The sequence below is a fragment of the Lissotriton helveticus genome, chromosome 1_1 (assembly GCF_964261635.1).
Source record: "Lissotriton helveticus chromosome 1_1, aLisHel1.1, whole genome shotgun sequence".
Classification (NCBI taxonomy): Eukaryota; Metazoa; Chordata; class Amphibia; order Caudata; family Salamandridae; genus Lissotriton; species Lissotriton helveticus.
The window spans coordinates 1,685,088,744-1,685,160,832 of record NC_136057.1 but is presented as its reverse complement, the minus strand read 5'-3'; positions in this window follow the sequence as shown (position 1 = coordinate 1,685,160,832).

The following is a 72,089-nucleotide window of genomic DNA, read 5'->3' as shown; positions in this document are numbered from 1 at the left end:
GTGTGCCCAAAGTAAGTCCTTGCTGGGATCAGGACAACACAAAAAGCAATACATTTAATTACATGGCTTGAAGTGTGTCAATCTGCCTTGTAACACACCAAGTCACAAACTTGTCCCAATGGCGAATACTGATTTGGATGCCTGGCTGTCAGGGTGACACCTACAACATTGGAAGGGAGATCAAAGCAGTCAGCTGTCACAGCTCATTCTTCAAGTATGGAAGTGAAGTTAAGCGGGCCCGGGTGATGGACCCGGGCGTGCTGCTGTGACAGAAGTTCCTCACAAAGCGGCAGTCTGACTGGAGGATAGATACTCATGCCTAGGCTTTCTGAAACAAAACATTCTCCTTGCCCAATCCAGTGCAACTAGGATGAATTGGGCCTGGTTGTTGCTGATCCTTTTCTGAACTTGGGGCAGGATGGGTATCTGCAGGATGGTGTAAAGGACTCCTGAGTTCCAGTGGCGGCTTCTGCTGCTGAACACAAGTGGTGGGGCAGCAGGGTTGGGGGGGAGACGTGGGACAAAACAATAAAATAAAAAGATAGGATGACTTACCAGTTGGCTGCTGCCACTTCTCCGTCCTCTTCTGTTTCTCCCGGCAGCACAGAGACAGACAGGCTCCCAGACTCCTCTAAGTCAACCATAGTAGTATTACCAGCATGACAGCAACATTGTGATTGCTGTCATGCTGGTAATAGCATTACCAGCATGACAATAGCGTTGTGATTGCTCTGAGTGGCGTGGTTTGCAGCTCAGTCAGTGCCTGGAAGCCTGGGACTGTTCTCCACCCATTTGTGCAACACAGCCAGGTGGAGAAATGCTAAGTCCGCATGATGGTTTGGCCATCCTAAATTGGCCGGCCAAACCATCATGCACACTTATGGTGCCCACCATTCCTCCTCCCTGCTGGCTGCTGCTGTACACCAGGATAGCACAGCCCAGCCCGGGTCCGTCCTGAAAAATGAATTATAATAACATTGTGTTATTATCATTTTATTTTTTATTTTTGCACTGCTCAAAGAGCAGTGGGGCGACACTCTTCGGTTTTAACAGAGGAGCCGCTGCTCCCCAAGGCGGATACACCTTGGAAACTCCAATGCACAAAAGTACAGATGCTGCAAGTTCCCAGCAGTGGTGAATAAATTGAGCCAAGATTCTCCCCATTCATAGAAGAGACCTTGCGCCACCTCCGGGTGTACGTTAATTTCATGGTCTGCTGGGCTGAGACCTTGTGCCACCTCCGGGTATAAGTTCCATTCATGATCTGCTGGGCATCATCAATTGATTTCGTCGGCCCTGGCATTTAGAGATTCTTCAGGTGGTGCACCACCAGAAATATTCCCTGGTGTGATACCTACTTCTAGAGATGCAGAGCCTCGTGGTGCAGGGCCCAGGACTCCAAACCACACTATTTTTGGCAATATCATATGGCGGTGATATTGTCCATGAGCACCTGCACCAGTCTCCCTTTGATGAATGGTAGGAAGGACTCTCTGTTGCAGGAGGTGATGGAGGCACTAAACCAGGGCCGGACTGGGAACCAAAACCGGCCCTGGCAAAGTGCTCGGCCGGCCTCCTCCCCTCCCCCACGGGGGTTGGTGGTGCTGCCTGCCAAGCTCTTTGCCGAGGCCGGTTTTCGACCAATTTTGTTACAGGGCCGATTTTGCAGCTATGCTGCAAAAACGTCCCTGTAACAAAAACGGCCCCCAGGGGTCCAAAACCGGCCCACACCCATGCGGCAAACCGGGGATCACCCGGTGCCCGAAACGGCCAGTCCTGACCTGCACTTAACTGCACCTTGTCCAGAATGTACCAAGTATATGTCGTTCTGCGCATGACTTCCAGAGCAGAACGACATCAGTGCAGAGTCACAGGTGGCCACATACTGGTGCGCAGGGATACTTCTAAAAAGTTTCCGGATTCTGATTCTTTAGGAATATTCAAAAGGTGAGAGATCTACAGTTAGAAGTATCCATCATTTTAAAAAGAAAGTTGCTAGTAAAGGGCCTGTATTACACATTTGGGTGCATAGAATGGAAATAGCCGAAGAGGCATGCTTGGTTGTTCATGTTGAAAATTATATGGTGCCCCTTTTACAAACCAGAAAGGTTTGGGGTGAAAATAGTACTCCATGTTAAACAAAGTAAAGGCTGAGCATATCTAACGTGGGTTGCAGAAGAATGTTTCAAAGTAGGTTGTGGCGTAAAGCCAAACCTTGTTGCAAAAATATGTGAGCAATACCAAAACCTCTATTAATGACAGATTATCCACCAGTGGATGTCTAGCAGTGTGCTATTATTAACTAGTTGTAATACAGTGCAGTAGACACGTTCTGTGTAACAAAGTAATTTATAAGCAGTGGATGTTTATTTCCAGAACTTCACTGAAGATTTTGATGGATTACAGATTGTTAAACAACGTAGATTATAGGGGTAACCCATTTGAAGGAGTGTGCCACCCACCGGATAGCCACTGACCCTATACTGGGTCTGCCATTGCAGGTCTGAGGGGCACCGTTGTGCCCATGCCTAAGTTGGCATCACTTACACCTCGGCCAACCCGGAGTGGGTCATCCCATAGCATGAGGGCACCCCCACTCTCCCCAAGGGAAGACCTGACAGGCACTGGGGGGTGCTAGGCTGAAGGCCAGGTGGGCACATATGAATGTTACCTGCCAGAGTCGTGAGGAACGCATCCAATGGAGCTTCCCCTTCCTTAGAGTTCTGCTCTCCCATGAATACTCCTGGGGAGTTAATGAATATCTGGAGTGGTCTCAGTGTCGTCCGCACATCTTTAATGTCAAAGCCGTGGGTACGTGCGTGCACCTTCCTACACAGGTTAGGAAGAGGTGCTGACGTGCTGCTCCGGAACATAGCCTGGGCTACCAATGCTGACAGAGGTGTGTGCACCGACCCTGATGCTGTATCAGATATATGTCCCATTGCACTGGCAGGCTAGAGGATACACCCCGGCATCTAAGGCATGGTGGAAGGTCTGCCACCATGAACTGATGAGCGTTTACCGGCAACCCCAGTGTTCTAACCTACAAGTCAGGCCTGCCAGTGCAGCCCTGTGTCTGCTCGCTTGTATCCATGGTGCCAGTGGCAAGGTGCCAGGTCGGCCATTGCTGGCCGGGAGTGCACAACCGTACCCATGAGGGGTTCCACCCATGGCTGGCTGGGCTGAGCAGGGAGGTGTGTGTGCACTGGCACCAAAGGTGCTCGGGCCTGGGTAGGCAATGTGCCCAGCCTGTCCATGCCACATGAAAATGCACGCACTCTTCCTAATCTGTGTTGGGAAAGGGTGCTGATTTCATGTTTTGAAACACGGGCCAATCTGTCATTGCAGACTGGTGGGTGCGCACTGGTATCTATTGTGGGTAAACTCATTAGCAGCTTACCAGTGTAGGCCGCTGTGAGTGCGCACCCACAACTATGGTGCCAGTGCTTGTGTGTCCCACCTGGTAATGCAGGTTAGTGTTTGCGCACATACACATGTATTGGTTAAACCCATGTCCAGTCTGCTGTGCAGACCCAGGTGGGCCCACTGGCACCACTGGGGCTGATAACAATGTGTCCCTCCTGCTATTGCAGTTCGGGATGCGCAATACCGCATGTTCGCCCATGTAGTGAGGGATCCCGGTGCATGTTTTCACTACCTATGAGGCCTGCTCAACCCATATGTTAAAAACCACCTGACTTCGAAGGCACGCAACAGTATAACTAACTGTGCCATCCTCCAGCAAAAGGTGAGAAAAGCTTGTGGAGAAATGGAACCGGAGAAACCAGACTGTGTGGTGCACATTGTCAGAAGGCTCTGTTGTGCACATGGAGGATAACTGCCATATAGAGACTGGCCTCGACCAAGGAATTGAAGTGTGGTGCCCTGAAGTGTGCTCTCCAAGGGGTCGATGGTGGGCCTCCTGTTCTGCCAGAGATCTCAGGGACATCAAAGATCTCCCCTGGGGACCTACACCATCTACCTGTGGCATCTGGAGAGTGGTGCTGTCTCAAGTGCCCAATTTCACTACTAATTCCAAACTGGTAGCATGGTGTGGGTGTGGATTTAGACTTGCGTCTGGAAACCTGATTGCCTTGTGCGTAGCCCCAGAAATCTTGCCCGCATCTGAGGGGTGTGGTTCCTGTACTGCGGGGACCACAACACTCATAAGCGTCTAGTGGTGGTGAGCAGATTCACCTGCTGTGGAAACCCAAGGGGCCTGTTTCATCGATTGTGCGGCATTTCTCTTGTGCGCCATGCTGACTGCATGCTCATTGCATGGGGTGTCCAATTTACAGGGTGTGACCCTCTGTGAGGTGGGGGTGTACCTGGAGTAGTGCCTCATTCTACCTCATGTGGCTCTGCTAAACCTGTGTCTATTTGTGTGTGACTGGACTGGTCTGGTGCAACCTGTATCATCGTGGTTTGAACATTGTGTCACATTTCCAGAGAGGTACGGAATTGCAATTCTTCGCTGAGCGTGTGACTGGAATTGCCTGGTGCAACCCAACTCGACATGCACCGGTCTCCTTACCAGGGTGTTGCGGAATTTCGCAACTCATTGTATTTGAAATCTGACGTGTCTGGTTCGACTAATCCCTAAGCACGCCAGTCACTGTGCCCAGATTGCCTAGTCACGACCTGGATAATTGTGTACCGATCGGGTGCTTCATCCTACAGAGAGGCTCCCCTGTGTTACTCTCCATTCATCGATTGCTCCCTTGTTGACCCTCATCGCGGTAGACTAACTGCCCTCTCCAGACCTAGCCCCTCTTGAAGACATCTTGGCGCCAGGTAGTAGTGAGAGAGATTGACTGGGTTGAAGAAACGCTTTCGAGACAGTTCGGAAGCGGGACAAGAGACTGCATGACTCCTTTGTGCTTTGAGACCTGTGGGTGAACGTTCCAAGTGGCTGCTAACCACTCCCTTGTTTATGTCTACCTCCTAATTAAAATTGTTACATATTCCCACCTGCTGCCCAAGGACCCAGACTAGATGTGACTTCGGCCCATGTGGCCCAGTGTCCGTGAGGTGCGGCCCAGTGTCTGGGAGGTGGGGTTGGTTATCTTCAATCAAGGGGTATAGGACAAGAGGGGTGAACTTGGAGGGTGGAGGGAGGCATGGGTCACTTAGCCTGCAGAGGGTGAATCATTTACCTGCTGGGTACCAGTGGCACCGCATTAGGGTGCTGTGTGTATGTGTATGTAAGAGCGTGCCGTATGGACTGACTGGTACCTGTTGCACCATGTAGTGGTGCAGAGTGAGTGTGTGTGAGTAGAAGTGATCATGTGCGGAATGCCTGTCAATCATGACACTGACCGGTGGTGCCACCTTATACATTTATTGGTGCCAAAAGCACAATATGTTTTGACATTGGGTTTCTCCCACGTGGCTTCAGCCCACAGTGCTTCTAAAAAGGTGTTCTATGTTTTGTGTATGTGCATACTCTTGATATCTTGCACCACATGTGTGCTCTCTCTCTCAACTGGGGAGTTCATGCATTGCATTTATTGTGAGTGATTTTTTGCTGTGCCTTTGCTTTACACATTGCCTCTGTAGTGAGCCTGGCTGGCAGGTGCCAAGCTACCCAAGGGTGAGCACATCTTATACAGCAAGTGTAATCACCTGCCCTTGAAGGGAGCAGTAGTTCTGCATGGCTGGGGGCATCAGTTCAGCCAACTAGATGCTGCCGGTTCCCACACAGGCCCATTGAGGGTTCTCTCTTTCTCAACGTTAAGAAATCAGAGGTGGTCTCTGATGTGAAGTGGCACCTTTTTGCAAGAGTGGCTACTGCCATATCTACCCCTCTATCTGAAGACTGACAGTGGTGATAGCTTATAATGTAGTCAGGGCACATACCTTTGTACCTGTACCATCATGGGGGCCAGCCTATCAGCTACAAATTCCCTTGTGAAAACTTCTGTTAAACCCCCCCATAGCTTTTGCTTCCATCATATTCGGAACATGCATGGAGAGGGCCTGTGTCCAGTGTAAAGTGCTGAGAGTTTACCGTGGCTCAATGGATTGGTGGCTGGTGGGAGTCCATTTTGGAGGACAGCCAGACATGTTTTTTCATCACAGTCAACACATGTTTTGCCCCATTTGGCTGATATGGTCCTGGGCTTTCTCAAGGCTTGATATGGTCATGTCAATATTTTAGCATTAGAGGTAGCAAGAAAGTGTGTATTCATAAACAGGTCAGGTAAAAAGGTCAGGTGCAGTCTGTGGTTGGGATGCATGTCCTGGCCACTCACTGAGCTCTTAGCAGGTGGGCAGAACACTCCCCCCCAAAGAACACGAGACACATGTTGGGTGTCCTCCTGGCTCATGAAACTGCTAATTTCATAAACAATACCAAAGCTGAAAGACATGGCTGTACTTTTAACTGATACACTTTTGTAAGTAGTGCAAACAAGAACATAGAGGGAAATCAAATGAAGAAATGATAAAGCTGTAAAGAAAATCGTTTTATGTTCTTTTGAAAAACTGCAACTTACAATCTAAAACCAGCATGGCACTTGTAAAATGTAATTTTATATGAGAACTACCTATACTGCAAATGCTATGAAATTTCCTTGCCACACCTCCCTCCTTCTCTATATAAGTGTTAATGTGTGTGTGTGTGATTGTTGATGCATGGGTTGGTGTTGGCGCACGGGTGGCTGTTCATGCATGGACATCTTTTAGGGTGCGAGTGTGTGTGCTTGTAGCTATATGGGTTATTTTAATGAGTGTTGGTGGTTTTGTGTGGGTGGTGTTTGGTATAAGTATATGTATGAGAGTGCTGGTGCATGGGTGAACGCTAGTGTGTTACTGCTGATGTGTGGATAGACACTGGGTGAGTGAGTGTTGGTGCACCAGTGTTGGTTCCCTTGTGGTGTATGTGGCAAAGTGTGAGATTATAGGTGTATGGGTAACAATATGCATGGTTGTGGGTGTATGAAGGTTGGTGTTGGGTGAATGAGGGTGGGTGGTGTGTATAGCTTGGAGTATGTGTGCTGCAATAGAACAAGCCACCTCAATATTTACCATAGAGGAAGGCCCTGGTGCTGTTAGAGGACCGGGAGCTCATTGAATTTAGAAGATTCCAGCACTGTCTATTTGCATTCAGAAAATTTCAAATGATTGTATTGTATTGTAATTGCATTTATATAGCGCTTACTACCCCTGAAAAGGCAACAAAGCACTTTTTCGGCAAGTAGCATGCTACTCTGGAACCCATAAAGGATTAGTGGTGAGTTAGTATATTGAAATATGAAAGTAATTTGAGCGGTGGATATGTTAGTCAGTTATTTGGATTGAAAAGGATAGTGAAGGGAAAGAAGAGGGAAAAGGTTTGCATTTATATAGCGCTTGCTACTCCGTATGAGGTGTTGAAGCACTTTTTCAGAGAGTAGCATGCTACTCCGGAATCCATAAAGGATTCATGGTGAATTAGTAACTTGTTACTCAAACTTTAAGGTAATGACTTCTGCCTGTACACCTGTAAAAATAGGGCAAGTTAAAACAGTGACAATTGTTTTTGGACCCCCACTGCTAATACAAAGTTTCCACCCAGTGTAGAGGCAACAATGCTGGATTCCAGTGTAGCATGGCAGTCCATGCAGTGCAAAGAGGATTTTACAGAGGCTACTGTCTACAAAAAAATAAGCATAGGCAAATCCAAATGGTTTGACTTTTTGTTGGGAAAATCATAATAGCTGGGCGACTTTGTGTGCGTACCAGCTGTGCTAGAAAGAAAATTCCATGATGAAGAAAACTTTTGAGCTACAACAAAAAGGAAGATGGGACTACAGCCACATGGCTGAACAGATTGCATGAGCAGAGTATAGATGTACCCTCAAAGAAAAGAGTTATGGAAAGAAGATAAAAACCTGAAACTTGCATTCTGAGTGGTGGATTTAAAAGGCATATGCAGTAAAATATTGCATAGTGGACACTTTTGGCAAAGTATCAGTGTTTCCATTGCAACTTCAATGTAGGCTTTGTGCGCATACATCTGAACTTGTGAACAAAAAGAAGCCGTAAATCCAACAACATATCATAACACTAAAGTACAAAATGAATGTGCTAAGGTGATTGGTGAATGGCATTATGTCTATATGATAGGCTTTGGCATACTAGAGCAAACACTTCCTTAACAAAAAAGTGATCAGCAAATAAAATGTTCTGTCAGCAAAGTAAATACAAGTTTGCGTAGCGCTACCCGTAGCTCATGTAGGTCAAAGTTCACTTTGCGTAGCTACACGTATTGCTACTTCACAAACTACGCCCAGGGTTATTAAAGATTGCCTGCCTGTCTCACAAAGACCTCCATTTCAAAACCCCCAGTTATCTAGCGCAAAAGTTAGAACTATCCAGAGGAGGCAGACCTTCTAGAAGTGCTAACTCTTTCCTCCTGAAACCACAGATATTTTGCAAAAAGAGAACATGTCACCAAGCTTTCTCAGGCTCTGCCCCGAAGATCTGGAGCTCTCTCCCATCGGAAGTTCGCAGAATCTCCTCTGCTGTTGCTTTCAAATTTGAAGCTTAAAGATTGCTTACGAACAAGTTCTTACCTTAAATGGGTTTGGTTCCTCAGGGATTGGACTTACACCTCTAAGGCCGGCATAGGTGCTATTCTGCTTTAACTTTTCATCGGCTACCTTCCTAGTTCATTATGCACCAGTTCTGCCTCATTCTCTGTTGACCCCCTTTCGTATGTAACTGTTCTGTTTGGTATTCTTATATGATGCTGGTACTGCATTTATTACCTTTCGTCCAATTGTAAAGCGCTCTGATATCCTTCGGGATCATGTTCGCGCTATGTAAAACTTTATAAATAAATCAAAGAACACAATTTGGGTCTCCATTACAAGTGACGTATCATGTTGCATCTGCAATGTTACAAAAGGACCACTTGATGCCGTACACCTAAACCTAAAAGAAACACAAATAGATCCTGTAACCCTCCATGAAATGCCATGGCCTTGATGGACAGCCCATTCAAGAAATGGCAAACTAAAAAAACAAATGCAAGCTAAAGACTAAAGTGCTCTGTTCCAAAGCATACTCTCTACCACTATTTCTTATAATAATTTCTTGAAAGTTTGATGGCATGAGATCACCAAACAGGCCAGTGCTTTAAGTGGGAGGAAGTGGTGGGGTGTCTAAACGGGAGTGTAGCCAGCGAAACATAATTAGGAATTCTTTCTAAGAGGCGTTGCCTGTGCAATTAAGGGTATGGCTTAAAACATAAACTTAAATTCTGTGTTTTACACAGGATTCGATCTAACCAGTATTTGTGTGCCTCTCTGTGAGTTTTCTGTTATTGCATCCAGAAATGTCATAGAACAAACATAAATACCTAAGACAAGCAAGGCTTTTTGGTTTTGCTGATGCTTCTTAGCTGTAACAGATACATGAATAACAATGAGTTTGCTGTGAATAATTAGAATTGAAAATGTTTAATTTCTGAAAATATGACACTGAGGTCTGTGGAAGGAGTAGTGACATTCAGAATGTCTCATACACTCCTGTGCTCCTCTTCACACCATTCTCTTCTGCAGTATCTCACTCTGTTAAACAATTACAAGCCTTTTCTCCCCACATGGTTGTGAAACTTTTCAACTGCATATCTCACACTTTCCCACAATTAACATTCTCACAAAATGTAACATTTGAGCACTAACCTGTTTCTTTCTCTAGGTCGGCTGACTATGTACAATCGAGAAGTGATCACAGAAACGAATTCCCAATGTCACCCAAGCACTGTCAACGTCTGAACATTGTCTTAAGACCTAGATCGAGCCAGATCCAGAGGGATGGGGAAGTGGATTAAAAGAAAAATAATGCCTTTTGTTTAGCCTGGTTCCTCTTAGTGTAGAAAAGTGTAGAACATTTTCAATTGTGTCCACCTCTATGCACTATGGGAATTTGTGCACCTATATATATCATAAACACAAAAGGCAACAGTAAGCTTATTGAACAAACCTGACGCTGTTTTTGTTTATAATGCCAGCATCCTGATATACCTCAGTATAAAAAGTGTTGTCCAAAGATTTTTTTTTTTGTTTTGTGTTTTTGGATCATTAGCGAAGTAATTTAGCTTGGGTAGACATTGCTGATGCAAGCAGATTTTTTCGGTCAACATTTACAAAAAAATTGTGGATGTGTTGCAGTGATGATGCAATATTTCAGGAACTATGGACCTATATACTTCATATTGGTGTCAAAACATAGGTTTTGCGGTCCAAGTAGTTTTATGGAGACAGAAAATAAGCCCTCAGAGCAACCCTTCCGCTATTTTCCAAAATGGCACCTATAATAGAGGAAGAAGAGACATATAGAAATTAGAATAATCATGTTTTTTAATCCTTTTATGTATACACCAAGCAATATCAGTGGTGTAGCAAGTAGGGGTGGGGGGGCGGTCGGCCCCAGGCAGCACGAGTGTTGGGGGTGGTGGCAGCCTCTCCTGCTCCTACATGCAAGAGCATATCAACAGGGTCATCTTTTTGTAGCACAGGTTTTGCAAATACATGTAAGTTCTTGAGCAGAGGATTTAGAACTTTGTAGGTTTTAGCACTCCATCAATATCTTCCCAAGCAAATTCACACAGATATTTCTCTTCATATGCATGATGCAAAACATTTACACATCTTCTGGTCAAGTAGAACGCTATTTTAATGTAATGTGTCCACGCGCAGAATATGACATCAGTGGAAGGTCACTTAGCGGGATTGATCTCTGGAAATCACTGTACCGAAGACTGTCCAATGTGTGACAGTCAGAACTCTTTTTCCACACATGTACAAGGTATTTTTCTATGTCTTTAAAGTCACATTTTCCTTCTGTCTCAGCAAATCCTTTTAGAGACTTCACAGATTCAGTAGTTAAAGTTCCAAGCTTTGTTCCAATTTTGCTCATAGTGTCATCACCCGTAAGAATATCTGTCTTGATAAGAACACTGGGAATCTATGTGTCAAGTTTCTTGTACAGAATATGAAGTGTCTTTTCTCACCTGTTCCATAACGTATCCATAACTCTGACAATTTTTGACTTATTAACATTGCAACAAGTCTAAGCAGCTCAATAATAACATCTGTATCATTTGACAGTACAGTGCCTCGGTTGGAACCATTTCGAACAGCCCACTAAACATGTGGAACAACACGAAGGTCAGCTTCCTCCAATTTGCTGTTAAGTTCTTGAACAATATTGCCCGTACATTTTGAATATATCTTTACAGGCACCAACTTCTCTTTGACAATCATTCCACTTGCAATAATTGGAAATTCAGTGTTCACCTACGCGTCAGCAATGTTTTGGCGAGTTAACATCTCTAGGTTCATCTTGTTCGATGTTGATGATCAGAATTTATCAAGTTGTACAGGTATAGGTGTCGAATATTTGATGCAGGCAAGGTCAATTGTTCCACTTGTAGCCATTCGTCTGATTCTCTCACATTCTTTGACAGATAATTCAACATAACTTTCAAAGACAATGTGCAGTACTTGCAAGGTGCACCCTGACTTTGATCTCTGTAGAACAGTCTGAACGACCTCTTGGAAGTTTTGCAAGTATGAAATCTTGACCATTCGCAATTGTGACTTGTAGTTCACAACAACAGCAGTTTTCAATGAGGACACCTTTTTTAATTGAAATTCTTCAGGTGAAAGTTTTAGAGGCTCTTGTACGAGTTTGTGCTTCACTGGTTTGGTTCCAGTATCTCCATCAAATAATGCGTTTGTCGGAAGCAGATCATGCGGCAGAATGTCCTTGAATGTCCTTTCTTTTGCTACATCCGTCTCTCTATGTGCTTGTGAAAGTTGCTTTTCTGTAACCTGTTTTGTAGTGGCTGGTTGGATGAAACTTAATGCACGCTTTAATTGCATTACTATGGCAATTAAAGCGTGGGAGTTTAGCTTTAGTGATTATGTCAAACAGCTTTTTCTCTTTTATACAAACCTCTCCTGCCTCAGTTCTGCCTTTAGTTTCGATCCATGTTCCAGGATATCTAGTAGACGTGCCTATACATCATTATCCACATATTGTTTGCTCTTGAAGTTGTGTAGTCGCAGAGGCTCAGTCATTCCATAGGGGTTTATCATGCTGCTGTATGAAATGAGGAAGGCTGTCAACATGTTTATTAAAATGTTCTCCTCTCTTTCCCACAAGTTTGTGTTGAGGAACTGTTTCATAATGGTCCATTAATTTTGAATTTGTCATTCTCTGAAAACATTGCAAATAGAAAGGACTTCATGGAAAACTAGCTGCCAGTGACCAACATATTCACTTTAAAGTATCTCGCCAATATTTCCCTTAGAGCTTTTCTGTGATCGCTGGATCGTCTACTCCAGTTTCATAACTGGAGCCACAGCATTGAACCTTCCCGCTCTGACTTTCCCCACAAAATTTATTTAGATTACTTTTCTGCAGAGGTATGGTTTTTCCACCTCTAGCTTCTTCACTCTTTCCAAATACCAGGACCCATAACTTAGGTAGTTTATGCAATCAAATTCATGTAGTACAGTAATCAGTGACTCCATAGTCTTCACGTGCAGCTCCCAATCACAATCCCAATCAGCATGTACCAAGTTTCACACTAGAGCTATCATGTGGAAAATATTTACCCAGTGTTTGCAAAGTTCGGATTTTTCTTCACATTCTTTAATAAACTTGGTTTTCAGGTTTTCTGAATTTGAACTGAGAGTATTGAACATTACCTGGCTTTCAATTATGTCGTTTTGTGAACCAGTAGCTAGCACTCAAGAGTGGCTTTAAAACTTTGTTTGCTTTTTCAAAGAGTGCAAGCTTAACTGAAGGCTGGCAGTTACGTTGCTGCTGGGAGCTCATTGTGCATTCATATTTTTGAATTTATGCACACATGCAGTTCAGGTGGGAATACAAATCCGCTGTAAATACATTAACCTCGCTGTTTACGTAAGTTACTCATCCGAAAACCTAATCTTGGGAGAAACTAAATGTTTGCCCTACGAGACTTGCAAACTCTGTACTTTGACCCTCGTTCTGGCTAAACCACAGATTACACATTGACGATCCTCTGCTTTCTGATCAGTTGTTGGAGGTGAATGAGGGGTAGCCATTGATCTTCTAAGTGGATGGGCATTGGGTTTGGTTGGCGTCGATTTCTCAAAAGACTCAGATACTTGTTGTGAATAACTGGTTTCTGCAATTTTTTACTACATTTTTTAAAGGCTTTTTTACATTGTATACAACTTGTAGCACTTGTTGTCACAATGCTAAAATATTTGATCCTCTTCACCCATCAGTTTCAATCTTTTGTGAACTTTGTCTTGACGCATTTCTGCAGCATCTCAAACTCTCTTCTGTCCAGCCCCAGTTGATGTTAGCTTTTCTTTCGGATTACTTTGACATATGATACATTTTTCTTTGTTGAAGGAGGCCTCAGATTTTGTAGTTAGCAACACTCTGTCAGGAGGTAAAGATCCTCTGCTACCACCTGCTTCGTTCATGTTTATGAATTTGAATCAACGGAAAACCTGAAATAAAAGTAATATTAAAAAACATTCCCAATATGATGGCTAAAACACATCATTATAGAGCCACCATTTTGGAAAATGGCTCAAGAGTTGCTCTGAGGAGTTATTTTCTGTCTCTATAAGACTGATTGACTCCCAAAACCTATGTTTTGACTCCAAAATGAAACAGATAGGTCTCATGGTAACTGGAATATTACAGTATCACTGCAACACAACTGCCATTTTGAAACATGTCACCCAGAAACATACGGCCTGGGTTAGCAATGTCTATCAAAGCAAAATTACTTCTCTAATGATACCAAAACACAAATCAAAAATGAAAATCTCTGGACAACCATTTCTTTTACGTAGGTATATCAAGGGGGCTGGGCTGTTATGCTAGGAGGGCTATCCCTATTGTACCTTGCTTACCTAAGACTTCTCTCTTTCCCTCTGTGAATTCTGCAAATGGCAAAATGAGAGGAAATACAATGAGCCTTTGACACTCCCAAGAAAAGAAAATGAATAACATAATATAAATGCACTCTTTCTAAAATAATGTGTCTTTTAAGTAACACTTGTTAAGAATCACTTTGATTACTTGACTCGTCATTCAGGGAGAAAATAGCAAACAATCAATTGTGAATTATAGACTCATTCCCAGTAATTGTGTCATGTTTCTTAATGCAGACAACAGGCGAAATCAGGTTTGAGGAAAAATCTAACTAAAGTCTCTAAATTCAGAAATTAGGTGAAAAATTCTTTAGAAGATAGAGACTGTGCTATTGTCTAGAAACAACATACTAGCATTTTATTTTTTGGGGTCTTCAGAGTTGTGGTTCAAAGGAGTCCTTAGAAAACATCCAGGGACTGTAAGTATATTTCCACGCAATACTTATAATGTACGTCTTACCACCTTAATGTGGTGGTCGTCTGCCGATAAATGCCTTTAACTCTTCTTTCCAAAGGTTTTCACAGCGTTTCTAAAATACCAGAGATGCAAGTGAAGAGCAGCAGGAGGGCTGACCAAGAATTGAGTGAATCAAAAATTGAGGATGAGAAGCAACAGACATCAGGCATGTCGAAATTCCTTCGGAAAAAAAAAGAATTGCAGGCTTCGAGAAACATAACCATGGTGTGCGCAAACTCCCTGGATCTGCAGCCCAGAAAGACTAGACCGCCTCCTGTGTGGCAGAAACCGGTACACAGGTGTCAGCTGCATTGGTAACCCAGCACTGAGAGTAGCAGTATTTATAACACATAAGCAACTTTTCCTTTTGTGCACCTGCAAAGAGGCCAGTAACTGGCTGTGCAGGTAGTCTGCCACCTTCATGACCCAGTGATAGAAACAGTGAGTAACTCAAACTGCCTTTTGCTTAAAATTCAGAACTCTCAATTTTGCTTCACCATAAACACATACCCACAACCTAACCTCACTTAGAGAGACCTGGAGGCGACTCGACTCAAAGTATGCACTACCAAAAAGTAATCTATTGCATGGGAAAAAAGCTACAGAAACACAATACCTGGAAAAAGCAAACACTCAAAGGAAAGCAAGAAAAAGTAAAACATGCAATGTAAATAAAAATTGCATCCCTGACATGAAATACCTTAAGAATTTTTACAGTCATTGTTGGGACTGCGATCAATCTTTGAGCTAGTAAAGTTAAGGAAATGAATATAGAGCCTGACAGGAACCAGTTTCAAAGTTTAAAAAAAAAAGAAATCTGTTTATTGTAAAGAAAAACACATCAAAAGACATTACAAAAAACAACCAAATGCAAAATAAACCATCATCCGAAATGCACAGTGTACAATAAATGAAAAGTTGTCAACCCAAAAAATTCAAAGCAGTCCCAAAGGTGCAGTCGAGTGGAGCTCGAATAAAGGGTACTTATTCATAGACAGTCTTTTGGCGCACAATTACAATGTCTCATCATTGGCATTAAACAGGGAGGTATCCGCAAAAGGAGCACATAGCCAGCCTCTGCTCTTGTTCCAGGGGGCTCAGATTTTTGTCCATTTACTAGGGCATCCTTTACTTTCATACACCACTCGCTCAGCTTGCATGCACCAATCCATGTCGGACGCCCAGTCAGCACTCATCAAAGCAACACCTCCCTTCCAAGCTCTAGCAATATTGCGTTTCCCAACCATGCAACCCACGGTGACCCATATGCGCTTTGGCCTAGATAAGTCAGTGGCATCCCAGATGTTTAGGAGGCACAGTGTCGGGGTGGCTTCCACTACTTTACAGCAAGTTTGAGACATTAAAGCGATGACTTCTACCCAATAGCCCTGAAGAGCTGGGTAATCCCACCATTGGTGTAGACATGTGCCGATCTGATCACAACCACGGGGACATAGCGGAGATACTAGAAGGCCCATCTTTACCAGCACAGAGCTTGTATAATAGGCCTTATGCAACAATTTGAGTTGAACCAATTTAAAGCGGGAGCGAATTGTAACCCCCCGGGGCGACGCCAGAGCTTCCCTCCACTCTTCTTCAGTTATCTCACCCACATCAGAGCACCACTTTGTACGGACTTCATCAAGGGGATCGGGTGAGTTGTTGAGAATCTTACGGTACGTGAGAGATATGGCCTTCTTGGGGAGATAATCATCCAATAGCCCGTCTTCCAAAGGGAAAGACGAAGGCAGGTCCTCACCTTTATGGAACACCTTAGCCAACACACTCCATACCTGCAGATAGCGGAATGTCTCACAAAGTTGTTTTTTAGGTTTCGCCCGCACAGCGCTTGCCCTGTGCTTGTGAAATCTATTGTTTTAAATATAAATCTTAAAAGGGGCTTAAATCCTGCTCCCTTGTTTTCTTGACTTTTTATTGGTTCCTGTGCTTGCTGCTTACTTTTCCTCTATTTCAATTGGCTGTAGCATATTTTCCTGCATTTTCCAATGCTTGTTCCTTGTCTGCTTCTCTTATATGTTTCATGTAGCCGAAATACGTTAACATCTGCTTTGGTGGAACTCTTTTTTCATAAAGTTTCGCCTCTTTCAGCTTTTTTCAGCTAGCGTGATACTTTGAATTAAATTAGCAGATTTATATTGCCCAATTTATCACCCGGAGAGAATAAGTGAATTGCCCAGAATCGCAGGCTGTTGCGTCACCGAGACTCGAACCGGGACCCCCGGCTCTCAAGTCAGCAGCTCTGGCCGCTGTGCCACATCCTCTCCACTTCCGTGATACTTGTCAGGCAGCTCTTTCTTTCGCCCCTTGTCCGTGACAGTGATTGATAAAAACAGCTTATTAGACATCTCATAGGTGAAACTGATGCATTACCAATGCTTGTTAATTATTGCCTGGTCTTAGACATGGCAGGATCCAGCCCACAGGCAGCTAAAGTTGTCTGTAACCAGATCAAAACAGCAATAAACCAGGAAATAAAATATCATCCTGGAGTCAAAATAAATACACCAAAATGAAAGCACTGACTATAGTCTTGCAAAAGGACTACTCAATGTCCCATCACCAAAACGTAAGGCTCAATCATTGCTGGCTTAGTTCCCAGTTGGACACAATCCCTACAATGAGAGCTGGAATCCACTGTAAAAGGAGAATATGTCTGCTGGAGAAAGGGGGTTGCTGTACTGTATCCTCCAGAGCAGAGTGCAAGGGACTTGACTCCTTTTCGTGCTGAAGGGGCTGCATCTGCCTTGAGGGAAGAAGCTAGCTCGCTGTGAGAGGTGTGACCCTAGATGAGCACATTGTCGGAAAAAAGTAGACCACAACCATGTCTTAAGGGAAAAAAATATAGAACATTTTGGAGTGACTTATAAGAGAACGGCAGTTCTGCTGAACGAAACACTCCAAACCAGGGGTCTCCAGCCAGTAGCTTGTGAGCTATTGCCGCTTTCCAGCGGCCTCTGAGTAGCGCACCTGTGTGCAGCCCAGCTTATTAAATTAGAAAGCTTTTACTTGGTTGAATTAATATACATATAAAAACAATTGAGATTATACAACACTAATAATATTAGTAGCTCACAATGTGTTTAATTAAATATAAGTAGCTCTCAGCTCAGAAAAGGTTGGTGACCCCTGCTCCAAACCATGTACAAAATGGTGAAGCACATGCGATGAAAAATGTAAATACTAATCCGGATTTCCAAAAGGAGCCAACACCATCACTACCAACTACTCAGGGCAGCCACAAGGAGGGTAGTGGCATGCCTCAGACTGCCCCTTGTGCAGGGAGTAAGTGTGGCTCTCTGAGTCTCCAAAGATGGAAGAGGCAGGGGCCCAGGAGCAGGAGAGTGCCTGCTAGAACTGCTTGCTGGGGCAGAGGACACCCTCAACTGTTGTAGGGGCCTCAAGGGATGCTAGGCAACCAGTGACCACAGCTGAAGTCACAAAAGCTCTACGGTCCACTTGGAAGTAAACCTGAGTCGGTCTGCAAATATGCTTTGGGGCATATTTACAATAACTGGTTCATCCCTGCAAATCAGCAGGGATGCGCCAGTTATTGTGCGCCACAGCTCCGCCATCATGGATGCGCCCCATTTACAATGCAGCGCACCATGGTGCAAAAACGGCACAGATGCGTCACGAATCTGTGCAATAAAAGTGACGCATTGCTGGAGTTGTGTCGCAAGCGCGACGCAGCTCCAGCAATGCTCTGGGGGTCCTATCTAGTTAATGCTGCATCAATCCATACCCCTGCTTCAGGCAGATGCGTCACGTTGTAAGTACCCCCGCACCATGGAGCAGGATTTGCGCCGCCGCTGCGTCACAAAAGTGACGCAATTGCGCCGTAAATGAGGCGCAAGGGGCTTGTAAATCTGCCCCTTTGTCTCTAGAGAGAGATGCTGCTTATTGATGCCCCCAGGTATTTTTAGGTATCCCCAGAAGATTTTTAGTTCCTCTCTAGAGGAAGATATGTTAGAGTTTAATGGAATAGTATGGCCTGCTTGAAGTATGGTTTGTCTTCCTAGCGAGAGGCCTAGTGTTAATGTTATATTATTCTCAAAGTTAGCATGGGCGATTTTATTGGTTGCAAAAGGTATTAAGTGCTGTAAGCCTTCCTTTTGAAATTTGAAAAACAGGTGGCAAAGTCTATATCCTAACAAAGAACACAATGTGGAAGGAGGGTCTACAGGGGAAAATAGTTTAATGACCTAAAAGCACCCTATCCCCTAATCTAACTCGCAAAAAACACAAAAGGGGTGCTACTGGTCTGATAAGGCTGGAAAGTGTCTGCTTTCTCATGAGAGAGTGTGTGTATAAACTAATAAGTGTAACAAAGGAAGAGAAGAAAGTAAAAGAAAACCCATCAGCCCACCTATTGGCGGAACTACATCATCTGGGATTTTTGAATACAGAAGGGTATCCACTAGGTTCCACACTAGCAAGTATTGTGAGGAAACTCTAGTATCGGATCCGCCAGTGTTGGAAAACCAGGCAGCAGTTGTGTTATGAGCTGTGGGTGATGAAAAGTTGCAGTGCTCAAAGAGTATGTGCTAATAAAGAGTGATATTTAAAATTGGCTAACATGGTGCTTGAGAACAAATTTTATTAAGGCGGTCACCATGATGACAAGGTTAAAAGCAGAGTGTGGATAGTGTTTCAACAAATACTGCTATCCGTTGGTGAATTAACTGGTCGACATGTTTCAGCCAATAATGGCTTTCTTCAGGACCTATTACTACAACACTACTGTAACTGTGACAGAAAATAGTGAGAACTAAATACCATGCAAGAACAGTTAACCTACCATCTGGAGAAATACTTAATGGTAGGATCTGAAGTCATGGTTGTGAAAAAATCCTCTCCTGAAACACAAAAAGTGTATACAAACACACAGTGTAAAATATGAAAACAACATATATGTAATGGGACATATAACAGGCAAAGAGACATTGCTCAATCATTATTAGTTGTATAATCACTCACCCAAAATTTGCTTGGGAGTGGCCTCACCTCGCCTATCACTCGCTCAGGTAATGAGGCCCGCTCTGAGGAAATGGAAGCATATATACCATTGCATCACATCTTATATGGTACACATCCACTTCATTAATAAATCTCCTGGTGTCGAGAATGGGCAGAAAAAAGACGGCGCTCTTGGCTAGCCTAGCCAGCTGATGATCAATGATGTTAAAAGTTAAATGATTCAAGTTGTTAAAACCAAATGCGCATGAAAAATTGCTGCTTGGCGTTGTAACATTGCAGACCCATACGTATCCATATTGATCAAAGAATGACCTTGATGTTATATAATCGTGTTTTGAGGGACACCTGTTAGGCTCCACAAGAAAAAGAAAGAGAAAAACCCTCTTAACTTAGTCCCCAGGCATTGATAAATGACCTTGTGACCTGATAGTTAAATTAAGGTTCTCGGATTAAGATGTATAACCAATACAATTTACGGTTAAAGAGTCGCCAAACAATGCCAAAAACCGGGGTAACGTGGACCTCCACAGTGCTCTAACCCGCTGCACTCACCTGTCCGTCGGTACCTCAGACCCTTACTGAGCTGAGGGGAAGGTAACACGACGGACAGGGCGGCCTGCTTAAATACATTATATGCGGACCCCAGAGGAAGCTTCTGGTGAGTAGTAACAGCCTCCGGAGGTGTGCCAAAGGTCGTGCTGTTCTAAAGGCGGTAGAAACAAGCGGACCAGAAAGAGAAACGTTATAGCCCGCAGTAAAAGACTCATAGTTATAGGCAAAAAGTTGTAAACCTGCACCTGATTGGTCTGTACGATTAAAGTTGGTGTTATCGCGCTCGCTACTGGTTACACCAATAGCCAATCAGAGCCTTGTCTTTGCAAAACGGCTCAATCAAGGAACGGCAGGGCGTCCGGAGTTTACCTTGCCTTAGTGCATATGAGTGGTTCAAATCTTGAGGCAAAACAAGTTTTCTATTTGTAGACAAGATGACAACCGGGGATCGTCAATGTAATTGACTGTTCCGTCAGTATACCGCGCGGCATCCAAAGATTGACGTGCCAACGCTTATTGTAAACGATTCTAGTGTGGAACGGAACAATCCGTTTAACAAAGTTCATTTACGGGTCGAATGAGCAACAAAATGGCCATATATACAAACAGTCTAAGTATCGCTCCATAGACCCTTACAATGTACGGACATGAAGGAGATTGTCAACGATTATAGGGACAGCTCCTATATCAGCGCACACTGTATAAACAAGCGTTTGAAATGCAATAGGTCTCGCATTTGCAAGAGTTTAAGCTATTGGCATTGTGTAAATTACAATGCCTTTTCAAATGCGAGAGCTCTTTAATGGTGACTGTGCCCCTTTCTTTAGAAGCTGCTCGCTGTATTCAGGTTACAGAGAGATGCATCTAAAGAAAGGGGCGCGACCACCATTAAAGTTAAAGCACAGCATGGAGGGCTTTTACAAACGAAATAACACATTTGTTTGTGACCGCTGGGTTCAGAATTAATTGGGTACCTTAAATTCCACCTCTTCCCAGTCAGCGGTGATTTCTTTCCATGGGGGTGGGCGGAGGCTGAGACCACCCTATTACCAGAATCCGCTTTTATTTTTTTAATGCTAAGTAACACTAGTGGCAATGTTACATAGCATTGTAAAACAGATGTAGAAGCCTTGCGCCAGTCCTGCTGCTGACTGCCTGGCTGCCTGATGGATGGCAGTCTGAGCAAGACAGGGCGTCAGGCAGGGAAGGCAGGTTTCTTGTGACACATGCACTGTTGCGCATGTGTGGCATTAAAGCTCTGTAAACTGGGCTGACCTGTAGTCACTGTTTGGGGGCCCTTGAAGCCTCCCACAAATGACATCAGACAGCATCATATTTTGAAGCAACCCCGGGCTGGTACAGTGTAAGTCCTGTAACTCCTGAGAATGCTAATTCTAAAGCTGCAGCATGACGACCTTTCCCAAGTCATCACTGGATGGGTTGGGGCCATCAAGCATAACTGACCCCACCCTTCTCTGTGACGATATGGGAAAGGTAGGATTTATTTATTTAGTTTTATTTATTTTTCATACTGCCTAAGCAACATTATGATACTATAATAATCACTGCACTTTGTATTGTGCTGTGATTACTGTAGTAAAGCTGGATTTTTTAAAAATGCTTTCAATCTAATTCGACATGACGCCACAGAGTCATGAGACTCAACTCATGACTCTATGAGATCGATTCACATGCTGTGCTCCTAGTTGGCCGCAGTACAACCATTGTGCATCTGGGATTTCATATTCCAGTTCTTGCTACTGATGGCGCGGTATTACCAGCTCAATTTACCATACTCACCTGGGCCCATAAACATTCAGACTTTGAACCGGTAATCCAATGTCCTTCCTGCCTATCAGAATTGTATTCACCTTTAGGACTTATACCTGTACACCATGACTTACCAAATCCTTGTCACCTGTGCTCTAAGTCCTACATCTAATGAATCAAGGGAGTTAGAATAATAGGTAGAGAATAACATTTACCTTTATGAAAATAACCAGACTCAGGAGAGTTAGAAACACTTTATCTATGTAAAATTCTGTGAGTCAGGTTCCAAACAAGAGCGGTCAAAGACTGTTCAATTAGGAAAGTACTGATAAAAAAAAATATCTTTAGAGAATTTACGAGATTACTTTTAGACATTGGTACCTGGGAAGGGTGAAAAAGGGAAACAGTACAAGGACATACCACACAGATTTATATTTACCTAGAATGGTGCGAGGACCAACCCTGGCCAAGGGCTGGGACAAGAAAGGGCTCCCGACTAATCAAGTGCCAACATGACAGGACAGGTGTGAAACAGGACAGGTAACCTCTTCTAAGTGCAACACCAGTGTCACACCCCTCTCTGCAGCTACTCTCGAAATCCCTTCTGGGTGACAGAGTCTTCTCCCTCAGCAAGTTCCTGATTCTTCATTCAGAGTGCTAGACCAGCCCTCAAAGGTCTGCGGCATCCACCATTCTTCTCCAGCATACGTTGGGTCAGTGACAGGTCCGTGACAAGTTGGACAATCTAACTAACTGAACCTGCCGTAGTTATACCATTTCCAGGGCAATGTACCACCCCCCAGTGTTGCAAATGTGCGTATTCCCTTCATTTGATTGGTCAGAAAGGTGAGGAGAGGTCATCACACCATACCAGTATGAGATCATTTCTATTCAATAAAGTTGATCAATGTTCCTGCCCATAATTTATTTTCCCATGATTTTATTCCACCCAGCAATATTAGTTTCAATTAATATAAAATGTATTAAATCAGTCCATATTTCTTCCTCTCCTGGGGTCCCACGGTCAGGTTCCCAGGAACATTGCGAGTAAGCCAGAACTTTAGCTGTGGTTCAATGACAGTGCTTCAAGGATTTCTGGGATCATCTGCGCAGACGCAGCCTTTTCAAAATGGAGTTTGCGACACCCTTCAGGCCCAAATACGAGCTAATTATAAAATCAAAGAGCGACACATTAGAATACGAAAATAAATTAATGCACTGTATACCACTTATTTCTACTCTAACCTCATTACTTTATTTTAACTTTAGCATTAGTAGTTAAGCAGGACATACAAAGTTTAGTTCAAGCAGAAGCATGTGCATTAGTATGTGAAGCATGAAGCGGCCACCTTTGGTACTAGTGCACAGCTGCAAGAATTCCCACCAAAAGCATAGATACGTCACACTACGTAGGTGTAGCAAACCCATGCGCAGAAAGGTTCCTGCGTTTTCGGCAGCCATATTAGGACACTCGAGTTACTGTTAGTAAAGGCACATAAGAAAGCTTCCCCTAGATACTTTAACATCATGAAATGCAGAAATTATTAATAACAAAACATGTTGATTAATAAGTTACACGTTTTTTCGAGAGGATTGAATGGAAGCAAGTTTCTTTTCGTATGAATCCTTGCTCCATCAATCTGCTCTTTGATGGTATTCTATACCATCACTAATTACGGAACCAGGTGCCAACTTTAGCAGTTTCCCAATTCAATTTCTTCTATTACTTTAGAATTTCCTCTTTCCCTTTTCTTTTGGACACCTTTCATTCTTTTGTAAATCTCCCCCTTCATTTCTTCAAGTTGAATTTCATCATACTTTTGTTTCTTTCCTTTCTCATTAACTGCATACCACTTTCTGTTTCTGCAGCATTTGCACCAAAACATTATCACTAAAATCCGAAGGGCTATTCCCAATATTGGCATCAGTATTAGACCTACAATACTTTTTCCTATATTAGAAAACCAACTACCTACAGAGGAGAGACCATCAGTTAGTCTCTTCCATGCACTATCAACCTCTAGTGGTTTCGTTTTCCAAATAAGTAATGTTTTTCACATATCTCCCGATTTCGACTCTTTTGTCAGGTATGTAAGTGCAACAATGTTGCACCTTCAGCATTCTACAGACTCCGCCCTCCTTTGCCAATAATATATCAAGAGCAAGTCAATTTTGTAAAACCATAGATCTTATTGCAACTGATTCAGTATTGATCATTAAAAATCCTCCAGAAGTGTCAGTCGATAAGCGATCAACCACTGTAGAAAATTTACAAATTCTTTGTGTATTCAGAACTACCCCCACTGAAGGTATCAATGCACTAAATATATCTCGTACAATTTCTGAAAAACTAGCTCTTTTATTTTGTGTTAGTCCATTATTTTCTTCATTGCTTCCAGTGATTCATTTTACATGCTATATGTTTGGGAATACTATTCCGAAATAGCAACTCCCATACCAATGATCAGGCAATCTAAAATAAGATTTGTTTCCACAACTGTAATAAACTCCAGGAAACACTGAATCAGTTCCCCCTTTTAGTCCCCAACCCCCAATTATCAGGAAATTGTGTTCACATTCACTGGAACCAATGAAAATATTGTTATACGCTGTTTTTAACCTATGGAGACAGATTTTCCATTTCTTTTCAAAGTCCAGAGACATAGCAGCATGAGTCTTGCCAGTTGCAATAAATTCCCCCGTTCAGCCCAATTGGGTATCTAGGGTTTCGGTTCAGTAGCCTTCGTATGGAAATCCTGTCTCATTTTCTCTACTAAATTCAAAAATATCTTCTCTTTTTCATGTAACTTACATGTTAAATTATCTTTATGTGCTTCAGCTATATCTATTGTTTTCATTGTTAGGAAGAATTCACCCATAAACTGTGAATCTTTACTACTAATGACAGGGTTCATGTTTCTGTGTATAGGAATTTCAGAAAAAATCACATCTATGTTAGAATAATATTATTGTAACTTTCCAGTTCTGTAAAATAAACTAGCTAGAAAACTACATGAAATACCACATTTCAATGCTAAATGGTGATATGTCACTCCCTCTACTACTGATGTCGGTAACTTCAAGCACACTAAGCAGTCGCTAACTTCCATTGTTTCTACATAATGCACTAACAGGTTAGCAAACACATTTAAATCTGTCTCATTTCTATTTATACTATGGTATATTTCTGTCTCATCTGGTGCTTCTAATTCTGCTCTGCCTTGCTTAAGGTTAGCTACCTTTCCATGTGCACTAGTGTCATTCTGTCTATTCTCATTCATTAAGTAAGGTATGGGTATTGTCAGTCCTAACCATGCTGTAAGTACTATCAATATACTACATATGCATATTCTACAACATGTCTTTATACAATTTCTTTTCGGTTTTCCAGCAGCTATCAGCCATTTCTGACTAAGGCGACTTGTACCCCTCTTTGTAACTTTTACACAGAATATAAACTGTGAGTTTATTTTCAAGTTGGTCTCACTTCTTCGTCAATTTGATCAGCAATTAATTCTTCATCACTTTCTGCATTGATTTCCAAATTCTCGAAGTCCTCGAGAATCACATATGTCCACTCAGGACCCTTGAACTTATTATTCCGTCTTTTCAAACGTGGACTTCTCCTTCTGGGTTTCTCTGTGGATGCTCCAGACTGGCTTGTTATTTCTTCTACTTTTTCTGGTTCTTCAGTTATCGTTTCCAAACGATATTTCAGTCTTTTGATAATACTTGGCCAAGTATCACCTTTTCTGAGTCTTTTAGCTGGCACTGTGCTTTTATTTTCTCCAAGTGTCTGTGAGAAGTTGGCCTGATATGGGATGTCCACTATTCTAGTGGGCACCCTGTATCAGTCCAAATAACCCTTATGGTGATGGTTGTAAAGTCAGCCTTATAGACCAGCTATCCTAGTGGTAGCATGGACAAAGCAGTCTTAGGCTAAAACTTCAGAGAGCATGTGAAGCCAGCTGTTTTACCATATGTAACCCCTTGAATACCAAATGAAAGGACACCACACAGGTTATATATAAAATATATATGTATTTATTACTAACGCAACCCCTCTGAACTCTTTATGAGGTCAGAGGCCAAAGCACATAACAAGTTACTCAATTATCATACAATAAGTTGCACAAAATACAGTCGTGCCCTAGGGGCGCTGCAAACCATATATTAAAATAGTGGTATAAGAACCACGTCACGAACAGTGAGTAGGCCTAGGGCCTAGGGAATCGCTGGGGCTACACTGAGCTAATGAGAGTTAGGAAGCAGGAGGCCCACGGGATACGTGTGCAGTGTCTAAACACACACGCGGGTTCTCATAGGGATACAATGGGAACGTAAAAGTTAGAAACAATTTGATTTAGGATGCTTCCGGATGAACTAGGAGAAAGCTACTGAAAACAAGGACACTTGGATAGTCAATACCCACAGGAGCACCGGAGTACTCACATTACCTCACCCACAGGAGCCGGGTGCACAGGTGTCAAGTTGTGTCGGGTTTCGTCGCTGAATCCTATGGAGACCTGTAAAAAGATGCTGCAGGCGACCAGGAGGAGGATGTCCGGTTGGATCCAAGGGTGGATCAAGGATGAAGAGTACCTGAAAGCAGAGGGGACAGAGTCTGGGTGTGATGCGGCGGCCTCTCATACCCGTCATGGTCCACGTCAGTTCGGTCCATCGCGTAAAACAGAGATCCCGGCCAGAGCGTCCATAGCAACGACCCGCCCCACCAAATGTCCAACCCTCTGTCCTCTGTTCCAGGACCCAATCCGGAACGACGAACACCCGGAAGCAATACCTCCCGACCCCGGAAGTACCTCCCCCTCACGTTACCCGGACACTGGAAAAGCCGGAACCAGGAAACAGTCCGACGTCGGATTGAGCTTGTGGCAGGAGACCCCGACCGGAGAGGCGAAGGAGACGGCGACCGAAGAGGAAGAAGACTGGTCCGAAGATTGGTGGAGTCCACCGGAGGTTGCTGGGGAGCGGCCGCAACTCAACTTGGAGAGTTGCGGCGGACCGGGTGAGTGACTCGGAAACCCCTTGTGGCACATTAGGTGCAGTGTAAATAACTCCCTTTGTATAGATAATCTTCCCTCCTTTTTAGGCTCACAACGCCACCCGTAGCACTGTGTATATATTGTGAAGCACTTGTCCACTTTGTGAATAAACCCCGACCCTTCACGCCCCACCACCCTACACTCCTACCGTTTCTCGCTACCCTGCTTGCCTTTGATACCAACCCCGACCCTACCGTCCCCTCCTCACTTTCGCCTTCATACCCCTCACAGTCCCAGGTGTTGGTAACAGGGATAAGACAAGAAAGTCCGGCAGGACTAACGGCTCCTTTCTTTGTTTCTTTGTTTCCCCTCCCGGTACCTCCGAGGATATCCCCAAGACCGGAACCCCAGGAGAACCCACTGGATACCGAACCCCGACCCTTCGTCCATCCGAGGAGCTGTGACTTTGTTTTGTGGAACATTTAAGCCTGATAAGAACCCTATTGTGACCAGATGCATTGAAATAATTAAAACATTGCCCACTATATACGGCCTCCGCGCTTGATATTCCGGTCCGCCACATCCCCACGTGGACACTGGGTCACTAGCCAGTGACCAGGAAGGAACCAGGCGATGTCGGGTGCGATCAGGTGAAGATGTGAAGCTTGTCTCTGCAGCCACGTGGACCAGGAGGCGTCGGTGACAACCAGGAGCTGGATACGAACTGTCCCACAAAGGCTCTCACTGTCGGCGGTGTCGACTTCCACATCGGAGTCAACAGGTCTTGGCAAATGCAACCCATGCAGGAATTAAAGATGGGCTTCTGGTCAGACCAGCAAGGTCTGGGGGGCTTCTCCTTTTCAGGGAAGCAGGAGCAAGCCTGGAGAAACCAGGCCAGTGATGCAAATTCAAAGGTTCATCGTCACAGAGGCCACTAGCCAATGGGCAAGTGACCAGACAGACACATCAAGCACAAAAGTATCAGCAGGCCCCGCGTGGCACTCAGTGAGTGTGGAGGGCTGTGCATTGGTGCAAATGGTGCTCGGGGCTGGGGCTTCTCAATCACCAATGCACAACTTCAAGGGTGCCTCAGAAGCTGCACAAGTAGCAATGAGCAGGTTTTTCAAGATGTCCAGTCCCACATCTCTCGTTGCCTCCACGGGTCTCAGCTTTGCTGTGGCTGTGGATCGGAGTAAAAGAAGTCTGGAAGTCCAGTTCTTGTCGGGCTCTGTGCTCGGGCTCAGGCAGGAGCATTGACAAAGCAAACTGCAGATCGCTTGCTTGATGGTGCCTGTTTGCACAGGGTGGTCACTCCTTGACCACAAGGCAGATTCTTCAGTCTTCTAGTTGCACTCGAATGTCGAAGGTCCAGAGTTTCATTTCAAGTTTCAGTTCAGGATAAATCTAAAGGCTCTAGACTCAGCTCCTACCTTTATACCAATTAAAGGGGCTGGATTACCTGCTAGGTCCCTCCTATGGTTGGGACCAGGGCAGGGGGTGGTTACACCCCTTTCCCTTTGTCCAGTTTCGAGCCAGAGCTGGGGCTGGAGTGCCCCAGCAACTGGTTTGAACCGGGCTATGCATGGAGCACCCTGTGTGCCCCAGGTAGTGTCTCATTTCATTCAGCCCTCCCTGCCCCAATACACTAAGGCCTGTATGGGGTGGTGCTAGTGTAGTGTAGTTCCTATATTCCCAATAGGCTCTGCACATTGGAATAATATAAACAGCAGTGTAGACGTAGGACTGAGATCGACTAGGTCTCCACTGACTATATTAAACTTAATTAGTTTTGCCAGCTAGCTCAGAGGTCACTAGAATCTTTTTTGAATGTCAGGAAAGAGTTAACTCTCCGGATTTAGACAAGAAGGGATTATCTTCTGACAACCATATAACATGACAACTTTGCTCCCTCAGAATAAGAGTATATCTCTAGAGTCGTGTGAAAACAATAGACAGCTATTTTACTCAGTCAATCGTGCATACTTAGTTTCACCAGAGTGCAGAGAAATAGAGAGATGGGCGTTTTCAATAAAAGGTGTTATTTATTGAGCAGTCACCTTTCTCATGCAAGAGAAATGAATTGCCACAATTGCAATACTTAACAAGAAGTAAAGTGCGTACAGTAAAAGTAGTATTATGAAATAATACTGTAAAAGCATTGATATGGTTTCTTAGCCATATGATACTTTAAAATAGATAAAATATATACATACATAAAAACATTGACTAATGTACTCAACTGGTGCTTCTAAATACGCCTACCCCGGTGTACCTGACCTAAGCCTAATACGTGGGAAGGAGTAAGTAAGTAGCAGTTTAAGTTAAGTTGGTTTTGCCAAGAGTATGAATCAAGAATTCTCTCAAGGGTTTAGTCAGCTCCGTACCTTGGTAATAGAATGTAGGAGGTCTTGTATCTCTCTCTTCAGGACTCGATCTCCCAGTCACCCGCAAGGGTGGCTGGAAACACCGGAGCTGGATTTTCTCGGCTGGAGAAAAAGACAGCGTCTTTCTCAGTGCGTCAAAAGGGAAGGGCGGCTTCCTTCGGCTCTCGCATGAGCTGGGCTTCCGGGCAAGTAGATAGCCGCTCTGCTCCAAACCACCGTGTGTTTGCTTAAGGCCACGTTGGTATATTTATACCTAAAAGGTGCCGGGTTTGACGTAAGGTTGGACATAAGACGTCACTAAGAACTAACAGTTCTTTCTGGACTCCAGGAGTTCTTGTTCAAATCAAAACAAAAGCAGGGGGTTTTCCGGGGGCTGCTGGAGGCTTGGTTTGTTTAAAGAACGCGTTGTACTTTCTAGGAGTCTAGGGGAGTAGCCTTGTCGTATTTGGACTGCATGGGCTATTACTAAATATGGATATGATTCTTATGCCTTTATAAGAATATTGTTTGTTATAACCATATAAGGGCATAAATCGGGAATATCGAATTAGGGTCCTAGATAGAAATACAACACCCACTCCACGATTTAATGTCCATCATTACTAAAACTAAGCAATAGTAAACATATAACGATGCATGTGTGTTTTCCAACCCACCCCAAAATACATAATCACATTTGAAATGGTATATGGTAAATACACGAAAATGAGTATTGGACTGTACGCTTTTCAAGCAGTGGTATCATTCAGTTAAATTGCATATATATATCAGCTGAATGAATTGCGAAAATTACACATGAAATGGCTCTGAATACAGAAAAGAAGGTCGAGACCATTCCATCACATATTTATACAAAATGCTGTACATGTGCTAGAGGCTGAGGTAAAATATTGTCTCTAGTATCCTAAAAATAGAAGCTCTTTTCTCTAAGAATAGTTTTACTTTAAGCAGAGCACATGTGCCAGAAAAAGATAAATATTATGGAAAGGAAAAAAAAATTTTTCGCTTTCAGGGGAAAAATAGTTCCAAATTTTTTCAGTGGCTGTGTTTATCAAAATTGAAGGCCGAATTCAGAGTTCAGGGAACGCTGTGTGCTCATTGTTTTTAAAAGTTATTCTCGTTGACTGGAGAGAACATCATATCAGACAGACTCGCAAAAAATTGCAACATCAGGTGAAAGTTCGACCAAGTTCGAAAATGCCGAAACAGTGCATGTGTGATTGTGATTGCTATCATCGATGTCAGGATCAACAATGCTCACAGAAGGTTGTACCTGTGTGGTGCTGCTCTCATCTCGTACACCACTGCCACATACTCGTAGTGGTGAAGTCTCAACGAATGCCGTCATCAGAATAGGTAGCTGCTCGGGATAACACGATGCATGAGTCGTTACCGGACCTAGCAAGGTATCTGTATCCATTGGTACTGTTGATGGTAGTGTAAGACAGACGTCCAACACGCATTCTTCTCCGCATAGCATACATCGAAGCACAGGAAAGATGCAATTTTGCCAGATTGGTCAGAATGAAAGAAACCAGGTCATATTCAGATCTCTCAGCCGGGCTAATCCGAGGACTTTAGTTATGCGGTCCCGGTAGCGTATAGCTAGGATTGTTTCTTCCATCGTTGCTGGAGTCTTGTCCGCGGCTTGGCTTGCCATATCGAAGCAGAAGGATCAAAAATAAAATTCCTGCTACGAGTCCCAAAAGTAGAGGTAGGCCGCCAAAGACAGAATGGACAAAATTCGAAAGATGCCCAGAACTGTTTCAAAGGGTGTTAACAGTCCCGAAAAAACTGTCTTAAATACATGTGCGATGCCACTGGTATCTGACATGTTTAAGATTTGACTTAACATTTCTACGAAATGGACGGGGCAATTTGTTGATAATAGGGAATGTATCTCTGCCGCTGTCCTTGCAACTTGCAGTTCATACGTCTCTTTGGACGAGGTTAAAGGCACAGTTGTCTGTAAAAGAATAGACTTCATTCTGCTTAAAGTATCAATTCGAATAGAAGAGATATTCAAATAAGGCCACAACGCAGCCTCCATGTCTGGATTGCTGTGTGGATACAATACTTGCATACAGCAAATGACCCTGGAGCTAACGGTTACGAGATAGGGATTTCCTGGCACCATTCCACAACAGCTGTGGTCACTTATTAGAACGTAGCTGCCGTTGGATAGCTGTCTGAAAAACGGCTCTATCTGTTTTGCAGGAGTGTCATGCAGGTGACATGAAAGGTTATTTGAAGACCCTTCGCAGGCTCCATGGAAGTTAATACCTTGACACAGAAGTGTACCTCTTAGTGATTTTTAAAAAAAATTTCCACTAAGGAATACCTCCTTATTTCCTTCACTATAACATTTGTGTGTGTAAGGTAAATCCCAGGTTGATTTGATGTATCCTTTACCCAACCTTTCATACAGGCCTGCTGGTATATACTCTTGGCAATATTTAAACTGGAAAGTTGTTATCGGAATTGTGATTGTTCCGTGTATTATCCATTCAATGAAAGGTCTTTCTGACATTGTCAATGGTAATCTCCCAAGTTTTTCAATGCTCAGAATCGTATAGTCTGCTCCTTTTTGTGCCAAACTGATTTGTTTATCAGTAAGGTTAAAAATAGAGAATAATGACGTTGTGTTAATTAAACGCCATGGCACGTAGCCTGAACGCAGATTTTGCAACGTCCAGCCAAGCTGTACAATAGAACGCAATTGGGACTGACCATGTTGTAACATTAGCAAGTCCTGCGCTATTATATCAATAGCAGATGATACAATGCTGTCCAGTGAATATATTCTGGAGGACAGAGTCATTAACCCATTGTCCTCTATAGAAAGTGATTTTTCCAAATGAATACGATCAATTTCTCATATTTGTTCTGCTGTTTCAATTTGTGTTACTTTCCAAGCCTCGTTGTAAGCAGCGTATATACCGGCGTATATGAAACGTTTTTGACGCTGTTTGCCTGGTCCCAGTATGAAACCACGCAAGTCTGCACCGTCTTTAATTAATTCAAGTGTTGCTTAATTTCTGCCAGTGTGGATTTCTGTAGCCACTCAAGGCATAGTTTCCCTACACTGTATGTTGTAACTATCCCTGGATGTTGTCTCTGGGAGTATCTAGGGTCTGGCCTGGTCATTTTGAACCCCTGTGTTTTGTTCAGGAATCTATCTTGACAGTTATTTGTGTCTGTGGGCCAGATCAACCATTTTTTCCAATCAGGATGTGTTCTGTTTTGGTGTAAAATATGGGATACGTCTATCTCAACATCTGTAGTGCTATTACTGTCAGGTGTTGGCTTTGGAATAGACCGTTTATTTAAGTCTTTTATCTTAGCTAGGCCAAGACAAGTAGTTTGATTAATTGTATCATTCCGAAATATCATTTGTTCTGGGATCATGCAGGCCCTAAATAATGCTTCTAGGCCTTGTACCTGCCAATCTTTGGTACCCCAGATGGTTTTTGTTTCAATGTTGTTTTTCCAAAATTCAAAACCAAATGTAGACAGTTTGTCATAACATTTTTCAGAATAAATCAATTTTGTATTTGTCAACATTGTTTTCATTCCTGTCTTATTTAACATTTTGAAATAAAACGTTTCTGGAGGCGGGGTTGGACAATGTTACCATTGATTATAAGATAAAACATTTCTAGGCTGAGCAGTTTTATGCAAATAGTGATCACCAAAATGATTATAACAATATAACTCTTCATAATTTGATGAACCCTGCAAATAATCATGTTCTGTAAATGTTGCTGACATTACTAAATCTGACATCATATTATGAATGTTTTCAAAGTCCCAATCATCAGAGAAAGTACTTGGTGTCACAAAGTCACTTAAGGAAACCTTAAACTGGTGTAGATATTTCAAGAGCTCAATCGGGCCAAAAATGTCATAATCAGGTCTGTCCCATGCTACCCCACCGGGTATTGGATTGGCTGTGATGTTCACTGATGACAGTTCTCTTTTCTCGATGTGAGAGGATGTGTGAGGCTTTAGGAACAAGTTGATGTTCTGACTTGCTGTGTCCATTGTACTATATTTTCCATCAATGAATTTTCCCAAACATAGAACCATGATGAGCCAAAGCAGGAGGAAAAGTACACCTAACACAATCCAAAATTCAATCCATGGTGAAATCAGATATGTTTCTTTTAGTTGGTGAAAAAGTTCAGTAATTTTTTCTTTGAAAGTTTTTGTTGCTGGCGTTTCTTCATGCTCGCTTGGATCTTCAGAAAAGTCATCAAAATTGATGAAGTAGCCAGATGCAGTTCTGTCAATTTTTGGAATTGCTTCCGGATTTTCATTTGCTTTTGGATTTTTCTTTGTTTCATTAGCATAGTCTGAAGCTACATCGTTGTAGATTGGTGTTTCTTGACGAACTGTTGCATTTTGGGTTTCAATAGGCACAAGTTCCATGGCTTTGTTGCATAGTCCTTTTTTATTCACTGCAGGTTTATCAAATGTGATTAGTCTCTCAGTTTGAACCTCTTGGATTGTAGCAAATTTTGGTATTCGGCTATTTCTTGGGAGTCCACTGGGCCTACTACTTATTATTGTCCACATGATTGTGGTTTTACCAGGTCGATGGATACAACTCGGTTCTCCTTTTTACCAGCAAGGGGCGGTAGTACAACTGATCTTGTTCCGCTGACAGCTAAGACAGGTACTGCTTTTCTTTAAGAAGGCCCAAATTCCTTCTTCACCGCGATCTTCTCTCTGACCAGATCCCCAATCTTTAGAATCCAGACAGGTCTTGCTGGGACAGGTGGTTTTTCTTCAGTGGCTGTTGGCTGTTTCTTTAACTTTATGTTGCTCAGGCTTTTTCTTGTTTCATTTAAGTCCTGTAAAACAGCCAAACGGTCTTTGATATCAAAGGATTTTTCTTTTACCACTGAAGTGTGACAATCAAGATCCTGAATGGGCATTCTAGTACCGAACAATAGTTCGTATGGAGTGAAACCTTTTAGAGAATTTCTTGGCAGATTATTAAGACTACGTTGGACACTTGTTAAATGTTGGACCCACCCATCACCCGAACCTAATAGCCTCGCCGTTATAGATTGCTTTATGTCCCGGTTTTTTCTTTCCACTACCGCATTTCCCTCAGGCTGAAATGGACAAGAGTACCGCAATGCAATGCCCATGTTGGCCATGGCCTCCTTGTAAGCCCGAGAGCTAAACGCAGGACCCTGGTCAGAATGTAGCATGCCAATTGCGTATATGCCGATAAAGACTCGTAAATCTTTGTATAACAGTTCTGGCGTCAGCCGAATGATGGTGTCTACATTTTAAGTGAATCTAGTCTTAAATATTATGGGGACGCATTTCTCCTGATGGATTTCTGCGTATAGATAGCCTGATGCTTTCTAATAAAAGGGTTCTGGCTATACTCCAGTCGGTTCACGACTGCGATCTCTGTTGCAGTTTGGACAGCTCATTGCAAATTTGTAATGTTGCAGGCTCATCCCCGGCCACCAGTATTCTGATTGTAATTCTTTAAGAGCTTTCAAGATCTCCTGGTGCCTTAAAACCAATCCCATGTGTGCCGCTTCAATCAAGAAGACTCTCCGGTTCGTGTTTGGAATTACTCTATCCCCCACTCCAGGGATTTGAGCAAAAGGAACAGAGTTTGCATCAATTATGTATGTATTACTGAGTGGATAGTTCAGAGGTAATGCTGCATAGTCGCCTTTTAAAGAGGCTTTTACCGCCAGCATGGTTTCTCCGTCTATGTATTTTTTAGAACGCTTTTTTGTGGCTACGGAAGCCGGTTGAGCTGCTTCCGCTGTGGCTTTGTTAGCCAATGAATTCCCTGCAACGTGAACGCCATCACTCTGACGACTCAGTGTATGTATCACGTGAGTCTTTTGTAGTTCTTTCTGCAAAAGAACTACCTGTTCCCAAAGCTTTTTATGCTTTATTGTGGCACCTGTGTCATCTTTGTAATCGTTTTGAACCCAGTTCTGCAAGTCATTATTGTAAGACCTGACGCAGAAATGCGAATCACACACTATTAGTGTCGGGAATTCACAATCGGCATTTTCAAGCGCCATCTTTAAAGATCTTATTTCAGCTCGCTGAGCTGAACAGTTTCTGAGTGATTCAGTTTTGGTAATTATTGGTCTGAATTTACCAAAGTGCCAGCGACCTTTAACAATCGCTCACGCTGCGTTGTAGGATTTTTTCTCTACATCGTAATGTTGTGCAAATCTGTCCATGTAGATTACACATGTGTACTGTTCGAGAGGCAGAATTTCGATTGGCAGAGGATATTCTGCTTCATATTCTAGATTTTCTAGTTTTTTCATTTTTGGGTCAAAATAGTATTTCACGTCTTTTGCAGCAAGATAATTTTCCCATTGTATCTATTTTGGATCTAATGCCACAGCAGTCAAATTGCATGGGCTTGTTAATGCCTCAAGGGCTGATTCTGCTGTTAATTGTTAAAACAGTTATCCTTCTGCCTTGGGCTTGGGCTCTTTCTTTTGCTACAGCAGTTTGAACCGCAGTTAGAATTTTTTCAGTTGAACTGAATTTCATTTCAGCTTGTTTGTACAAGTGTGATTTGTAAGCTATTGGTACAGTTTCTCCCTCATTAGAGGTCAGGTACGTGAATCCGCATCTTCCTGGGATGACTCGGATTACAAGGTTGCGTACGTTTTCGCGAGTTTGCAATTTTGTTTTAGCTAACATGTCTGTTTGCAATGATCTTAAAATTTCTGTGTGTTTCCGAGTCCAATTAATTGGTTTTATTAATTCATACAGAGGTTTAACCCTCTCTGCATAATTTAGAATGTATGTTCTTCCGAAATTCAGGAAACCTAGTATTGATTGTAAGTTCTTCAGCGTTTTTGGTGCTTGGAGTACAGCACACTTCCCTAAGAAGTTGTCTGCTAGGCTTTTGCCTTCACTTGATAATTCATATCCTAAAAACAGGACAGTTAGATGGGCAATTCGTGACTTTTTAAAGTTGAATTTGTAACCCTCAGCTGCAAACCCAAGTATTATGGTGTTCACTCTTTTCAAGTGAGTCTCCAGGTCATCATCTGTGAGATATATGTCATCGACGTAAGATAATGCCTCATCATCATATATTTGTAGTAACTCTGTTACCCTTGCTGAGAATAATCCTGGGCTATTCTTGAATCCCTGTGGGAGTCGACAGAAGTGTTTTTGTGACCCCATTATTGAGAAAGCGGTCAAATACCTGCTTTCAGGTGCAATGTTTTGACAAAAGAATCCATTAGAGATATCTAATGTCGTTTTATATTTTTTACGCATTCATTAGTGCTGCACTATGTGAGTTTTGTACTGCACATGTTTTGCAACAGGAGTTTAGGTGTCTGTAGTCCAAAACTAGACTATATGAATCGTCTGCTTGGAGACAGGAAACAAAGGATTGTTCATTTGTGAGGTGCATGTTTCAATCACCCCCTGGTATTCAAGTTGATCTAAGATCTCCCTGACTTGCTTTTTAGCTTCTTGTTTAACTGGGTACTGCCTTTGTGCAGTGGGTTGACTTTTTAACTGGATTTTGTGAGGAGGAGAATCCTCATCCCATCCTACATGATTTTTATATAATGCAGGAGCTTGGGCCACTGCCCATTTTCTTGCATATATGGATTTTTTATGAATTGAAATATGATTTGAGAAGGCAGGCATAATCATTTCTTCGCCATGAGGGCACTCCCTGACAAACTCTGGTGGCCAGTCTTTCTCAGCTAGAAGGATGTCATAGCCTTTCGAAAGGTTATCCCAAAAGAGACCCCTTACTTTCCTAGTCTTGTCCCCCTCTATACGCAATGTTATTTCGTATAATTTATGAGGTTTGCTAACTCTGGTATCTGCAGTTTCCACTTGAATGTATTCATTCGTGTCCACTGTCTCCAGAACATTCATCAGGATCTTGCGAGCTATGGTCACTTCTGCTGCGCTGTCTAGCATTGTCTGGGCCCACTCTCTGTTTTTCAGTTGTGTCCTCAGAATCCTCGGCATGTTTAATTCTAATGCTGGCTACCTTCTTTCTTGGAAATTGTAATTTTTTACTTTGATGAGCAGGTTCCTTGTCTTTGGACTTGACGTGCTCTTTTTTGTGTTCTGACCGTCCTCTTCTTTCCGATTTCTGTGAGGAAGTCTGAAAAGATTGAGAGGGACGTGTATCAATATCTTGATATCTATCAGGTTTTTTCAAATTATCCCTATTTCTAAGGTTGTTTCTTTTCTCAGAGGGCTCCCTCTGGGGAGACTTGTTTCCTCGGTCCGGAGATCTTTCTCTCCGTTGAGGAGACATTCCTCTGGACTGGAATCGTTTTTCTCTGGGAGAGTATTGTTTATTACCATCCCAACTCTTTTTTGGAGTATTTAGATTATTTTTAATAAATGTTTTTTCGATTTTTCAGTAAGTTGGGGTTTTACTGGTTTCCCACCCAAACTATCTCCACCTAGTTCTTCATAGGATTTTTCTATGATTCTGGCAAGTTCAAATGGTTGTTCTGCGATATCTGTTTCTTTCAATTTCTGGCAGATCGCCACAGATGCTGCTTCTCCTTTTATGTTGGCTAATAATATAGTCGAGACCTGCTTGAAGTCTTTCAGTAATTTCATACCCAGAGTTAAAGCAGGTTCTGGACCGTATTCATTTTGAATCTGTCTTAGCACATCTGGTATTATCGCCATAGACAGAACACCATGTGTTTTTGTGTATATTGAAGCAAAGACTGTGCCCCAAGTGTCACAGTCCTCTACATGTGGTGCGATCCCCATTGGAAGACAGATAGTCAGAATTCTGTGTTTCTCAGTAGGAGTAGTATCAGGAAATACTGCCTCTATTTGAGTGATTTTTTGTTCTAACCAGAATGGAATTTGTTCCCGTTTTGAGGGTATTTTACCAAGACATGATTGTATGTTCTGTGGTGTAATTTTGTTTGTGTTCCCCTGATGAGGGGTCAGCTGTGGAATGTTAATCGCTGGTTGGACTGTTGAAGTCCGCATTACATATTGGACCAATTGTCTATGTATTTTAATTAGTAGTTTTAGCTGAGCTAAAAGTTCCCGGTCTGACATTGTTTCAATGTCGGGATGTGGTGTGTAGCTGGCTAGAACCGGCCACGTTGCTCCTGGTCTACCTAGTGGACCGAGCCTGGTGATGTGATTTTGATGTTTTAGGGCACCTTTAAACCAGAGCAGGTGCTCTTGGTAATTTAGTGGGATTTCAACATCCTCGAAAGGAGTGTATTCATCCGGAGGTTCCTCTATTTTGTAATAGTGGAATTCTTTTGTTACAGCGTTTGCTGCTGGAAAGTGTATCCATGAATAGAATACCTCTGTCTGCCGATATTCATGGGCTTCTACCACGAATATGACTGTACCACCTCGTGATGTCAGTCCATTTTCTATAAGTTTAATAGTTATAGTTCTTATATTTGCCGGGATGATAATTGCACCCGGTTCATTTTCATTAAACCCTGTAACATCGAAACCCCATTGATTCGCATCTACTGCAGCTTCACCGGTTTCGTTGCTGTCGCCGTTAGTTGACATTGTTTTAATGAAAGTTTGCAGAGCACGTTTCCAAGGAAACAAAGATTAGGTGCACAATATTTTGGAACACTGTATCCTTCAACGTTGACTAAACCAAAAACTAATACATAGGAATCTCTTCCTACTAAGTTCCGGCGGATTTTAACCTTTTACCCACTCCAGACGTCTTTTGGAGTTTTTACGGGAAAAGGGGTTCTGTGTGAAAGAGCACGACTGAGTTACTCTAGTGTCTTGCGTTAGATTATCGCCTTACCAAACGTTGGGCGCCATGTAGGGTAGTTCCTATATTCCCAATAGGCTCTGCGCATTGGAATAATATAAACAGCAGTGTAGACGTAGGACTGAGGTCGACTAGGTCTCTACTGACTATATTAGACTTAATTAGTTTTGTCAGCTAGCTCAGAGGTCACTAGAAACTTTCTCGAATGTTCAGGAAAGAGTTAACTCTCCGGATTTAGACAAGAAGGGATTCGCTTCTGACAACCATATAACATGACAACTTTGCTCCCTCAGAATAAGAGTATATCTCTAGAGTCGTGTGAAAACAATAGACAGCTATTTTACTCAGTCAATCGTGCATACTTAGTTTCACCAGAGTGCAGAGAAATAGAGAGACGGGCGTTTTCAATAAAAGGTGTTATTTATTGAGCAGTCTTCTTTCTCATGCAAGAGAAATGAATTGCCACAATTGCAATACTTAACAAGAAGTAAAGTGCGTACAGTAAAGGTAGTCGTATTATGAAATAATACTGTAAAAGCATTGATATGGTTTCTTAGCCATATGATACTTAAAAATAGATAAAATATATACATACATAAAAACATTGACTAAGGTACTCAACTGGTGCTTCTAAATACGCCTACCCCGGTGTGCCTGACCTAAGCCTAATACGTGGGAAGGAGTTAGTAAGTAGCAGTTTAAGTTAAGTTGGTTTTGCCAAGAATCTGAATCAAGAATTCTCTCAAGGGTTTAGTCAGCTCCGTACCTTGGTAATAGAATGTAGGAGGTCTTGTATCTCTCTCTTCAGGACTCGATCTCCCAGCCACCCGCAAGGGTGGCTGGAAACACCGGAGCTGGATTTTCTCAGCTGGAGAAAAAGACAGCATCTTTCTCAGTGCGTCAAAAGGGAGGGGCGGCTTCCTTCGGCTCTCGCATCAGCTGGGCTTCCGGGCAAGTAGATAGCCGCTCTACTCCAAACCACCGTGTGTTTGCTTAAGGCAGCGTTGGTATATTTATACCTAAAAGGTGCCGGGTTTGACGTAAGGTTGGACATAAGACGTCACTACGAACTAACAGTTCTTTCTGGACTCCAAGAGTTCTTGTTCAAATCAAAACAAAAGCAGGGGGATTTCCCGGGCTGCTGGAGGCTTGGTTTGTTTAAAGAACGCGTTGTACTTTCTAGGAGTCTAGGGGAGTAGCCTTGCCGTATTTGGACTGCATGGGCTATTAATAAATATGGATATGATTCTTATGCCTTTATAAGGATATTGTTTGTTATAACCATATAAGGGCATAAATCGGTAATATCGAATTAGAGTCCTAGATAGAAATACAATACTGCACCTCCCAAGGCAGGAAATCTATTGTCCAAGCCTCCCTCGCTGGAAGGACTCCCTTCAGCAGGAGGTCAGACTTGTGTCTGTGGCAGCAGCATCCATTGTGTGATACTGAGGCTCGGTATAACTTTAACTGGGATTAACAGGAACAACATGTCTTCTCCCTCTAGAAGGGTGGAATGCTACCCCTGTCGCCAGAACTGGCGAGGGGGTAGTATTACAAAGCCTATGACACTTTACACAACATGTTTTGATAAAGCCAAACCAAAGTTAGCAATAACCGCGAGGATTATAATGCATTTAATAGTATATGGTATGGCTATATCATAGAACAGCTATAAGGACTTGGTTCCGAAAGCTGCAGACAGGCTCAGCTCATGCTACCTGAGTAGCCATATAAGGAGGTACCTGCACTGGCATGGTTATCCCCTGTCTTATGTTCCACTAAGCAATCCCTCACCCTAGGGGTATCAGAGGGTCTCCACCATAGGGAATCTCTACCTGTGGTGTGCTTTGGCAAAGTAAGAGGCTGGTGTGGGGGTGGAGTACTGAAGTGAGGCTCCACTAATGTAGGGCTCAACTTCCTCCAATCACTCTCCACCATGTAAGCCTTTCTTTCCATAACTGAGTTGCACTGTGCTCTCAGGGTCAATCTCTGGCTACCTACAGCTGGAGGTTGGGTCCCTTTTGTTGGCTTACTGGAGGGACAGGTCAGGTTTGGGGCATCTAGGTCCAAGGTTTGGCTGTGCCCAACAGAGTCCATCTGGGGAGGTTCCTAACTAAAAGTAAGGGATTCCCTCAGGAGGTTTTGGAATTTTCGCCTGGCTAGGGCTGCTAGCTTTGGTGCCCCCAATCTGCTGATGGGGGGTTCCTATGGACAGGGGTCCCTTTGGGGTCCACTGGCCTCCCTGACCTCTACAGCCCTGGGCTGACTGAGGCAGGGTAGAGAGGGGCAGGTTGCCTGCTCCAGACTGAGTCCCACCTTGGAAGGGTCCACTGACATCAGGGGCTCTGCCAGGCTAGGCCTGACCACCTCTGGGGCAGTTCCTTCACAAGGGATTATATCAGTTCCCTGAGGAGGCTGACTCTCACCTAATGTCTGGTGGGAGGGAGACCTTTCTTCCTCCCCAATACTCTCTGTCTGTGTGGAGTGATCCATAGTTTCAGGCTTCACAACACAAACATCTGTTTGAGTTTGGCCTGTGACCATCACAGCCCTACCAACCTTTTCAGGAGGGAACTCTGTTTGCATCACAGCCCTGTCACCTTGTTCAGAGAAGGAGTCTGCTTGAGATTGGGCTAAGACCATCACAGCCCTACCAACCTTTTCCGGGAGGAAATCTTGAGCTGGGGCTGTGGCTATCACAGCCCCACTAACCTTTCCAGGAAGACCTACCATTTTGGAATGGGTTTCTTGTTCTACCTCAGCCCAGGCTGAGATCTCTAGATCATTTCCCAGTAGACAATCTCAAGGCAAGTTTGTAGACACTGCCACTCTCTTTGGGCCAGTGACACCTCCCCAGCTGAGATTTACTACTGCCATGGGATGATCTTTCTGCACTCTATCAATATTGACCACCTGGTATGTGTACCCAGGTAAAAGTTGTCCTGAGGGGACAAGACTCTCAGTCACCATGGTGATGCTAGCCCCTGTGTCTCTATAGGCGTCAACTTTCTGACCATTGATGAGGGGCTCCTCTCTGTACTTGCCCAAAGTGTTGGGACAAGCAGTGAAGTTGGCAAACCCCATGCCATTCTCACAGACAAGAGTAGCTATGGTAGGGGACCTGGTTAGGCCAGAGTCCACCTGAGTTCCCCAAGTAAACCCAGCCAAATTCTTGGGGGCACTCCCACCGCCTGGGGGATTACTACTAATAGTAACAGGAGGTTTTGGAGTAGTACTTGTAGGAACATTTTCCTTATTGTTGGCTTTTGGGCAACTGCTGTCAGTTTTCCAGTGGCCAGGCTGTTTACAGACATAGCGATACAAAAGGGGATGATGGACGGGTGTGAGTGTTTGATTGAATCAGATGCTCCGTCCATCACCACCCCCTTTTGTACTGTTTACAGACATGGCAAAAGGTTTCTTAATGGTAGAGGAAGGAGTTTGGGACCCACCCCCCTCAGAAGAATTTTGGGGCCCTGTAGTGGATTTGTCCTTAGATGTATCCCCACCTTTCTCTTGAGGCTTGGTATTATCTTTCTTTTGGTCACCACCCTGATTTTTAGGCCTTATCCCTGGTTCTGACCCATTCATCTGCCTTCTTACCCAATTCTTGGGGAGAGGTCAGATCAGAGTCCACCAGGTGTTGATGTAGAAGCTGGCTCTGACAATTATTAAGGATCTGTTCCCTCATAATCAAATTATACAATCCTCCATAGTCATGTACCTTGCTGCCCAAAAACCAGCCCTCCAGAGCCTTAGTAGCACAATCTACAAAATCAGTCCAGTCCTGAGTCTGTGTCTTCTGGGCATCTCTGAACAGCAACCTATACTGCTCAGTGGGTAAGCCAAACCCATCAATCAGAGCACACTTCAGGACTGTGTAGTTGTTAGCATCCTCATCACTAACTGTGAGGAGCTTGTCTCTGCCTTTTTCTGAAAAGGAGAGACATAGATTGCTGCCCACTGACTTTGGGGTACCTGCTGTACTTTGCAAGCTCTCTCCAAAGCAGTAATCTACTTGTGGATGTCATCCCCAACTTTGTAGGGTGGGACAATCTTGCTTAGGTTTCTATTATCATAGGACCTATCTTTATCCTTAGGGATAGTGCTGCCACCAGTGGGTTCTAACCCACTCAACTTTTGCTCTCTGGCAAGGGCAAGTTTCTCCTTGGCGAGGGCAAGTTCTTCCCTCTCAATCCTCAGATTGACTTCCTTCATCCTTGCCTGATGCTCTCTTCTCTGAAGAGAAGTCATTCCCCCCTGAGCAAAGGCATTAGAGCCCCTAGAAGCATTATAGTGGAGAGAGTCCCTAGAGTGGGATCTTCTCCTCCTATACCTCTGGTTAAGTCCACTTAGAGGCCTGTATGGGGCTAGCCCATCTTCAGCCCCATGTAGGCTTAGGTTAGCCTGGCTAAATCTTCTAACTTGGACCTGGCTGTCTACTTCCTCCCCAGAATCTTCCTCCTCCACCTCTTCTTCATCATCTATGACCGTAGGGTCAGGGGCATCTTCTGTTGAGGGTAGTACCTCATCTGCATTACCTGAGGGGCCTGAGCTAGAGGCTTTCTGAGCATCATATTCTTCCATGAGCTCTATCAGGTGCTTGAGGGTAGGGTTGGAACCCTTGTTTTAACCTTCTAGATGTGCACAAGTACCTTAAATCTTGGAAAGTTAGGGTATCATATCTGGAAGGTATCCTTAAAGGATCTACCTCCACTGGGAGAGATCCTCTTGGTTCTGCTCTCAGAGACATGGTCTAGTGAGGTGTGGTGTGAGCACCTACCTACACTAAGTGTTACCTACTAAACCTCTCTAGGAGTTGTAGTCAGGGTGTGCTAAGCCCTTTGCTCTGCAACAACTAAGTTCAATAGAACTTAAGTATTATAAGACTTGTTATATGTACCTATGGTACGTTAATGTGATCTTTCAAATGATATCTTAAGATTACAATTGGTAAAACAACAGCAAGCTCCTATCCCAACCGCTGCACACCATTGTGAGAAGTTGGTCTGATATGGGATGTCCACTATTCTAGTGGGCACCCTGTATCAGTCCAAACAACCCTTATGGTGATGGTTGTAAAGTCAACCTTATAGACCAGTTATCCTAGTGGTAGCATGGACAAAGCAGTCTTAGGCTAAAACTTCAGAGAGCATGTGAAGCCAGCTGTTTTACCATATGTAACCCCTTGAATACCAAATGAAAGGACACCACACAGGTTATATATAAAATATATATGTATTTATTACTAACACAACCCCTCTGAACTCTTTATGAAGTCAGAGGCCAAAGCACATAATAAGTTACTCAATTATCATGCAATAAGTTGCACAAAATATAGTTGTGCCTTGGGGCACTGCAAACCATATTAAAATAGTGGTATAAGAACCACGTCACGAACAGTGAGTAGGCCTAGGGCCTAGGGAATCGCTGGGGCTACACTGAGCTAACGAGAGTTAGGAAGCAGGAGGCCCACGGGATACGTGTGCAGTGTCTAAAAACACACGCGGGTTCTCATAGGGATACAATGGGAACGTAAGTTAGAAACTAGTTGATTTAGGACGCTTGCGAATGAACTAGGAAAAAGCTACTGAAAACAAGGACACTTGGATAGTCAATACCCACAAGAGCACCAGAGAACTCACGTTACCTCACCCACAGGAGCCGGGTGCATAGGTGTCAAGTTGTGTCGGGTTTGTCGCTGAATCCTATGGAGACCTGTAAAAAGATGCTGCAGGCGACCAGGAGGAAGATGTCCGGTTGGATCCAAAGGTGGATCGAGGATGAAGAGTACCTGAAAGCTGAGGGGACAGAGTCTGAGTCACTAGCCAGTGACCATGAAGGAACCAGGAAGGAACCAGGCGATGTCGGGTGCGATCAGGTGAAGATGCGAGCTTGTCTCTGCAGCCACGTGGACCAGGAGGCATCGACGATGACCAGGCGCTGGATATGGACTGTCCCTCAAAGGTTCTCGCTGTCGGCAGTGTCGGCTTCCAGATTGGAGTCAACAGGCCTTGGCAAATGCAACCCACGCAGGAATCGAAGATGGGCTTCTGTTCAGACCAGCAAGGTCTGGGGGGCTTCTCCTTTTCAGGGAAGCAGGAGCAAGCCTGGAGCAACCAGGCCAGTGATGCAAATTGAAAGGTTTGTCATCACAGAGGCCACTAGCCAACGGGCAAGTGACTGGACAGATGCATCAAGCACAAAATTACCAGCAGGCCCCACGCGGCACTCGGTGAGTGTGGAGGGCTGTGCATCGGTGCAAAAGGTGCTCGGGCGGGGGCTTCTCCATCCCCAATGCACAACTTCGAGGGTTCCTCAGAAGCTACACAAGTAGCAATAAGCAGGTTTTTTCAAGATGTCCGGTCCCACGTCTCTCGTCGCCTCCACAGGTCTCAGCTTTGCTGTGGCTGTGGATCGGGGTTAAAGAAGTCTGGAAGTCCAGTTCTTGTTGGGCTCTGTGCTCGGGCTCCGGCGGGAGCGTCGACAAAGCAAACCTCTGATCACCTGATGGTGCCTGTTTGCACAGGGTGGTCACTCCTTGACCACAAGGGAGATTCTTCTAGTTGCAGTAGAATGCCGAAGGTCCAGAGTTTCGTTTCAAGTTTCAGTTCAGGATACATCTAAAGTCTCTAGACTCAGCTCCTACCTTTATACTAATCAAAGGGGCTGGATTACCTGCTAGGTCCCTCCTATGGGTGGGACCAGGGAAGGGGGTGGTTACACCCCTTTTCCTTTGTCCAGTTTCGTGCCAGAGCTGGGGCTGGAGTGCTCCAGCAACTGGTTTAAACCGGGCTATGCATGGAGCACTCTGTGTGCCCCAGGCAGTGTCTCATTTCATTCAGCCCTCCCTGCCCCAATACACTAAGGCCTGTCTGGAGTGATGCTAGCACCTCCCAAGGCAGGAAATCTATTGTCCAAGCCTCCCTCACTGGAAGGACTCCCAGCAGCAGGAGGTCAGACTTGTGTCTGTGGCAGCAGCATCCATTTTGTGATGCTGAGGCTCTGTTCTACTTTAACCGGGATTAACAGGAACAACATATCTTCTCCCTCTAGAAGGTTGGAATGTTACCCCCGTCACCAGGCGAGGGAGTAGTATTCCAAAGCGTATGTTATGTTATGTTATGTTAGGGCTATTTGTATTGCGCACGGCTGCTCCAGCGAAGGAGCGTCCCGGCGCACCGACAAGGTGGCGAACACAACACAACAGAAAACAGAAAATATTATTTAAAAATGGGGGTATGGATTTTAACATAACTCAGAGAACAGAAGGGTTTTAGCGGCCTTGCGGAAGGAAAGCAAGTCGCCAAGGGTCCGGAGTTTCAAGGGGAGAGCGTTCCAAAGCGCGGCTGCCCGCACCCTAAAAGAGCGACCCCCCGCCCGACTGAGTTTGAACCGAGGGGCTGCCGCTAGTTCTTGGTCCAACGAACGCAGAGTGCGGCCCGGGATGTAAGGACACAAAAGTTGGCACAGTAAGGGAGGCGGTAGGCCCTTCAGAATCTTGAAAGATATGCACAGTACTTTAAAGTGGATCCGCTGCCTAACGGGTAACCAATGCAAGGCTCGCAAGGTGGGACCGGCCGAGCAAAACCTAGGAAGACCTACGATTGCTCTGGCCGCTGCGTTCTGCACTCTTTGAAGTCGGGTTAGCTCGGCCTGGTTTAACCCTATAAAAAGGGAGCTGGCATAGTCCAGCCGAGCCAAAACCGTTGCTTGTACCACAAGTTGACGGATTGCGGCATCAAAATATTTAAGGGCAGGTCGCAGATTGCGCAAGATGCCAAAGCAGCACGCCGCCGTCCGCTGCTTTGGCATCTTGCGCAATCTGCGACCTGCCCTTAAATATTTTGATGCCGCAACCCGTCCCGAAAGGTATGACACCTTACACGACTTTTTTTGATAAAGCCAAACCAAAGTTAGAAATAACCACGAGGATTATAATGCACTTAAGAGTATATGGTATGGCTATATCATAGAACAGCTATAAGGACATGGTTCCTAAAGCTGCAGACAGGCTCAGCTCATGCAGGAGCCTCATCTCACATAAAACCAAGCACTCTGCCTTCAGGATTGTTAAGGCCTGCCATAGGAGTGACTTATAGGTGCATATGTGTCTATATATAAGGTTAGATATAGGAATACTATATCTAAGCAAGGGGTGATTACATGACCTTGCCCCAGCTGAGTGATCAGCCAGTTGTGTCAATTTGCATGGCCAGCCAGGGGTGGCATAATTCATGCTGCAGCCCCTGGTAGGCCCTTGTATGCACCTATGCCCTGGGTACCTATGGTACACTATACAGGGGCTCACAAGGTGACCCAATATCCCATAAGGTATGTACCTAAAGAACATGGAGTCCAATTTACAGTGAGAGCAGATAGCCTGGGGCCCTGATTAGCAGGATCCCAGGCCAACTAAGTCGAAAACCAGCTAAACACTAGGCAAAAAGTTGGGGGTAACCATGGTCAGATATCCATCCTCCTACAGTGTCCTTTTATTTTCATTAATTTGTGGCACACTTTGATTTTCGTCGTCTTCAGAATTCCTCTCTATCTGACCTTGTCCAGGTCTTATTATTTTTTCAGTTTCTGCCTGGACGGGTTCTTCTGCACTAGTCAGGTCTTGTTCAGGTGTTTGCTGGATTTGTCTTTGTTTTTGACTTTGTTCTCCTTCTTCTTCCTGAACTCGTTACTTAATGTTGTTTTCCCCACCTAGGTGCCAGGTATGATTCTCAGGTGTCATCTTTTATCACTACCCATATACCTGGATTCAAATCATGTGCTTGAGTCAACTGTCTGGCCACAGCGTCTTCCCCAACCTGGTGAGAGATGGTATGCACTTGGTCAGCCAACTCGTTGCAGTACTCAAACACTAAATCATCAGAGATATTTAACAGCTTGTGTCCTGGTACACATGCTTGCCTCATTGCCCTTCCCATGAGTATCTCATTGGGACTCAAGCCTGTATTTTTGTCTGGGATGCTTCTGAGTCCCATCAAGACAAGAGATAAAGCATCAGGCCACTCGAACGTGGTGGATTGACACACCTTTCCCAATCTTGATTTAATTGTGCCATTGAGTTGTTCTATCACTCCAGAAGTCTCTGTGCGGTATGCACAGTGCAGCATTTGCTCAATTTTAAAAGCTTCACAAATTAACCGAATGATTTCATTATTAAAATGAGACCCTTGGTCTGATTCAATCGTTACTGAAAAACCGAACCTAGGAAATAGCTCTCTCAGCAGGAGTTTGGCTACAGTTAGGCTGTCATTTTTCCTGGTTGGGTAAGCCTCCACCCATTTACAGAATAAACACACAATGACAAGGACATATTTTAATCCTCGACAAGCAGGTAACTGAATGAAATCAATTTGGAGTCTTAATGGACCTTCTGCCTTTCCAATTTTCCCAGGGCAAACTACAATTTTTCTACCAGGGTTCATTTGTTGACACATTAAGCATCTCTGGCAAAGACTCACTGCTACGCTCCCGAACCTTGCGTTAAACCAATCTTGTCTGAACAACCTTATCATTGCGTCTCTGCCTATGTGTGTGTCCCCGTGGTACATCCTAACCATAGGTGCAAGCATACAGTCAGGTAACACTGGTCTTCCATTTAAGTAAATTATCACACCATCTTCAGTTCTTCTTTGACAACCTATTTTCTCCCATTATTCCTTTTCTTTGGGTTCTGCTTCATTTTGTAGATCTTTCACTTCCTCCCATGTTTCTACATCCCCTAGCAGCATACGTTGGCAGCTGATTCCACATGCATCAATTTTCTTGTTTACTGCCATTTTATATTTGGCACAATGTTGGGCCACCTGGTCAGCATAACGATTACTGGCTGTCACTTTGTCATTACCAGATTGATGAGCAGCACACTTGACCACGGCCACTTCTTTTGGTAACTGAATTGCTTCAAATAAATCTTTTACAAAATGTTTAATAGGTGTTCCTGAAGAAGTCATGAACTCCCTTTGCATCCAAAGCTGGCCAAAGTCATGCACAGCCCCGTAACCATACTGACTGTCAGTGTAAATGGTTACTCTCCAATTTTTCCCAATTTTGCAAGCTTTTATTAAAGCAATCAATTTGGCTACTTGTGCCGACTTGACACCTGGTAAATAGGATGCTTCTACTATACCAGCCAATGTGCACACAGCATAAGCAGCACTCAATCCTCCTTCGTCATGACGCATGCAAGAGCCATCTACAAATAGCTCATGTTCTGGATCTTTTAGTGGTTCTTCCTTTATGTCTGGACACGGTTTAGTACTGTATTCTGTGAGGTTGATACAATCATGTTCGACTTCCTCCGTTACCTCTTCAAAATGTGAATTAGGTAACAGGGTTGCTGGATTCAGAACAGTACATCTGGCTATTGTCACATTTTCTGCACCTAGAATGACTCGCTCATACATAGTCAGCCAACTAGGAGTTAGGTACTGAGTACAGGTTTTTGTCAACATAATCACGACTGAATGTGGAACATACACTGTCATAGGATGCCCCATTACGATGGATTCACTTTGTTCTAGACTCATACAAGTTGCAGCTACAGATTGGCCCAATGTGGCAGAAAAGTATGCCACAGGACGTCGCATTAGGCCATGAGTCTGGGTTAGAACTGAAAGAGCACAATTGTCTCTTGCATCACAGAATAGTGCAAATTCTTTTGAATAATCAAGCATCCCTTATGCTGGGGCTGCACACACACAGTCAGTTGGATAATTTTAGAAAAGCAGTCATGCTTTCATCAACCCATTCCACTGGATCTCTTGCTTGTTTCTTTGTCAGTTGAATCGATGGCTTAGCTAGCACTGCACATCCCACAATCCACTGCCTACAGTAAATTACAACTCTGAGAAACATCCTGATTTCTTTCTATGTCTGAGGTAATTTCATGTTTGTAATTATTTTGATTCTTTCTGAAGTCACTCTTCTGACCCCTCTTTCTATCTGGTGTCCCAGATATTTGAGTGATGTGGTACAAAATTGCAATTTTTCAGGTGACACCTTATGTCCTCCTTCAGCCAAATGCTTCAGTAATGCAATTGTATCAATAATGCAGTCACTTTGGGTTTTAGATGCAACCAGTAAGTTGTCTATGTACTGCACCAAAACGGACTGTCCAGGCAGCACCAAAGATTCAAGACATTTTTTCAAAATCTGATGAAAGATCGATAGACTTTCAATGTACCCCTGAGGAACACGATTTCAAACATAAACATGCTCGTCAAATTTAAAAGAGAATAACAATTTACTATCTGGATGCAAAGGATAGAGAAGAAGGCATGGCATAAATCAATTATAGGGAACCATCCTGCACTCCATGGTATCTGATACAGAATCACTGCTGGATTCGATACTACTGGGCAACATGGGACAACAATTTTATTTATTTTACGCAGGTCTTGAACTATCCTGTATTTCCCACTTGGTTTCTTTATGCCAATTATAGGTGAATTACATGGACTGCTCATTATTTCTTTACAAAAGCCTTGCTCGTCCCAAATGCTCAATTTCTGCTGCAATACCTGCTTTTATTTCTGGGCTAATTTTGTACTGTTCTGTATTTGGGTAAACTGCACCTTCTTTCACAGTCACTTTTACTGGGTCATCATTTGCCATTAATCCTACTTCTTTTCCTGTACAATCCCACACATCAGGGTTTACGGTATTTGAAGCTCTTCTGGTAAATCTTTTAGGGTCATCTTTTGAATTTCAGTTTCTTATTTGGCTAACATTATTTTGTATATTCCATCTTCATCTGGAGTCTGAATCTCAACACCATTTGGTGTGCAAAAGATTGTGCAATTCATTTTGCACAACTAATCCCTTCCTAGCAAGTTTACAGGACTGGAGTCACACACAACGAATTTGTGCATTTCATTAAAATTGCCAATATGTACCTCCATTGGTTCTGTAATAGGGGTCCTAATTTGTTTATTAGAAATGCCCACTACTTGGATCGCTTCTCCCGAGAGGGGTGGGTTTGGGATGTCTGCTGTTCTCACAGTAGAACGGGTAGCACCAGTGTCCAACAAGAAGGTGATGTCATTTCCCTCAACCTTGCCATCTATGTAAGGACCTGACTGAACCACTGGTAAGGATGCGCCAAGTACGCATTCCTCTTCCCCTCCTCTCAGGCACCGTCAGTAACTATCCTCTTCAAAAAATGTGTCTTGCAAAAGAAACTGTGGTGTTACCGTATTTTTCTTACCACTTCCCTCCCCGAATCCAGTGTCCACACTGTATTTGGCTTGACTCACAAAATCTGGCATAGGGGCAGGTGGTAACTGATTCTGTATTACCTGTTGCAGATATCTCATTGACACCTCATTCTGTGTCTGTGGATTTAAATTTTTAGTTTGGACAATATTATTCTGTATTCATTTACACTTGTTTTTCCAATGCCCCAATTTTCCACATCCGTGGCACGGAAACTTTTTCGTTGCCTCTTCTTTACTCATTCGTCCTCTGGGTTTGCCCCCACTACCTTCACCTTGACCTTCCCCTTTTCCTTGAGTATTTGCCTGTTGACTTCCTGCTGTTCCGCTAATTTTACTTGAGCCCACATTACTTTTTCTTCTGATTTCTTTCGCCTATTATCAATTTCATCCCCACAGTATTTTGCACACTTGAGAATTTCATCAATAGGCTTTGCCTTCCAACATAATTTATGCTCTTTTATCATTTATGATATTTCTGGTTTTAGTCCGGACACAAAATGATATATAAAATGTGTCATGTCCTTATTATCAATATTTTCCAACCCACTATACTGTTTGAACACCTGCAAAAGACGCTCATAATATGCATGTACAGACTCATCTTTGTCTTGGGTTGTTCTGTCTATTTTTTTTCAATCTGTCTCTTTTGGGGGCACCTTTCCTTCCAAGTCAGTTATTACCCGATTATATTTTTTCCTTACTTCATCTGATAGAGCTCCTGTCTTTTGATCTCTAGGGTATTCATCATTTGGCCAATCTACAGTAAGTTTGCATTCAGTCCATAAATCTGCAGGAACAACTATGTCAAACAAACCATCTAAATCTTTTAGCAGCACTTTTGAAACCTTCACAAACCTTTCAACTTGCCTGTACCATTCTACGGGTTTCTCTCTGAGTTTTGGGAAGTCATTTGTGAATGATAAAATATCCTGTCAGGGCCATGGGACATGTACATAACCTCCTCCTGGAACTTCTCTCATTGGACACAACCTTTCAGCCTTTTCTGTTTCCTTCATTAGATACTCAGATGTAGTTCGATTCGCCTGTGCTTCCTCCTTTTTCTTTATCCACCTAGCTTCCCATCTATCTAAGTCCTCCCATTTTTGTAACAACGACAATAATTCCTTTATTTGCAATTTTCATCCTGACACGTTCATGTTTTTTAGATCTTTGTCAGGAAATTCAGCTCTGTAAGGTTTCTGTAATACTTTAGATTTACCTATGTCAATTCCCATATCAGAGGCCAAATTCATTAATTTTTCATGAAATATTTTTGTATTTCAAGTGATACTTCTGCATATGAATAGCAATTCATCTTCATTGAAAGGATTTATTCTCTCTAATCTTACATTACCAGCTATCATTTCTTCTAGTTCTACTCTTAATTTAAAAATGTCCAATACCTCTGGCTGGGATTTTGGTTTTTCTATGTCTCGGGCCCATCTTTCTATTTCTTCTGGGGTTACTACAGTGACTCTACTCGTTCCTGTGAATGTTTCAATCTGTACTTCTCTAGAGCTTCCAGGAGTAATTTTCCTGATCGAATCACCCACTGGTTCTCTTACAGGCAAATCCATCAGGGAGATTGCTGACTCGCACTCACTTGCCTGGTCATCAATTAATATATTTTCTTTTCTCGGTTGTGCTATGGGTGTAGTCAGAACGGGAGTTTTAGAACTGGGTTGTTTATCTCCATATAACAGAACAACAGGACCTATAGTTACTGGCATCGTTAGGGCTTCAGGATTTCAATTGGGTGATTTTCTGAATTAATTCACTTCTCTGTTTATTTATTGCTTTTCTTTCTTTTTCTTGTAATACCTTTTCTATTGAGGGCTCATGTGGAACCAAAGGTGGTTTAAAGAATGGAGCACTAGGGGTAAGTCTATTTGTTTCTTCCTGATAAGATTTTTCATTAATAAATCCTCAAAATAGTCATCTTCTGAATTTCCACTACTAGTCATTAAATGTTTTGTTTTCTCTTTACATTTACTTCCTGATGATTCTTCTGTGGCATATACGGGATATAATCCTTCCACTAATATAGACTGTCACCATTGTTTCATCTGCTTATCTCTTGTCTCTCGGGGAAATCTGGGATAAAATGTACTTAAATTCCTGTAAAATCGGGGCCTGTCTCACTCAAAAGCCTCAGAATCCCAGTCTTCTAAGGCTTCATACTGCGTTAATCTCGGTCTGGGATCTAATTCATTCATTCGAGTTTGTAAATTGTGTAAAATTCTCCCATTAAAGGTACCATATTCTGGAAATGCCAATATACCATCATCTTTTGTGTATTCTATCCAATTCTCTAACCATACACAAGTGTGGTAGCCTCTTTCTATCATCGTGTATGATGCGGGCATTTTAGGTGGTGGAATAATAATTCCTTCACTTGACTTAATGGGTTTATCCTTTTTTTAAATAATTCTTAATTGTCTGCAAAAATGAAATTTTTCTCTTTTCTCCGTACATGATGTATGGTCTTCCTCTAATACACTATTCTTGAGCAAACCCTAAGTATCTTCTATCTGGACGATTTCCTGTAAATGTTGGAGCTATATGCCACATATAATTACCGCTGTCTATTAACACTGAAATTTAAATTATTGCAATTTAATCAATTGTTTACTTCACTTAAATGTTTTTCCAATACTAGCGCATCTCTTAATGACCAATCAACATTTATTATTCAAATCAATTCAACCAATGTTTGCGCAGCTTTTCTGGGATGTGAGTTTCACTCCTGTTACTCACCCCTCCTTTACAATATTACCTCAGCTACACACCAGCTGCCTCAACCAATCCCAGCCTCAAGCAATCCCTCTCTGTGACGTCAGTGCAGCACCCGCGACTGACCCCTCCTTTGCAAGGTAATACAACAACTCAATTTTCTTTCAATTTAAATGCACATTTAATTAATTAACAACATAAAACATTCGCTACTGTGCCTGATTGACTAAATTCAAAGAAAAGACAAATTATTTCACAAAAGTAAAACTTTTCTGTTTACCCTTCACACACTACGAGTAAAACCTCTTCCGCTTACTCTTCACTCAAGCATCTAAAAACCTGTTGCTCCTTCAGACTTACCCTTTCTAGGTGATATAAGATCAAAGTTTCACCAGCGAACTCTTTTGATATCAATTACTCTCACTTTCATACCAGAGAAAATAATCCTTAACTAGTGCTTCAAGTTTTACCTAACTATCTGCACTTACTTCATCAGGCCAGTAACTTCACTGCAGTGTGGCTTCCATTTACCACCCACTATTCAGTATCCCCGGGGAATTCCAAACAACATGAAACAATACAAACGGGTTTTGGTTAATACATAAATAAATATAAAATCAATATGCAACTAACTACCTATCTTACCTAAACCCTAACCTTAACTCTTCTACCAAAAGAATACTGATGGCACGGGATTACCAGCTCAATTTACCATACTCACCTGGACCCATAAACATTCACACTTTGAACCGGTATCCAATGTCCTTCCTGCCTATCAGAATTTGATTCACTTTTAAGACTTATACCTGTGCACCATGACTTACCAAATCCTGGTCACTTGTGCTCTAAGTCCTACATCTAACGAATCAAGGGAGTTAGAATAATAGGTAGAGAATAACATTTACCTTTATGAAAATAACAACAGACTCAGTAGAGTTTTAAACACTTTATCTACGCAAGATTTTGTGAGTCAGGTTCCAAACAAGAGCGGTCAAAGACTCTTCAATTAGGAAACTAATGATCAAAGCAAATATCTTTCGAGAATTTAGGAGATTATTTTTAGAAATTGGTACCTGGGAAGGGTGAAAAAGGGAAACAGTACAACGACATACCACACAGATTTATATTTACCTAGAATGGTGCAAGGACCAACCCTGGCCACGAGCTGGGACAAGAAAGGGCTCCCGACTAATCAAGTGCCAACAGGACAGGAGCGAAACAGGACAGGTAACCTCTTCTAAGTGCAACACCAGTGTCACACCCCTCTCTGCAGCTACTCTAGAAATCCCTTCTGGGTGACAGAGTCTACTCCCTCAGCAATTTCCGGATTCTTCTTTCAGAGTGCTCGACCAGCCCTCTGAGGTCTGCAGAATCCACGATTCTTCTCCAGCATACGTTGGGTCAGTGACAAGTCTGTGTCAAGTCGGACAATCTAACTAACTGAACCTACCTTAGTTATACCATTTCCAGGGCAATGTACCACCCCCAGTGTTGCAAATGTGTGTATTCCCTTCATTCGAATGGTCAGAAAGGCGAGGAGAGGTCATCACACCATACCAGTATGAGATCATTTCTATTCAATAAAGTTGATCAATGTACCCGCCCATAATTTACTTTCCCATGATTTTATTCCACCCAGCAATATTAGTTTCAATTCATATACAACGTATTAAATCAGTCCATATTTCTTCCTCTCCTGGGGTCACACGGTCAGGTTCCCAGGAACATTGCGAGTAAGTCATGACTTTGGCTGTGGTTCAATGGCAGTGCTTCAAGGATTTCTGGGATCATCTGTGCAGACGCAGCTCTTTCAAAATGGAGTTTGCGACAGCCTTCAGGCAAAAATACGAGCTAATAATAAAGTCAATGAGAGACACATTAGAATATGAAAATAAATGAATGCACTGTATAGCACTTATTTCTACTCTAACCCTATTACTTTATTTTAACTATAGCATTAGTAGTTAAGCAGGACATACAAAGTTTAATTCAAGCAGGAGCATGTGCATTAGTATGTCAAGCATGAAGCGGCCATCTTTGGCACTAGTGCGCAGCTGCAAGAATTCCCACCAAAAGCGTAGATACGTCACACTACGTAGGTGTAGCAGACGCATGTGCAGAAAGGTTCCTGTGTTTTCGGCCGCCATATTGGGACACTCGAGTTACTGTTAGTAAAGGCACATAAGAAAGCTTCCCCTAGATACTAAAATGTTGTGAAATGCAGAAATTAGTAATAACAAAACATGTTGATTAATAAGTTACATGTTATTTTGAGAGGATTGAATGCAAGCAAGTTTCTTTACGTATGAAACCTTGCTCCATCACTACTATTTGCCATTCATAATTCACAATATAATCGTTAATTTGTTTCTACCGCCTAGTGAGGTTATGGTTGGCTATAACTGAGGTGAGCAAGTTTCATTATGGTGGTTTATCGGGTATCTTGTGAAACCGCGCCTTCGTCAAGCGGCGACGCCATAGGTACACTAGTGTATCCATAGATGCGCCCCTTGGACAATTCAAGTATTCTGAAAGCGAAATAATATACTAATTGACAAAGCGATCACCCCAGTGACTCTAGTTTCTTAGTGCGCAGTTGAGTAATCATTCCAACCTCGCTGGTCATGGCCAACAAGGGATTGTTAATTAACCCCTTCCATGCTCATGACGAGCTCAGCTCGTCATGAGGCACACTGGAGCTGTGCTAATGACGAGCTGACCTTGTCATGAACAATGGGATTATCAATCAATCAGCACAGGAGGGGAAAAGCCATAGCACCCAAGGTGTTAATGGGAAATGTGGTGAGCTATGCTGTAAACAGAATACACTTTGCATGCTTCTGCTATGTACTTCTGTTTATAACATTTGAGCTGGTTTCATAGAGTAGAGCTTTCACTTTCAGCTCCTCTGTGAACTGTGGCTGAGACTGGGACACCTCCCTCTGGGGCAGCAACAAGAAGCACGCCAACCTTGGCCCCAACTCATCAACCTACAGGACTGACTGAGACAGAAGCTGCCTGATAAAGTACGTTTTAAGTATTGAACATTTTACTTTTTAATTTAGCAGTTAAGCACATTGCAGTGCCACACATTTGTTTAGCAGGTCTATCATGAATACATTTGAGTGCTTTACGAGATTTAGCCATTCAGATTTTGTGTTGGGGTTGTGCTAAAAAAGTAATGCAACTGGACGCAAAATTGGGACGTCAACATATGCATTTATTTCTTTAAATCTCTGCCATGTAGAAATTGGCAACAAGGAGAAACGTGTCATTAAATCTATACTTCTCAATTGTTTGCAAAGACTGTATTTTAAGATATCTTATGAGGTTAAGGAACCTATTGTGGAGATCTTTGTGTGCCCAGAATATCTCTTTTGAATAATAATTATGGAAAGATAACTCTGGGGGTTAACGCATTTGCTTGCGAGATCTCTGTTTTATCTAGTCCAGTTTCGTAGCATAGAGAGTTAATATGTTTCCTGCAAAACACATCATGTAATATGCAGATGACAGATTTTTATTTTATGCACCTACTAGAGTCAAAGCAGTCTTACCTGGTACCCTAGCCCCCATCGGAGGTAAGACTTGATTGGCAAGCCAGAAATTCTATGAAATGTTTTATGAGTATTCCTTTACAAATGCCTATACCAACAGAAGTTTTGGTCCACTTATCACAGAAATAGCGCTGCAAATTACACCTAAATACACCAATTTGTAAAGAATGTATGGGAGAGAACCCCCTGAGCCCCCATTTTCAATATCAGGCTCACTCGTTTCACTTGCTCACTAGAATTGATTGATTTATAGTCTTACTCCTCATCACTTTCAATTTCCACCAGCCGCCACTGTTTCCAGTAAATGGCAGTGTTTGAAATGGAAAAATAGAAGTGCAGGTATCCTGTACCAGAGTGCCTACTTGCTTCTGAGACGTGGCTTTACTCTCCAATTAAAAGTAGCGCACCTTTGCTCTCCTTCTCAAAACAAAAAAAGTGCAGGAACTCAGTACCTGAGAGTATTGGTCTACTTACGACACTGGTAAATGGGGAATAATATGCAGATTTTGGTGCTTGTTGCAACTAAATCAGCATGCTCCGTAAAATACTGGGCTTCCTCTCCTCCTCCCCTCAAGGGTTTGCCTCCTGAAATGTATCTGGGAATGCAGCCTTTATCACACCCTAAGAAGCTCCCCACAGTTCGGAATACAGATCCTTGTTCAAACGGGTTTGCTCAGGGGAGAGCGTTTCCACACACTTGGACGCCGGCCTGGGTTCGCAGCTTCCATTGGTGCACCAGGTTCAGTGGCACTGGGACACAGAAGCCTTAGGGGCTCACAGAACCCTGCCTATTGATGTATTTTCTCATTCAAATAGCAGCAGAGGGCCATTTCCTTCCTAGCTCTGGCCCCAATGATACACTGTCTGCACTGCTGCTCAGACCCCAAGGGTGCTCATATTCACTGAGGTGGAAGTAGGACCTAGATTATCATTATTATTTTGCAGTTTTATAAAGCGCGAACTCGGCCCCAAGGTATTGGAGTGCTTTACATGAGCAGCAATTACATTACACAAGGACACATTCCCACAAGGGGCAATCGGTGAGGACTCTTTGGTGAGAACTAAACTGTCCTGTCAAGACTCAAAACTGCGCAGGTGCACAGGTCTTCTCAAAGGCAGCTACACCGCTAGTGCTTAGGGTGACCAGACGTCCCGGATTTCCCCAGACAGTCCTGGTTTTCCAAGGACTGTACCGGTGTCAAAACACTTTTCTTAATTTTCGGTAAATGTCACGGTTTTAGGGACAAAGGTCAGGTTGTTCTGCAAAGCAGAATTCAAGGTTGGAATTTATTTCATTCAGAGGCAGCACAGGAGGGGGATGGCTGCAGACTCCCAGCAGAGGGGAGGAGACAGGGTGGGTAGGGGGAGCTCAGGGTGGAGGAGATTTTTTTTTAATATATATATATATATATATATATATATATATATATATATATATTCATTTTGCCATAGAAATGTTATATATATATATATATATATATATATATATATATATATATATATATATATTATCTACTGCCGATCGCCAGTAGGTATATATAGTTAGGATTTTTTTGAATAGGGATTTCTGAAAATTCTATGTTGAATAACTTTGGCGTTGATGGACGGAATTGGCTGAAATTGTCAGGAAAATGGCACATATCATTTCTGAGCGTCCCCTGAAAGTTTGGGGGGGGTTTCGTCAAGCGGGGGCCGAGAAAAAAGGGGGGTCCCAAAACGTGTTTTTAACATTGAGTTTTCCATAGGGCGGTTGTACTCACTTTTAGCTCGAACGGCTGAATGGATTTCCACAAAACTTGGCAAAATTGTAGGGACTGGTAGCCCGATGTGCCTTTGCTATGTCTCAAGATATATGCTCCAGTGGTTTTTACGAAAATTAACTTTGAAAAATATATATTGGGCTACATTGGGCTATATATATGTTAGAGCCCAAATGTAGCCCAATGTAGCCCAATGTAGCCCAATGTAGCCCAAAGATGGCCACCAGAGACAAAAAAAAACAAATGTAGCCCAAATATCAGCCAGATGTAGCCCAACTATAGTCCAGTGACAGAATGTCCCAGAGTGATCTAAAGAACAACTAGAGCGCTAACAGCCTTACTTATGACAAAAGTATGGCACACCTGAAGTCATCTTGATTGGAATAAAGTGTTAACACTTAAAACATTTAATTTGCAAAGGAACAAAATGAGGGGGTTCATTTTGCCATAGAAATTATGATTAGTGCTGAAGAAAGAAAAATTAGGGCACATTTTGAGTGACTTCTCAAATCCTCTTATATTTCATTAAAAAAATTCTGATATGCAGTCTCCCAAGATGGCCACCAGAGACAAAAGAGCCCAAATGTAGCCCAAATATCAGCCAAATGTAGCCCAACTATAGCCCAATGACAGAATGTCCCAGAGTGTTCTAAAGAACAACTAGAACGCTAACAGTCTTACTTATGACAAAAGTATGGCACACCTGAAGTCATCTTGATTGGAATAAAGTGGTAACACTTAATAAATTTAATTTGAAAAGGAACAAAATGAGGGGTTTCATTTTGCCATAGAAATGTTATATATATATATATACATATATATATATACATATATATATATATATATATATATATATATATATATATATATATATATATATATATATATATATATATATATATTATCTACTGGCGGTCGCCAGTAGGTATATATAGTTAGGATTTTTTTGAATAGGGATTTCTGAAAATTCTATGTTGAATAACTTTGGCGTTGATGGACGGAATTGGCTGAAATGTTCAGGAAAATGGCACATTTTGTTTCTGAGCGTCCCCTGAAAGTTTGGGGGGGTTTCGTCAAGCGGGGGCCGAGAAAAAAGGGGGGGCCCAAAAGTTGTTTTTAACATTGAGTTTTCCATAGGGCGGTTGTACTCACTTTTAGCTCGAACGGCTGAATGGATTTCCACAAAACTTGGCAAAATTGTAGGGACTGGTAGCCCTTTGCTATGTCTCAAGATATATGCTCCAGTGGTTTTTACGAAAATTAACTTTGAAAAATATATATTGGGCTACATTGGGCTATATATATGTTAGAGCCCAAATGTAGCCCAATGTAGCCCAATGTAGCCCAATGTAGCCCAAAGATGGCCACCAGAGACAAAAAAAAACAAATGTAGCCCAAATATCAGCCAGATGTAGCCCAACTATAGCCCAGTGACAGAATGTCCCAGAGTGTTCTAAAGAACAACTAGAGCGCTAACAGTCTTACTTATGACAAAAGTATGGCACACCTGAAGTCATCTTGATTGGAATAAAGTGTTAACACTTAAAAGCGGGGGCCGAGAAAAAAGGGGGGTCCCAAAACGTGTTTTTAACATTGAGTTTTCCATAGGGCGGTTGGACTCACTTTTAGCTCGAACGGCTGAATGGATTTCTATGAAACTTGGCAAAATTGTAGAGACTCTTTGCCCGATGTGCCTTTGCTAGGTCTCAAGATATGTGCTCCAGTGGATTTTGAGAAATTAACGTTCCAAATAATATATATATCTGCGACAGCGTCCCGGTTAGCGCCCCGGTTCGCGTACCAGGCGCGTAACGGAACTTCGCGAGGAGAAGCGGATTGGCTCTCCGGTGACTGTCAACATTCTAAACAGTCCGGAGCGGCTGCCATCTTGTCTCTCGGTAGGATCGAGAGACAAGAGGTGGAAATAAACGAAGGGGGAAATGAATGAAAGGGGGCAAGGTAGACCCCTCCTGACCCCCTAGGATTGATGTGGGGGCTATTAAAGGGCCCCGCGGGGCAAAAAAATAAAATAATTTTTTTTTCGATTTTTCGCGGTGGAAGCGCTACCCGGTACGCGAACCGGGTAGCTCACCGGTAGCGTAACGGGAGTCCGCCATCTTGTGTTTCGGACGAATTTAGTCACAAGATGGAGGATAAACAATGTTGGGAATGGGTATAAGGGGGCACGGGAGACATATCCTGACCCCCTAGGTTTTCTGAGAGTGGCTGAGGAGGCCCATATATGTAAAAAAAATACCTTTTTTTTCACATTTTCGCACGGTTAGCGCCCGGTCCGCGCACCGGGTAGCGTTCCGGAAAGCGTAACAAGGGGAAAACCAAGGGAAATATTAAAATAATATTTTAGAGTGCTTTGAGGTAGGGTAGCTCTGAATAGAGCTGTTGTGTTGTGTGGGTGATGTAAGTACCAACATGTAGGTGCCAATGAAGAGTCTAAAATTCAATGTACAAGTCTCCTCTGTAGATATTTTGTATGTTCTAATATGGGTTATTTAAATGTAAATGTGTGGAAAAGCACAACATGCTTTAAAGCAATTGTATTTTTGAACTGATTGTTCTTTCCTCTTAGTCCTCCTCTTTGTTTTTTTTTCCCCCACACTCTTCTTCAGCATGATAGTTGATAAATTCGTTCCCTCAAAAAATGTATATAAATAAAAATATTATATTAAATACATATAAAATATATTTTTCCTTTAAAAGAAGAATACATTTTACAGCTTTTGATATTTGCTATTAAAAAACCATTGAAATTCACTGAAAAAACCATAGGTTATAGACCATATATAGTTAGGAATTAGCATTTACAAAACCTTGAAAATTCACTGAAAAAACCATAGGTTATAGACCATATATAGTTAGGAATTAGCATTTACAAAACCTTATTTTACTCACACAAAACCATTGAAATTCGCATTTATAGTTAGTTGCACTAACTATATATCGCGCACCCGCAATCCACTGCTGATCATGTCACATATTACATCATTCATGACATGGTCAGTGACATCACTGATGACATCACTGATGACATCTCAAATGACATCACTGATGACATCACTGATGACAACATCCAGTGACTGTATGTTTCTGTAAAGTTAAAATATGTCTTACATATTGAAGAATGAGTGGATGTATAAGTGTCTGGATGAAGGATTTAGTAGGTGCATGACTGACTGTATGAGTGAGTGATTAAATGTGTCTCACTGAGTGCATGGGTTAGTGACTAAACTGTCTTAATTTGTGCATCATTATGTCTGTTGTTCTGTAAACTGCTGCATGTGTTGATCAGTAGCTATATGAGTAACTATATGGGTTATTGATTGGTTGCCCAAGTATTTGTATGGGAGACTGAGTGTGTGTGTGGGTGGCTGGGAGGTGTATGACTCTGTGCATAGATGTGTGAGCAGTTGATTCACTAGATGTATGGGTTCAAAAGTGCATGTGGAAACAGGTGTATGGGCGATTGACTGTGTGCATGAGTGTATTGGTGAGTGAATGGATATCTCAGTGCTACATGTCAAAGTAAGTACATATGTAAAACACAGTACATGTGAGAGTTGACATATATAAATAACTGTGCATAAGAGCCAGTGAATGTGTGAGTGGCTGTATGGATCATTGTGAACTTGTATCAGGGATTGTATAAGAGAGTAAATATGTGTTAGTATATGTTTGAATAAGTAAGGTGTGTATAACTGTATAGTTGAGGAAATGGAGGTGTGATTGATTCTTTGCATGACTGACTAGGTGTGTGAGTAACTCCATGGATGAGTGACAGTCTGTGAGTGTCTGTTTACACTGAGTGTATCTATGGTTATATTAGAGTCTGAAGAGGTTCATCGTATTATCACATGAATTGTGTCATCAGTGATGTGATCAGTAATGTCAAATGAGATGTCATCAGTGATGTCATCAGTGATGTCATTTGAGATGTCATCAGTGATGTCATCAGTGATGTCATCAGTGATGTCATTTGAGATGTCATCAGTGATGTCATCAGTGATGTCATCAGTGATGTCATTTGAGATGTCATCAGTGATGTCATTTGAGATGTCATCAGTGATGTCATTTGAGATGTCATCAGTGATGTCATCAGTGATGTCACTGACCATGTCATGAATGATGTAATATGTGACATGATCAGCAGTGGATTGCGGGTGCGCGATATATAGTTAGTGCAACTAACTATATATGCGAATTTCAATGGTTTTGTGTGAGTAAAATAAGGTTTTGTAAATGCTAATTCCTAACTATATATGGTCTATAACCTATGGTTTTTTCAGTGAATATATATATATATATATATATATATTCACTGAAAACACCATAGGTTTCACACATGTTATAGTTAGCTGGACATTTCGCTCATACAAAACCATTGAAATTCCCCCGTTATAGTTAGTTCAGCTAACTATAACTTGCGTGCCCCCAATGCACTGCTGATGACGTCACATATTACATCACTCATGACATGGTCAGTGACATCACTCATGACATCTCAAATGACATCACTGATGACATCACTGATGACATCATCCTTGTGAAAGAGTGGCAGACTTCCTCTCACCCTAATATAACCTTTGATACACACATTCAAAAATAGAAACTAACATTTTCAAAAAAATGGAGATACCAATACCAGTTACAACAACCTATTCAGTAATTCCAACATCTACATACACATCCACTCATTCACCAACAGTTCTATATAGTCACTCATACATGTACTCACTCATCATATGTATTCATACAACTATACATCCTGTTACACACTGATACTCATCCATAGAGTTACTCACACACTCACACATGCAAATAAACTATCAAACATCCATTTACTTGCATATACAGCTATACACACACACCACTACACTTACTTCTACAAAAACGAACACATACTTACTCTCTTAAACAATCACCTATAGAAGCACATACTTATTTAAACAGGAAGTCTCCAATCCGTCACTTTCACATATACTGACTTATATGCATCAATACTCACATATACTAGTTTAAAACATATGTAGTTACTCATAAATATACTATTGAGGCAGTCATTCACTCACTAACATACCCATACACACACTCATCCACCCATACAGTCCTGCACACATGCTGTCTTCAAAACACATACAAGCAGTGAGTCACTCATTCAGGCATCTGTGCGTTAAGTAATACCCCCATCAAACTATACAGACACTCATTCTGATACTCAAAAAAACAACTAATAACCCATATACACACTCATGTACCTACTCACCAACCCATGCAGCCACATATACACAAAGTGAGACACTGATACAGATATTTACATATTTAAACATTACTCGCTAATACATGTATTCACTCAGATACACTTAATTAGTTAGTTATACAATCAATTTTACAAAACAAAAATCCATTTAGACACTTATTTAACCGTTTGTTCTTCCATTGACGTTTAGGTATACATATATAAAAAATAATTATTTTTCAGAAAGACACACATTCACTGGATGATGTCATCAGTGATGTCATGAGTGATGTCACTGACCATGTCACGAGTGTTGTAATATGCGACGTCATCAGCAGTGCATTGCGGGCGCGCAAGTTATAGTTAGCTGAACTAACTATAACGGGGGAATTTCAATGGTTTTGTATGAGTGAAATGTCCAGCTAACTATAACATGTGGGAAACCTATGATTTTTTCAGTGAATTTCTAAGGTTTTTAAATTGCTAATTCCTAACTATAACGTGCCTGAAACCTATGTTTTTTTCAGTGAATTTCAAAGGTTTTGTAAATGATAATTTAAAAATGTATTAATTATTATATTTCTTTCTTTTTATAGTAATTTCCTACATTTTTATTATAAATACTTATATTTATTTTATTTTTAAAGTTACATTTCATATTTTTAATGTAAAATAATAACAAAAGTCAATTAAAAAAGAATGCACTGCTAGTGAAACTGCCTGGGTGAATTTGTAAGTGTTTGTTAGGAACAGATTTACAACACCCTTGTGCCTCTTTTACACCACCGTTGCATCACTTTTCTGATGAAGCGGTGGTGCAAAAGATGCGCCACGGTATGTGGTATTTAGAATGTGACGTAACTGGCAGGTGTGTCACATTGTAAATCCCTGTACCAGAAGGAGACATTCCTACATGGGGGGGCGCGTTCCAGCGCAGGAACACCTCCTAAAACTGGCTGAATTTAATCTACAAGATTTTACTTTGTCACTTTTGGGCTCATGCTGTGTCAAAGCAATGCACTAGCTTGAAACAGGTGTAAGAATTGACACAGCATTCTGAGCATAGGGCCCCCAGAGCATTGCTGGAGATGCGTTGCACTTGCAATATAACTCAAACAATGCACCACCTTTACAGCACAGATACATCACATATATGTGCCATTTTTGTCCAATGGTACACCGCATTGTAAATACGGCGCATCCATGGTGGTGGTGTCACGGTGCACAATAACTGGCATATTCCTGGAGATAGGCCAGTTATTGTAAATGTGCCCATTAGTGTTTTAATGTAGTGAATGGATTAATACATACCGATGAATGAGTCACTATAAAACTAAAACAACAGTGACAGAGTGTTTGGTCGAAGTGTAAGGAAACAAACTGGTGAATTGAAGGTATAAAAGACAAATTTCCAAGTACATAGAAGACTGCATACATAATCTATAAGGGTTTGAATCACTCTATGGCCTAAGGCCTATTTTAATGCATTAGTACTTAGGTAGTGAGTGGATGATTACAGTTCTGCAAGGAAAGAGCCTGATTGAATTTATAACAGCCTCAGTTTTACCACAGTATACAGATAAACACATACTGCTGAATAGCTCACTACAATATTGAAACAGTAGTGTGAGAGTGTTTGCTGGAAGTGTAAGGATACACATTCAGGAATTGAAGGTAAAAACCATACGTTTGCTGGTGCATAGAACAGTGCATGCACAGTCTATGGGGGTTTGAAACAGTCTATGGACTAAGGCCTTTTTTAATCCATGAGTATCTAGAGGGAAACAACCTTTACAACACAACTTTTACAACGCACTACCATTACAACGCATGTATTTACAACGCATGTTTTTACAACGCAGGTGCCTTTACAACGCATACCATTACAACGTAAGTATTGGTTGCTTGCGTGACTTGCGTGACTTGAACATTAGCTTGGCCAGACCTTAGCGCTGCGCTGTTTACATAACTTGCTGGGCGCTCTGATTTATTCTTGTTGTCTGCCTGACTGTGCCTGCGCCTCTGCCCACCCCAACCTCGTCCTGTTAGGTTTCGTTTCTGCGAGCCATCTTGTTGTTGTTGTGACGTCCCAGCCCGCAGCTCCACCCCGCTACCGCCTCCCAGCTGACCCTCCCTCCCACGATAGAGTATAGGCTCCCATCTCCAGGCTCGGCGCTGTGACCGTCCTGCCTCCATCTGCAGCGGTCGCTCCCCCACGCTCCCAGGGCTTCCTGCTTGGTATCGTAGCCTGTGCTCTGCATCACTTGTGCTTTTAAATTATTATTGTGCTTTGAAATTCGCTTGCGTGACTTGAACATTAGCTTGGCCAGACCTTAGCGCTGCGCTGTTTACATAACTTGCTGGGCGCTCTGATTTATTCTTGTTGTCTGCCTGACTGTGCCTGCGCCTCTGCCCACCCCAACCTCGTCCTGTTAGGTTTCGTTTCTGCGAGCCATCTTGTTGTTGTTGTGACGTCCCAGCCCGCAGCTCCACCCCGCTACCGCCTCCCAGCTGACTCTCCCTCGCCCCGCCCCCCCTCCACCATCGACATATGGCAAAGCAACTGTCGCGCAGCGGTCACGCGCAGCGGACGCGCGCCGAAGGTGCACCAAAGGTAAGCCCGTCTACGCCCGTCCGCACCTGGACCGCGCCCAGCGCCAGACCCCCTGGCCCCCGCCGTACCCAGGCAACTACAATCACATATGATGCCGCGCCTCTCCTCGCCTTCAACCCCGGACGCTCACCACAATGTTGCTTAGCCACCATCAAATTCACGACCAGCACCGACGATAATCTTACATCCGCAGAACATCTCCACTTTCAAATCCACACAGACCCTAGGACCACACTTAGAGGCACCCTCATCTACAGGCCCCCAGGCACCCGCACTCAATTCAGCGATGACATCACGGACTTCGTCAGCCCACATGCCCTCGCCTCCGATAACTACATTCTTTTAGGCGACTTCAACTACCACCTTGAAAACAAACTCGACAGCAACACCACCTCCCTTCTGGACAACTTGGCCAATCTCGGACTCAAACAACTCGTCGACGCCCCCACCCACGCAGCCGGACACACGCTCGACCCTATCTTCACCTCCAGCAAGCACATCTCCTTCAATCACACCACAGCCCTCCACTGGACAGACCACAGCTGTGTTAACTTCAGCTACAAAACCACCCTAAACCACAAACGCCCACAACCCATTCATCGGAGAAACTGGAATAAAATCACCTCCGACCAACTACTCACATCACTCAATCAAAACCCTCCCACCCTCTCATTGTACCCAAACCAAGCAGCCACCAATCTCAAGCAATGGATCACCCATAGTGCTGACGAATTAGCACCCCTGAAAAAACACCAGATCAAATCAACCAACAAAAAGGCTCCCTGGTTCAACGATGACCTTAAAAAATCCAAGAAGCTATGCCGCACCCTGGAGAAAACATGGAGAAAAATCCCGACCAGAGACAACATGGCCACCCTTAAGGCAGCCACCCGAACACACCACCAACTGATCCGATCCGCCAAGAAATCAGCATTCAAGGATCGCCTCGACAATAACTCTCACAACAGCAAGGAACTCTTCAACATCGTTAAAGAATTCACCAACCCCACCGCAGCATCCAACGACATTAATCCTTCCCAAGACCTCTGCAACGCGTTATCCTCCTTCTTCTACAACAAAATTGCCGACATCCACAACAGCTTTAAGAACACTCCCAGCGTTCATCCCTCCCCACCCCCCTCAGATCCAACCCCGCCAACTAACATCCTTAGCGCCTGGAACCCAATCACCACTGAAGAAACCATCCGCCTAATGAACTCAATCCACTCTGGCTCGCCAACTGACCCCTGCCCCCACCACATCTTCAACAAAGCAGACTCCATCATCGCACCCCATCTCCGTGATGTCATCAACTGCTCATTCAACTCTGCCACCTTTCCAGAAAGCTGGAAACACGCCGAACTCAGCGCCCTCCTGAAGAAACCCACAGCATACCCCTCTGAACTTAAAAACTACCGGCCCATCTCCCTCCTCCCATTACCGGCCAAAGTCATCGAGAAAGCCGTCAACAGCCAGCTCGCCGCCTTCCTTGAATCCAACAACTCCCTAGACCCATCCCAATCCGGATTTCGAGCCAAACACAGCACCGAAACTGCCCTAATTGCAGCTACTGACGACATCCGAACTCTACTGGACAACGGTGAAACAGTGGCCCTCATTCTACTCGACCTCTCCGCCGCTTTCGACACAGTCTGCCACAGTACTCTTATACAACGCCTCAGCAACATTGGAATACAAGGAAAAGCCTTGAACTGGATCACCTCATTCCTCGATGAAAGAACCCAAAGAGTCCGACTTCCCCCTTTCAACTCTGAAGCCACCGAAGTCATCTGTGGCGTACCACAAGGATCTTCACTCAGTCCAACCCTCTTCAACGTTTACATGAGTCCACTCGCTTCTATCGCGCGTCAACACAACCTCAACATCATCTCTTACGCCGACGACACCCAGCTTATCCTTTCCCTCACCAAAGACCCCAACACCGCCAAAACCAATCTTCACGAAGGCATGAAAGATGTAGCCGAATGGATGAATCATAGCCGCCTAAAGCTCAACTCAGACAAAACGGAGGTGCTCATCCTAGGATCTTCCCCCACTGCCTGGGACGACTCTTGGTGGCCTTCCGCTCTGGGCACAGCACCCACACCCACAGACCATGCACGTAACCTTGGCTTCATCCTAGACTCCTCTCTCTCGATGTCCAGACAAGTCAACGCAGTCTCATCCTCCTGCTTCAACGTGCTTCGCATTCTCAAAAAGATCTTCCGCTGGATCCCCCTCGAAACAAGAAAGACTGTCACCCACGCACTGGTCACGAGTCGACTGGATTATGGAAACACCCTCTACGCCGGAATCACAGCAAAATTACAGAAAAAACTCCAACGCATCCAAAACGCATCAGCGAGACTCATATTAGACGTCCCTCGCCAAGATCACATCTCCGGACACTTAAAAGACCTCCACTGGCTTCCCGTCAACAAAAGAATTACTTTCCGCCTTCTCACCCACGCACACAAAGCCCTCTACAATCTAGGACCCGAATGCCTCAACACTCGACTGTCATTCTACAAACCCACCCGCCAACTAAGATCGTCCAATCAAGCCCTCGCCGCAGTCCCGCGCATCCGAAGATCCACCCTGGGTGGCAGATCATTCTCATTCCTTGCTGCCAAGACCTGGAACTCACTCCCCACCCACCTCCGCCTTACTCAAAACCACATCGCCTTCAGAAAAGAACTTAAAACATGGCTTTTTGACAAATAACGATCCCCTCCCCAAGCGCCTTGAGACCCTCTGGGTGAGTAGTGCGCTATACAAATGCCGGAACTTGAACTTGAACTATATAATTATATTTAAAATGTTATATGTTTGGGTTTTTTAAGGGGTATTTTTAGGGTTCAGGGTCAGTTTTCAGTTTTTGGGTAAAGGGGTATTTTTAGGGTTCAGGGTCAGTTTTCAGTTTTTGGGTAAAGGGGTATTTTTAGGGTTCAGGGTCAGTTTTTGGGTAAAGGGGTATTTTTAGGGTTCAGGGTCAGTTTTCAGTTTTTGGATAAAGGGGTATTTTTAGGGTTCAGGGTCAGTTTTGGGTTTTTGGTATTTTTAGGGTTCAGGGTCAGTTTTGGGTTTTTGGGTAAAGGGGTATTTTTAGGGTTCAGGGTCAGTTTTCAGTTTTTGGGTAAAGGGATATTTTTAGGGTTCAGGGTCAATTTTGGGTTTTTGGGTAAAGGGGTATTTTTAGGGTTCAGGGTCAGTTTTGGGTTTTTTGGCAAAGGGGTATTTTTAGGGTTCAGGGTCAGTTTTGGTTTTTTGGGTAAAGGGGTATTTTTAGGGTTCAGGGTCAGTTTTCAGTTTTTGGGTAAAAGGGTATTTTTAGGGTTCAGTGTCAGTTTGGGGTTTTTGGGTAAAAGGGTATTTTTAGGGTTCAGGGTCACTTTTGGGTTTTTGGGTAAAGGGGTATTTTTAGAGTTCAGGGTCACTTTTGGGTTTTTGTGGTACAGGGGTATTTTTAGGGTTCAGGGTCAGTTTTGGGTTTTTGGGGTACAGGGGTACAGGGTAAAAATAAAATAAAATTAAATTTAAATTAAATCAATTAAATGAAATGAAATTAAATTAAATTACATTAAATTAAATTAAATTAAATTATATTAATTTAAATTAATTTCAATAAAAAAAATTAATATATACTTACCAATATTTACGTTGTAATGGTATGCGTTGTAAAGGTACCTGCGTTGTCAAAACATGCGTTGTAAATACATGCGTTGTAATAGTTTTTGCGTTGTAAAAATTTCATTGTAAAGGTATGCGTTGTAAAAGTATGAGTTGTAACGTCATACATCCGTATCTAGATAGTGAGTGGATCATTATAGTTCTGCAAAGAAAGTTCCTCACTAAATTTATTACAGCTTCAGTTTTACCACGGTACAATGGAAAAGAACATACTGCTGACTGGCTCACTACACTACTAAAACAGCAGTGTCAGAGTGTTTGGTGGAATTCTAAGGATACAGACTGGGGAATTGAAGGTATAAAACACAAGTTTGCAGGTGCATACAAGACTGCATGTATACTCCATAAGGATTTTAAGCAATCCATACCGTCAGACCCACTTTACATATTTTAAATCAATACAAACATTTAAAGAATATATAACTGAATCTATAAGTGCTTCACTTTTAGTATAATGAATACATTAGTAGATAGTGCTCAAACCTTTATTTTTAAACAATAAATGTATTCTTGTAACATCTGATAATTTAACAGACCTTCCAATACAAGTTCATCAGGTATGTCATACAGATCAATTCCCTCGTTAGCAGTTTCTGAATTAATTTGTTCTAAAATTTCAACATAATTTAATGCTTCCAGAAAATCTGCATCAAAGCTTTCGTCCTCGAAATCATAGCTCATGTCTGCAGCACTAATTTCCCTTCTTCACTCTCATAGCCTGTGACAGATACGATTAGTTCTTCAATTACACTCAAGGTAATATCCAAAATCTCCTCAGTATGAGGCTGTTCTCTTTCCATAATTTTTCCTTTATGTTCTTGCTCCTTTTATAAAAATATAAACAGTTAATTTTATCACTTTTCGTAATATATAATACAAAACTACTGTTTTCACCTATTTTGGCCTCTTTTGCAAAGTTATATAAATGTAATTACTTATAAGGATATCCTGTTCTTAGCTTTTCTTAAATTATGAAACCAGTCACTCCTTATGACTATAGGAAAAGACTCAGGCTGTTATAGTAAAATACAAAAATGTAGAATATGTCTGTTCACCTTACCCATTCCAAAATAGTAAATGTGTTTTAGTAAAATGCAAAATATACTATTGATTGTCCAGAATAACACTGTGTATTTGTGTATATTTAGACATCATTATCACACTACTTTTTGAATACTTCATGTGTTTTCACACAAATAAACTCTTAAAGACCTATCCAATACTTACCTTTTAATATAATTAGAAAGTAGTAATTCCTTATGTTAATCGAATATACTCACAACAACAGATATAAAACACTGCTACTGTCAGGAACACTAAGCCCAGAAACTCTTACCGAATACTTGCACAGGAACAGATGACGCTAGTT